The sequence below is a fragment of the Ranitomeya imitator genome, chromosome 2, assembly GCF_032444005.1.
Source record: "Ranitomeya imitator isolate aRanImi1 chromosome 2, aRanImi1.pri, whole genome shotgun sequence".
NCBI classification, from domain to species: domain Eukaryota; kingdom Metazoa; phylum Chordata; class Amphibia; order Anura; family Dendrobatidae; genus Ranitomeya; species Ranitomeya imitator.
Window position 1 is genome coordinate 592,761,051 of NC_091283.1, and position 72,089 is coordinate 592,833,139.

Consider the following 72,089-nt stretch of genomic DNA (forward strand, 5'->3'; position numbering starts at 1 on the left):
TTCTATGGCCCACTATTTGAGAGAGAGATGGCACACTCAGGAGTCAGGACTGGCAGACAATTAGAAAGGCCAATATTAATCTCCCACTGTTTTTTTTTTAATTTTTTCAGGGAGAATTTAGAAACCAAATAAAAAAAAATAAACAGGCTTTCTATGGCCCACTATTTGAGAGATGGCACACTCAGGAGTCAGGACTGGCACACAAGCAGAAAGGCCAATATTAATCTCCCACTGTTTTTTTTATTTTTTCAGGGAGAATTTAGAAACCAAATTAAAAAAAATAAATAGGCTTTCTATGGCCCACTATTTGAGAGAGAGATGGCACACTCAGAAGTCAGGACTGGCACACAAGCAGAAAGGCCAATATTAATCTCCCACTGTTTTTTTTTCTTTTTTCAGGGAGAATTTAGAAACCAAATAAAAAAATAAAAAAAAATAAATAGGCTTTCTATGGCCCACTATTTGAGAGAGAGATGGCACACTCAGGAGTCAGGACTGGCACACAAGCAGAAAGGCCAATATTAATCTCCCACTGTTTTTTTTTTATTTTTTCAGGGAGAATTTAGAAACCAAATATAAAAAAAAAATAGGCTTTCTATGGCCCACTATTTGAGAGAGAGAGATGGCACACTCAGGAGTCAGGACTGGCACACAAGCAGAAAGGCCAATATTAATCTCCCACTGTTTTTTTTTTTCAGGGAGAATTTATAAACCCAATGAAAAAAAAAAGGCTTTCTATGGCCCACTATATGAGAGAGATGGCACACACAGGGATGGCACTCTAGCAGAAATGCCAATCTTAATCTCCCACAACTTATTTTTTTAGGGAGAATTTAAAAAAAAAAAAAAAAAGGGACTGTCCTACAATTACTATCTCCCTGCAGTAATCTCAGCCAGGTATGGCAGGCAGCAATAAGGAGTGGACTGATGCACAAATTAAATAAAAAGTGTGGACAAACAAAAAAGATAGCTGTGCAGAAAAGAAGGAACAACAGGATTTGTGCTTTGAAAAAAGCAGTTGGTTTGCACAGTGGCGTACACACAGCAATGCAGCTATCAGGGAGCCTTCTAGGGCAGCCCAATGAGCTACAGTGCTGAGGAAAAAAAAATGTAGCTTCCACTGTCCCTGCAAACAAAAGGTGGTGTTGGACAGTGGAAATCGCTACAGCACAAGCGGTTTGGTGGTTAATGGACCCTGCCTAACGCTATCCCTGCTTCTGACGAAGCGGCAGCAACCTCTCCCTATGCTCAGATCAGCAGCAGTAACATGGCGGTCGGCGGGAACGCCCCTTTATAGCCCCTGTGACGCCGCAGAAAGCAAGCCAATCACTGCAATGCCCTTCGCTAAGATGGTGGGGACCAGGACCTATGTCATCACGCTGCCCACACTCTGCGTCCACCTTCATTGGCTGAGAAATGGCGCTTTTCGCGTCATTGAAACGCGACTTTGGCGCAAAAGTCACGTACCGCATGGCCGTCCCCACACGGGTCGGGTCGGGTTTCATGAAAACCGACTTTGCCAAAAGTCGGTGACTTTTGAAAATGAACGATCCGTTTCGCTCAACCCTACTCCTAACACTCCCTAGGCATCTCGTCACAGCCTAAGAGCTAACTACCCCTAAAGAAAGAAGCAGGAAAGCTATCTTGCCTCAGAGAAATTCCCCAAAGGATAGATTAGCCCCCACAAATAATGACTGTGAGTGGAGAGGGAAAATACATACACAGAATGAAACCAGGATGAGCACAGGAGGCCAGTCTAACTAAATAGATAGGACAGGATGGAATACTGTGCGGTCAGTATAAAACACTACAAAAATCCACGCAGAGTTTACAAAAAATCTCCACACCTGACTAAAGGTGTGGAGGGCAAATCTGCCTCCCAGAGCTTCCAGCAAGACAGAATCAATTCACACTGATAAGCTGGACAAACATAGAAAGCACAGAATGGATAAGTCCACAATCTATGGACAGAAAAGGGCAAGCAAAAACTTAGCTTAGCTGAACTGGTCAGGATAACAGGGAACTCCAAAGAGATGTGAATCCAACCAGGAACCATTTACAAGTGGCACTGGCTGAAGATAGAACCAGACTGAAATAGCCGAGCAGAAGAGACGATAAGTGGAGGCAGCTGATGACAGCTAACTCCAAGGAGCAGCCATACCACTAGAAACCACAAGAGGGAGCCCAAGAGCAGAACTCACAAAAGTGCCACTTACAACCACCGGAGGGAGCCCAAGAGCGGAATTCACAACAGGAGTGGCACTGAAGCAGAAATTCCAATCTTAATCTCCCACTATTTTTTTTTTCAGGGAGAATTGAAAAGAAATCTGGCCCAGTATTACACACTAGGTTTAATGTGGCACAAAATTTGAGACAGATGGCACACACAGGACTGGCACTGAAGCAGAAATGCCAATCTTAATCTCCCACTGTTTTTTTTTTTTCAGGGAGAATTTAAAAGAAATCTGGCCCAGTATTACACACTAGGTTTAATGTGGCACAAAATTAGAGACAGATGCCACACACAGCACTGGCACTGAGGCAAAATTGCCAATCTTAATCTCCCACTATTTTTTTTTTTATTTATGGGAGAATTGGCAAGAAATCAGGCCCACTGTTAGACTGTATGTTTTCTGTGCCAGAAAATGAGACACAGATGCCACACACAGGACTGCCACTGATGCAGATTTGCCAATTTTAATCTGCACCTTTTTTTTTTTTCTTCAGGGAGACTAGTGAATAAATCTGGGCCACTGTATTAGAGTATATTTTCTGTGGTAGAAAGTGGCTTGAAGAGATATAACGAAACAAAAAAAAAAAAAAGGGACTGTCCTACAATTACTATCTCCTTGCAGTAATCTCAGCAAAGTATGGCAGGCAGCAATAACAAGGAGTGGACTGCTGCACAAAAAAAGTCAAAAGTGTGGACAAACAAACAAGATAGCTGTGCAGAAAGGAAGGCGCAACAGGATTTGTGCTTTGAAAAAAGCAGTTGGTTTGCACAGCGTTGTACTAACAGCAATGCAGCTATCAGGGAGCCTTCTAGGGCAGCCCAATGAGCTACAGCGCTGAGGAAAAAAAATGTAGCCTCCACTGTCCCTGCAAACAAAAGGTGGTGTTGGACAGTGGAAATCGCTACAGCACAAGCAGTTTGGGGGGTTAATGTACCTTGCCTAACGCTATCCCTGCTTCTGACGAAGCGGCAGCAACCTCTCCCTATGCTCAGATCAGCAGCAGTAAGATGGCGGTCGTCGGGAACGCCCTTTTATAGCCCCTGTGACGCGGCAGAAAGCAAGCCAATCACTGCAATGCCCTTCTCTAAGATGGTGGGAACTGAGACCTATGTCATCACGCTGCCCACACTCTGCGTCCACCTTCATTGGCTGAGAAATGGCGCTTTTCGCGTCATTGAAACGCGACTTTGGCGCGAAAGTCGCGTACCGCATGGCCGACCCCACACAGGGATCGGGTCGGGTTTCATGAAACCCGACTTTGCCAAAAGTCGGCGACTTATGAAAATGACCGAACCGTTTCACTCAACCCTAGTCACCACTTCTGTATTTATCACCCACTCCTGGTTTTGGCTTACAAATACTGATGTAAAATACTGACCAAATACTGCTGCAGATGATGCACTAGTCAGCAGAGCTTAGCCAGTATGCATTGGAGGTGCTGGCTTGCCCTGCTGTCAGTGTATTATCGGAACGCGTCTTTAGTGCTGCAGGTAGTGTACTAACAGACCGTTGCATGGGGGGGTTAAAGGTTCACTTTCAACTTGATCCAATTAGGCCTCGGCCTACACTCTGCTCCTCCTGGTGTCCCTGGGCTCTAACACCGCCAGTTGTTGCCTGGAAGTGCTGGCTGCACAGTTAACACTTGATGCCGTGTTATTGGGTTTCAGTAATGTCAGCTGATTCCCAGCTGTGTATCTGGCAAAACCTCTAATCTGCTGCTCCTGCTGTCCCTGGGCTCTAACACCGCCAGTTGGTGCCTGGAAGTGATGTCCGCACAGTCAACAGTCGCTCCTCTGTTATTGGGGTTCAGTAATGTCAGCTGTTCCCCAGCTGTGTGTGCGGTAGTACCTCATATCTGCTCCTCCTGCTGTCCCTGGGCTCTAACACCACCAGTTGGTGCCTAGAAGTGCTGTCCGCACAGTCAACAGTCGTTCCGCTGTTATTGGGGTTCAGTAACGTCAGCTGTTCCCCAGCTTTGTGTGTGGCAATACCTCATATCTGCTTCTCCTGCTGTCCCTGGGCTCTAACACCGCCAGTTGGTGCCTGCAAGTGCTGGTTGCACAGTTAACACTTGCTGCCCCGTTATTGGGTTTCAGTAACGTCAGCTGTTCCCCAGCTGTGTGTGCGGCAACACCTCATATCTGCTTCTCCTGCTGTCCCTGGGCTCTAACACCTCCAGTTGGTGCCTGGAAGTGCTGTCCGCACAGTCAGGGATCGGGTCGGGTTTCATGAAACCCCACTTTGCCAAAAGTCGGCGACTTATGAAAATGACCGAACCGTTTCGCTCAACCCTAGTCACCACTTCTGTATTTATCACCCACTCCTGGTTTTGGCTTACAAATACTGATGTAAAATACTGACCAAATACTGCTAGTGTGACGGCAGCCTTAGTATTTTCAAGATGTTATCTTAAGTAAAAAACAATTTAAATAATTCTCTGTTTTTGGGTACCTCCTCGTATGGTGCATGGATCGATATGTCCCAGAAATCTCCCCTTTCCTTTCTTTATAATAAAAGATCTCTTGTATAAGTCGACAACAATCACATTATTATACATGGAGCCCCCAACTAATGAACAAAACTGGGTACAATGACTCACTGTGTGCGACAGAAGCTGGGATTTCTCCGTCGTGCTGCAATTCCGGTCAGATCAGTTCAGTCTTCTGAAAAAAAAAAAAATCTGATCCTTCAAGTGACTATGAAAATAAAATACTCCATCGCCCACGCAATGGTATTTCCATTTTTACAAACATAGAGTTACATACCTCCTCTAACTCAATACCAAGTGAGGCCCACATGGAAAAAGCATTGTATCTAGTTTTTAGGTTAAAGTCTCTCTGAGTAGTCCAACTACATTTTGTTAACCTCTTCTGAAATAATATCTGACATGAGTACAAAGAGTTTAGTAATCGGAGAGGCAAAAAAACAATCCTTAAAAAGAAACTAGATGGCTCACAGACTAATAGTTTTGCATTGCACTAGGTCAAGTCGCCTCCAGAAATAGCTGAACAATCTATATTATGCTGTTTTCTTAACGTGTATTAATTTCTATGGGAGCTATGGACAAAGCATAGCGCTGCCTATCCTGCTATTTCCATAACTCTAGCTATGCATACACAGCCTCCCAGGGTGAGACTAGGCCTTTACCAGAACTTCTATGCTGTGGCTCATAGAAAGGGAACTTAATGCTACAAAATGTAACATGAGACCTGATTCTCATCAAGTATATGGGAGGAATTCATCATCTGTACACCAGAAAACTAAGTTACAAAATGATTGCATTTGAGACAAAATTTTAATAGGTGTAATAATTGACGCCTCTCCATTATTATTCTGGCTTAATGTCACCTTACAATAGCAAGGTGACATTAACCCTTCATTACCCCATATCCCACCGCTACACGGGAATGGGAAGAGAGTGGCCAAGTGCCAGAATAGGCGCATCTTCCAGATGTGGCTGGGGGCAGATGTTTTTAGCCAGGGGGGCCAAAAACCATGGACCCTCTCCAGGCTATTAATATCTGCCCTCAGTCACTGGCTTTACCATTCTGGCGGAGAAAATTGCGCGGGAGCCCACGCCAATTTTTTCCGTGATTTAACCCTTTAAATTAATAGAGCGCCCAAATTTTGCACATACACACTACTAACATTAGTAGTGTGGAATATGCAAAAAAATGGGGATATGAGATGGTTTACTGTATGTAAACCATGTCTCATATCATGTCGGGTTTGAGAAGGAGATAGGAAAAGCCGGCAACTGAATTACCGGCTTTTAAGCTATCTAGCGCTGCATGATTTTATATATATATATATATATATATATATATATATATATATATATATTTTATGTGTCTCACTGATATATATATATATATATATATATATATATATATACAGTAATATGTTTTTACGATTATTTGAGCCCATGGATCCATTGTATGTCAGTTTTGCAAGCCTGTGAGAAAATCTCGCAGTACGGATGCCATACGGATTACATGCGGAGGATGCCATGCGCAACATACGCTGACACACCCTGCCTACGGAGGAGCTACGGACCACTATTTTGGGGACTTTTCTGTGTATTACGGCCGTAAATAACGGACCGTATTTTTATACGCTGAGTGTGAGGCCGGCCTAAGGCTGCCATCACACTAGCAGTATTTGGTCAGTATTTTACATCAGTATTTGTAAGCCAAAACCAGGAGTGGAACAATTAGAGGAAAAGTATAATAGAAACATATGCACCACGTCTGCATTTATCACCCACTCCTTGTTTTGGATAACAAATACTGATGTAAAATACTGACCAAATACTGATAGTGTGACGGCAGCCTAAATGATCTGGCTGTGGATTTCCTGACCTGAACTAGACAAATCAAAGTTCATACTCTGACAGCAAAACATGGATGTATGAATACAGCTATAAACACACAGATCTGCTTTAAAGGTGATGTCTAGAACGCACATATTGATAACCTATCTATAGGAAAGGATATCAACATGAGATTCATGGGGGTCCAAAAACTTGTGCCCCCACTGCTCAGCTGATATCTGTTCCAGCGGCGGCTGGATATAAGCAAGGTACAGAGAGTTTCTCCCATTCGCTCCCCAATGTTGTAACTGCAGAAACAACTATGAAATGGTCACTGGGGTTCCTATTCCTCATGAACACTGGCAATAACCCAGTATGGCTCCTTTAGACATGGTCCACATAGAGCGTGTTTGTTATCTGCCGAAACACCCCGAAACTCTGACACCAATGTGTAAGGGACCTTTCACACTACCTTCTTCCCTGAATTCAGAGGTCCTGTCAGGGTTTACGTCCAAAATTCTGCATAACGGGTTTCGGGCATGCGCACCTATGGGGCCATTGACTATAATGGTGCAGTCAGTCACCGTGCGCTCTGTCATTCATTTTTGGGCATGTATGCCTACTGGAGACGGACACTCAGATGTAGTAGACTGCGTCTGAGTGTCCGCTTCCAGTAAGGGTACACTCCCGAAAACGATACACGACGGAGCGCACTGTGACTGTCTGCACCATTTATAGTCAATGGTGCCATTCTTCAGGGTGGTTGGAACGTAAGCCCGCCAAGACGAGGGGAAGAACGCCATGTGGAAGGGGCCCAAGAGGTATTTTATTGTGGATTTCACTCCTGATCTCCTGAGAATACAGCAAACATATTCACGCCATGGTCTGCGCTCACAGGGGAAGTGAAGTTTTTTTTTTTTCTTCAAACAGATACATAAATCTGAGGTACCACAGAATATGACTTTTCTTACCTGTATTCCTACATTAATAATTAGTAAACGTATAAAAAAAGAACTCTTTATTTATATGAAGTTGTCACAATTATAATTAAAATATGTCCCTGTAAAATTAATTCATCATTATCAATATTTCTGGCACATTATTTTCCCTTTGGTGTACAAATAACACGTTGCCACGCTAAGAGCTCCTCCCGCTCTGCAATAAATTGGCGCTTCACTACCTCACCAGCCCCGAATCCCCGCAGTCTGCCGCTAGGAACACTTCTGCCCCGGAACGTTGCTTCAGGGAACATGCGGACATGTTCATGGACGGACAAAGAGTGCAAGATGGCGGCGCCCAGGCCGGCGAGTAATGTATTCACGTTCCGGGATGTCCGGGCCGTTCCTGACCCGGTACATGAGCCAGTGCTGGATGGACCTGCTGTCCTCGTGTTGGACAATGGCTCCTTCCAGCTCCGTGCAGGATGGGCGGGAGCGGGACCTCAGATGCAGCTCCGCTCAGTGGTCGCCCGGAGCCGCGGCGGGCCTCGCAGTTTGAGCCGTGTGGGTAACGATATACCCAGCCTGGAGCCGTTGAGGTGGCTGCTGCGGACGCCGTTTGACAGAAACCTGCCGGTGAATCTTGAGCTGCAGGAACTGCTGTGTGATCACGTGTTCCAGAGGCTGGGAGTGACGTCACAGGTGAAGTATATAAGGGGTCCGAGCTTCATCATGGTGGACATGTCTTTTAAGGCTGTGTGTATCCTGTAATACTGGAGATTGCAGCTGATCATTGCTGTCACCCCATGGATGCAGATGCCCTTGAAATTGTATTAAGTGAAGGGGCGGTGAGTCTGGTCACCATCCCCCCCAGCGCCTGTGTATGGACGTACACCCCATTCCGCTGAAGCCCTTAGATTTGGAGGCTTTGCGCGGCCACAGAAGTGAAATCTGTGCATCTGAGGCTTGGAGAGAGCCACGTATACAGCCGGCTCTGACTAGGATCCACGTCTTGGGTCACCTCTGTACTCGTGGGGTCTAAGAGGTGCAAAATGATTGGAAAAATACACACCTGTGCCCTCCATGTCTCGCATACTGCAGTGGAACGTTCCGGTGTATATGTTCCCGGGAGGCATCTGTCACCCATAGACAACCATGTTCAACATGGTGTCTGTTTTTTTTTTGTGGCGTGCACTTTACATATATAGCAGAAATGTGGTGCCTCATTGGTGGCGCTGTAAGGGCTTGTTTACACATAGCGGTTTTGTGCAGAAAAAAATGCAGCAATTTGCAGTAGCAGTAAAATGAGCTTTCTAAAATCTTTCACATGGTACGTGGGTGGTGGTGGTTTTTTCTTTTTTTTGCTTTTGAGGATGTCTTTGGAAGCACAAGCTTGTCCTTCATCAGAGAGACAGACCGTTTATGCTTTGGGGCGGCCTGCGGATAAGTCTTTCCTTGGTTTCTCTGGCTTAGGCCGGGATCACACATGCGAGAAATACGGCCGAGTCTCACATGTTAATACCCGGCATTGCCGCCGTCACTCAGGAGCGGAGCGTGCGGCTCCATGTATTCCTATGCGGCCACATGCTCCGCTCCTGAGTGACGGTGGCAATGCCGGGTATTAACATGCAAGACTCGGCCGTATTTCTCGCAGGTGTGATCCCGGCCTTAGAGCAGGAATATAAGACTCTGTGTACAGTCCCGCCCCAGATCACGAGGATATCATTAACTGAAAACTTCCAACACTGACTACACAACAACCCCTGGTATAATTTTAATCAGTATAACAGCGGCAACATGACACTGTTTGTAGTGTACTGTGTACAATCCTGCTGACAGATTCCTTTAATATCCCATTGTTTTCTGGATTTGGAAATGTATTCAAAATCAAAGTGAAAAATCAAATAATTACAGGCTGATCCAACTGCAGTGGAAATGCCTCAAGACAAGGAAATGATACTCAGTAGTGTAAATGTTCTCACCCTTCGAGGTACAATAACATGTGGTGGTGTCTACAACCCACAGAAGTTGCTCAGGAAGTGCAGCTCATCCAGGATGGCACATCAATGCGAGCAGTGGCAAGAAGGGGAGCTGTGTCTGTGATCAGTGTCCAGAGCATGGAGCAGATACCGGGAGACGTGGAGGGGGCTGTAGGAGAGTAACAACCCAGCAGAAGGACCGCTACCCACTCCTTTGTGCAAGGAGGAACACGAGGAGCTGTGCCAGAGCCCTCCAAAATGACCTCCAGCAGGCCATTAACGTCCATGTGTCTGCTCAAACTGTCAGAAACCGACACCATGGAAGGTGGTATGAGAGCCTGATGTCCACAAATGGTTGTTGTGCTTACAGACCAGCACTGTGCAGGGGGATTGGCATTTGCCAGAGCACCAAAGATGAGAGCCTGCAACATCCTCCAGCATCCGATTTGGCAGTCGGTCAGTAATGGTGTGGGGAGGCATTTGTTTGGAGGGCCGCACAGCCCTCCATGTGCTCGCCAGAGGTACCAGGATGAGATCCTCAGACCCATTGTGAGTCCATATGAAGGTGCACTGTGCCCTGGTCTCCTGCTGTATAACAATGCTAGACCTCATGTGGCTGGAGTGTGTCAGCATTTCCTGCATGGTGACGGCATTGAAGCTATGAACTGGCCCGTCCGTTCCCCAGACCTGAATCTGATTGAACACATCTGGGACATCATGTCTCGCACCAACGTCACGTTGCACCACAGACTGTCCAAGAGTTGGCGGATGCTGTAGTCCAGGTCTGGGAGGAGATCCCTCAGGAGACTATCCGCCGCCTCATCAGGAGCATGCCCAGGTGTTGTAGGGAGGTCATATAGGCACGTGGAGGCCACACACGCTACTGAGCATCATTACCTTGTCTTGAGGCATTTCTACTGAAGTTGGATCAGCCTGTAATTTGATTTTCCACATTGATTTTGAATATCAATCCAAATCCAGACCTCCATGGGATATTAATTTTGATTTACGTTGATCATTTTTATGTTTTGTTTTTTTGTTTTCAACGCACGCATTCCACTATGTAATAAATAAAGGTTTGCAACTAGAATATTTCATTTCGAGCTATTTTGGTGTTCCCTAAATGTGTATTTCCAATGAAAACCTCAAATATAATGTGAACAAAGCCTTCACCGGATTCACTCACTTTTCACTTCATTTTCATTTGTTCAGGTTAGAAATACAAGTTCCTGTTACGGCTTGTAAACTGTCAGCCTTTTGCTGCAGACATGATTTATTACTTCTGTAGTAGTGAACTTAATAGCAAGGCCACAAAAATAGGACTAAAAATCATCCAAACATTCAAGAATTAATACAGCAGAAAAGGGGCAATTGTTTTCTGCATGCTCAAGAAATATGTTGAGTCGCCGTGGCTGCATTTTTATCTTTATTTTTTTTCTGTTGCAGTGGGTTTGAGTGGTTGTTCTCACATGTTTTTACTTGTGTTTTGTGTTTTCTGTTTCTGTAATTGTGGGTCAATAAAATTCATATTTTATTATTTTGGTGTAGTGTGCATGCCTTACAGTATTGATTTTCTTCTTTTTTGGCATCACTATTTGTTTTTACTACTGGCTTTTGCACCTCCTTTGATTATCTTTGTATAATAGTGCTCCTGGTTCCATTATCGCTGTGGCTGTTCGACAGCCGGAACACATGTTTGTTAGGCAATCCCTGCATGTGTTATGGGTGTTCATCAGCCACGAGACATGCAGGCGCCTGGACACAAGCATATTTTTTGAGCATGCAGAAGACATTCTATTAGCACCTGAGCATGCTCAGATAACGCCTGATCGCTCATAGCTATTGTTTGCTAATGTTTTTCAGAGGTGGATCCTCACTTTATCTATTCTTACCAATGTTTTTGTCTCCCGATACAGGGCTGTGTTGATCACCCCATTGTGTTTACGGAATCTCCTTGCACCCCACTTCACGTCCGGCAGATGGTGTCAGAGCTCCTGTTCGAATGTTACCGGGTTCCTAAAGTGTCATTTGGTATTGATGGACTGTACAGCTTATATCACAACAAAAGGGCAGCACTGCCCACCAGTGCCATTGTTGTGTCCTCCGGCTACAACTGTACCCATATACTTCCTGTCCTGAATGGCAGGTGAGTCCACCATGTTGACAGCATTTTACAAGCCTTCAATAACCCTATAGAAAAATCTTGTTACTGCCTAAATAGTCTCAAGAAGTCCACCTCTGCCCATATGCCTTAGGGCAGTCTTACACGTCCAGATATTTCCGGTACCGGAAAAATCGGTACCGGAATTATCCGTGTGCCGGTGCGTTTCTGTGGCACATGTGCGGCACACGTGTGCCCACTGGGTACCACACGCACCGTGCCGGAGACAGCGCTAAAGTTTAGCGCTGTCCCCGGCATCGTGCTGAAGCCCCATTCATATCTTCCCTGCAGCAGCGTTTGCTGTAGAGAAGATATGAATATTAGTGTGTAAAATCAATATCCAGGTCATCACCCCCCTCCCACCCCCTGTGCGCCCCCCCAGCTGTTATTAAAATACTCACCTAGCTTCCAGATCCCTCGCAGCGTCCTGTCCTGGCCGCACCTTGTACTGTATGAGCGGTCACGTGGGGCCGCTCATTTACAGTAATGAATATGCGGCTCCACCCCTTTGGGAGGTGGAGCCGCATATTCATGATTGTAATCGGCGGCCCCACGTGACTGCTCATACAGTACAAGGTGCGGCCAGGACAGGACGCTGCGAGCGATCCGGAAGCTAGGTGAGTATTTTAATAACAGCTGGGGGGGGGGGGGGGGGTTGGGGGGGGGTGGAGCACAGGGGGTGGGAGGGGTGGGGACCTGGATATTGATTTTACACACTAATATTCATATCTTCTCTACAGCAAACGCTGCTGCAGGGAAGATATGAATGGGGCTTCAGCACCAGTGGGGGGGGGACCGCGCTTAATGTAGCGCTGTCTCCTGCACGGCACACGGACAACGTCCGTGTGCGGTACGTGTTTTACACGGACCCATTGCCTTTAATGGGTCCGTGTAATACGTAAGCTCCCACGAACACTGACATGTCTCCGTGTTTGGCACACGGAGACACGGTCTGCAAAAAATCATTGACATCTGAAAAGATGCATTGATTTTAATGTGTCTACGTGTGTCAGTGGCTCCGGTACGTGAGGAATCTGTCACCTCACGTACCGGAGCCACTGACGTGTGAAACCGGCCTTATCAGAAGGGATAATAGTGTCATGTCTAGGAGCCAAAGCAAAGATGCTCTGTAAGAATGGCTCCAGGTAATGTGACATTTCTGCTTCATGGAAGATTTCTAGTTTCCCGTGGCTTTCCAAGGCTGAATTAGCTGGCACCGATATGAAAAGTGTCTTCTCTGAAAAGATGATTGGGGTGAGTGACTTACCCGCAGTGCTTTTAATGCAGATTGGACGGCAAGAACTCCAGACGTATAAATATCGGGGGCTTCCAAGCTGTGTCTTATCTGCATCGGCTGCTGCAGCTGAAGTATCCTGGCCACCTCTCGGCTATTACACTTAGCCGCATGGAGGAGATTCTACATGAGCACTGCTATGTGCCTGACGACTATCTGGAAGGTAAGATGGGGAAAGTTTATATTTGAGGTATTGTAGTATAAATGGGGTGTGAATAGACCCCTGCTAGATACTTACGGTTGGCCATGTAATTTAGTCTTGTTGTAGCTGTGAATGTACTGAATCTGTTATAGAGCTGAAGAAGTGGCGCTGCCCTGATTACTATGAGGAGAACGTCCACAAGATGCAGCTGCCCTTTTCATCCAAGCTCCTTGGCAGCACCGTGCCTTCAGAAGAAAAGCAGGAGCGCAGGCAGCAGCAGTTAAGACGTCTGCAGGAGCTAAACGCACGACGTAGGGAGGAAAAGCTACAGCAAGACCAGGAACGGCTAGAAAGACTCCTGTATATACAGGTAAGTGCAGCATACGGCTACATAGTGAACTTTAGACGCTTGCAAAATCATGTGGAAAAATTCATAATGAGAGTTGAGATTATAGGACGATAGTGAAAATCTTTGGTCATAAATTGTATCTTTTTTTAAAATCTTTTTTCCCAAACTCCTTTCAGATATGCAGTACTTGGTTATAGGCCGGGATCACACTTGCGAGAAATTCGCACGAGTCTCGCATCTCATTCCCCGGCACTCGGGACTGGAGCATGCGGTTGCATGTATTTCTATGAGCAGAGTGCGCCAGTCCGAGTGTCTGGCAGCAATGCCAGCAATTGAGAAGCGAGACTCGTGCAAGTTTCTCGCCAGCCATAAAAAGATTATCTCCTCTGCCACTGGCTTTCGGGTCGTAGTGTCATCTCATGTGGCTATAGCAGACAGTCATTGCATGACTTGGATCATTTTGCATCCTGGGCTTGAAAAAGGGTTTTCCAGTAAAACGTGATCACCTATCTACAAGATAGATGATGACTTTCAGATAGGTGAGGGTGCGGCACTACTTATTTATTTAACCCCTTCATGACCCTGGGATTTTTCATTTTTCCGTGTTTGTTTTTCACTCCCCTCCTTCCCAGAGCCATAACTTTTTTATTTTTCCGTGAATTTGGCCATGTGAGGGCTTATTTTTTGCGGGACGAGTTGTACTTTTGAACGACATCATTGGGTTTACCATGTCGTGTAGTAGAAAACGGGGAAAAAAATTCCAAGTGCGGTGAAATTGCAAAAAAAGTGCAGTCCCACACTTGTTTTTTGTTTGGCTTTTTTGCTAGGTTCACTAAATGCTAAAACTGACCTGCCATTATGATTCTCCAGGTCAGTACGAGTTCATAGACACCTAACATGACTAGGTTATTTTTTATCTAAGTGGTGAAAAAAAATTCCAAACTTTGCTTAAAAAAAAAAAAAAAATTGCGCCATTTTCCGATACCCTTAGCGTCTCCATTTTTCGTGATCTGGGGTCGGTTTAGAGCTTATTTTTTGCGTGCCGAGATGATGTTTTTAATGATAGCATTTTGGTGCAGATACGTTCTTTTGATCGCCCGTTATTGCATTTTAATGCAATGTCGCGGCGACCTAAAAAACGTAATTCTGGCGTTTTGAATTTTTTTCTCGCTACGCCGTTTAGTGATCAGGTTAATGCTTTTTTTTTAATTGATAGATCGGGCGATTCTGAGCGCGGCGATACCAAATATGTGTAGATTTTATTTTTTATTTATTTTTTTAATTGATTTATTTTGATTGGGGCGAAAGGGGGGTGATTTCAACTTTTATATTTTTTTTTATTTTTTTCACTTTTTTTTTTTTTTTTTTTTAAACTTTTGCCATACTTCAATAGCCTCCATGGGAGGCTAGAAGCAGGCACAACGTGATCGGCTCTGCTACATAGCAGCGATCTGCTGATCGCTGCTATGTAGCAGAAATGCAGGTGTGCTGTGAACGCCGACCACAGGGTGGCGCTCACAGCCACCGGTCATCAGTAACCATAGAGGTCTCAAGGACCTCTATGGTTACAATGGACACGCATCGCCGACCCCCAATCATGTGACGGGGGTCGGCGATGACGTCATTTCCGGCCGCCCGGCCGGATGCGGTAGTTAAATGCCGCTGTCTGCGATTTGACAGCGGCATTTAACTAGTTAATAGGTGCGGGCAGATCGCGATTCTGCCCGCACCTATTGCGGGCACATGTCAGCTGTTCAAAACAGCTGACATGTCCCGGCTTTGATGCGGAGCCCTGCATCAAAGCAGGGGATCTGACCTTGGACGTACTATCCCGTCCGAGGTCAGATAGGGGTTAAATGGAAGGTGCCATCCCCCAATTTTTTTTTTATTTTTTTTTTTTTTTACAGCAATTGAAAAAATGTAAAGAATTAATGTTTTCATTTTCTTAAAAAATATTATCATTGGTTTAGAATTTAGTAAAATATGAGAAATAATTTGAAAAGGTTTGGCATTTCCACTTTTAAACACTAGGGGGAGCAACTGCTGAAATTTGACAAAAACCTAGTGTACAACTAGCTCACATTACTGCACTGCAGTAAATATGGGCGGAGTCTGCTGACGTGTGTGTGTGTGTGTGATATCATTCCTCTCCTCCCCTTCTGGGTGTTTGCTATGGGATAAGAGACGATGATATTCAGGAACCCAGTGAGCAGCCATTTTGTTGGTGACTGCAAAGTTATACTGACAAGTAGACAGTCACCGAGGATGGCAGGCAGCAAGGATTCTGGGAGATATATGGTGGAGGGAGCAGGGTGAAAGCCGCACAGAGTATTTCAGGAGAGCAGTGAGCTGGTGTATGGAGGCCCCATGTTCTGTGTGCGGAGCAGCCAGGGATTGTACATAGAGCGCTGTCTTTCATACACATGGATGGACCATCTGCTCCACAAAAATCCATGAAACATTTCTGCTGATTGATGGCCTGTTCTGATCCAGACATTGCATACAGATCCCATTTCCTTCCTCAAATCCTGTCTTCTCCATCCTGACCTGGCGATGTGTGAAAGTGAGGAGACAGGCGAAGTCCGGGGTGACGCTGGGAAGGAAATGTAGCCATATCTAGTATATAAAGCTGAAATTGAAAGTGTGTGTGTGTCCGGGATTGACATCTGCACCGTCGCAGCTACAGCCATAAAATTTTGCACAGTCGCACGTCTGGACCCCGAGAGCGTCATAGGCTATGTTGTGAGGTGAAATTTTAACCCTGCGCTTTCCAATTCACCAAACAATTTTACCCCTATCTACATAATGGGGAAAAAGTGAAAGGAAAAGTGTTGGAGGCAAATTGACAGCTGCCAGATGTGAACAAGGGGGACTTAAAGAATGAGAGCGATGGCGCCAAAGCGTATATACCGTACAGTTGCTAAGGTGGGGCCCCGACATACTCACCACACACCGGGATATGAACACACACAGAAAATGTGCCACACACTACCATGTGCTTGAACACACATACCACCCTCAGCACACATTTCACCACACATACACCAACCTCGCCACATAAAAGTCGCCGCTCAAAACTCGCCACGCGCACAACTCGCCACATGCAAAACTAGGCTCACGCAGAACTTACCACACGTGCAAAACTCACCTCATGGAAAACTCGCCTCACGCGAAACTTGCACAAGCGGGAAAAATTTCCACATGCACAAAAGTTGCATCACACAAAACTTGCACATACTCAAAACGCACCACACTTTAAACTCGCCACGCACAAAACTTGCTGCACACAACTTGCTACACTAACCTGTCACATGCAACTCGACACACACAAAGTTGCTACACGCATGTCGCCACACGCAACTCAACACACACAACTTGACACATGAAACTCGCCCTAAAGCACACACAAGTCTGGTATTATCCTTCAAAAATAAAAATCAGATTAATAAGCAGATAATCTACAAGAGCAACAACTGTACTATGTAGAAAATACGGCAGCTGTCAGTCACATGACCTGTCTATTATGTGTATGTGTGAGCTAATATATACTGCCAGGGGGAGGGCTTCCTGTTGGCTGGGGATTTATCAGGCTGCCAATTTAGCTTACAAATACTGAGGTAAAAATGCTGACCAAATAACGTGTGAACGAGGTCTAATACAGGAGGAGATGACACACAGGTATATACTATATACAGGGGAGATGACACACAGATATATACTATATACAGGAGAGATGACACACAGGTATATACTATATAGAGGAGATGACATACAGGTACATACTATATACAGGAGGAGATGACATACAGGTACATACTATATACAGGGGAGATGACACACAGGTATATACTATATACAGGAGGAGATGACATACAGGTACATACTATATACAGGAGGAGATGACATACAGGTACATACTATATACAGGAGGAGATGACACACGTATATACTATATACAGGAGGAGATGACACACAGGTATATATTATGTACAGGAGCAGATGACATACAGGTACATACTATATACAGGGGAGATGACAAACATGTATATACTGAGGTGAAAATTAGGGGTGTGAGGTGAAAATGTAAAGGTGTGAGTGCAAAATGAGAGGAGTGAGGGAAAATAGTGGAGTGATCAGAAAATGACAGATGTGAGGTCGAAATGACAAGTGTTAGGGGGGAATGAGAGGAGTGAGGGGGGAAATGAGAGGCGTGATGGTAAAATAAGAGAAGTGAGTTGCTATAACTAACCACAGATATTTACTATGCCCAGGCAATGCCGGGCTCTTCAGCTAGTAGTAGTGATAAAAATGAGACCCCTCTCTTCAGCTGCCTCACCAGCCCTCCCCTGACTGCACCTAACTGAAGGTCATGCTGCCCCCTCTATTACCCCAGACCCGTGTGCAGGTGCTCAGCCAGAAGCACCCTAGATTGGGTCCCCATTCTGAAGATAATACTGCCATAGTGTTCTCACATAATACCGCCATGTAGATCACACATAATACCACCATATAGATCACACATAATGCTGCCAGTGTTCTCACATAATACCGCCATATAGATCTCAAACAATACCACCATATAATTCTCTCAGTACTGATCAAGCATAATACCACCATACAGATCACATAATAATTTATATAATAATAATTTTTATTTATATAGCGCCAACATATTCCGCAGCGCTTTACAAATTATAGAGGGGACTTGCACAGACAATAGACATTACAGCATAACAGGAATACAGTTAAAAACAGATACCAGGAGGAGTGAGGGCCCTGCTCGCAAGCTTACAATCTGAGGAAAAGGGGAGACACGAGAGGTGGATGGTAACAATTGCTTTAGTTATTCGGACCAGCCATAGTGTAAGGCTCAGGTGTTCATGTAAAGCTGCATGAACCAGTTACCTGCCTAAGTATGTAACAGTACAGACACAGAGGGCTATTAACAGCATAAAGTGAATGAGAACATATATTTTTTTTTTTTTTTAAATAGGCCACACAGGGATCCTTACATTAATGCATTGAGGCGGTAGGCCAGTCTGAACAAATGAGTTTTTAGGGCACGCTTAAAACTGTGGGGATTGGGGATTAATCGCATTAACCTAGGTAGTGCATTCCAAAGAATCGGCGCAGCACGTGTAAAGTCTTGGAGACGGGAGTGGGAGGTTCTGATTATTGAGGATGCTAACCTGAGGTCATTAGCGGAGCGGAGGGCACGGGTAGGGTGGTAGACCGAGACCAGAGAGGAGATATAGGGTGGACATAATACCGTCATATAGATCTCACATAATGCCATAATACAGCATGACCCCTGCAGCTCCTGTTATCGCACACATTGAGTTGTGTCTGCAATGGGGAAAGACATGCAAGGGGAGAGGAGTGCATAGAAGAGGATTAGATACACGGGTCATCAGTCAGTATCACACAGGATAGGATTAGATACACTGCTCAACACACTGTATCACACGAGAGGATTAGATACATGGCTCAGACCGTATCACACAGGAGAGGATTAGATACACAGCTCAGCAGACCGTGTCACACAGGATAGGATTAGATACATGGCTCAGCACAGTATAGTAATAGATACACGGTCTGATGTCCTGATGAGGAGCTGCAGCTCCTCAATGTGCACACGTTCAGGATTTCTTGAAGAAATTTCCTGAGAAAAACCGGAAATTTTCTGCAAGAAATCTGCATGCGTTTTTTGGTGGGTTGTTTTTTGCGGAGAACGGGGAAAATCAGCAACGTGTGCACCCAGCCTGAGAGGCAGGGCGGGAGCAGCACAGAGATTCTCCCCCTCCCCCCTCTGTTTCCTCTCTGCAGCTCCTAATAAGAGGACATCAGACCGCAGCACTCCTTCACCCTCTCTAGCGATTCTAGAGATTAGAGCCAGGGCAGCAGGCAGCATAAAAGAGGACAGGGAACGGCCGGCTGCTGACAGTGTGAAGGGGGAGACAGATGGAGCTGCCCCTCCTATAACAGCGCAGCTCTCATGGAGCTCACAGATGCACTGTGGGCTCCAGAAAGATGGTGCCGACCTCCTCCCTCTGCTGTGATGTGGAGGGCTCAGGGGGCGTGGCCAGATCACAGCAGGGAGCAGCTCAATACAAAGGATACGGTCGGACGCCGACCGCTGAGTCCTATGCCCAGGGCTGCCGTATTTGCAGAGTGTAAGTGTCGTGCTGGGACTCTTACACTCCTGCAAAGCAAAATGGCGGTGCCCAGTGGCTGCAAAAATAATTAATAATAAAAAAGATATTAAAGTTAAAAAAATTAATTTTGTATTAAAAATAATTGTTTATATAAACAATCATTTTTAATATAAAAACAAATTGCGGCACCTTCCCTTTAAAAGGGGTCAAAAGTGCCCTGAACACCAGTTTAAATAGGCTAAAGTTTTTTTGCCTGGCAATGGTTCTAGCAGGTGAGACTCCTGATTTGCCCACTTTTTGCCTCCATAACGTTTTAGTTTTGATGAACAGGAACTTTTGGAGGATGGACAAGTGGAGCAGTTCCACAAAGCATTGATGGAGCTGAATATGGACTCTGCAGAGGAGCTACAGTCTTACATTCACAAGCTCAGTGTTGCCGTTGAGCTGGGCAGGCATCGGGTGCTGGGATATTCAATTGACAGCAAACCACAGGTATGTCATTGTCACCAAGGATCCATCCTGCTATGCAATTGTGTGCAGGCTTTGCACTGGCTGTCATTTTATTTTTTTTTTATTTATTTTTTTTACCTTTTAGACACCAGAAACAGTGGGGGGAGAAGTGGACGAAATGGAGGTTATTTCTGAACTGGAACCTCTTGACTCTGAGGAGCAAATAGAACCTGAGAAGACAACACCAAATGTCCAGGTACAGATTTTTTTTTCCCCTTTACATTGTGTTAACCCCTTCCCGACCCATGACGCCACGTAGGCGTCATGAAAGTCGGTGCCAATCCGACCCATGACGCCTATGTGGCGTCATGGAAAGATCGCGTCCCTGCAGATCGGGTGAAAGGGTTAACTCCCATTTCACCCGATCTGCAGTGACAGGGGGAGTGGTAGTTTAGCCTAATACTAATACTAATGTGCCCCCCTTTCCCCCCCCCCCGTGCTCCGTTCCACCCCTCCCGCGCTCCGATTCACCCCCCCGTGCTCCGATCTACCCTCCCCCCCCCCCCCCCACCCCATCATACTTACTGATCCTGCCGGGGTCCGTCCGTCTTCTCCCCGGGCGCCGCCATCTTCCAAAATGGCGGGCGCATGCGCAGTGCGCCCGCCGAATCTGCCGGCAGATTCGTTCCAAAGTGCATTTTGATCACTGAGATAGATTATATCTCAGTGATCAAAATAAAAAAAATAATAAATGACCCCCCCCCCCTTTGTCACCCCCATAGGTAGGGACAATAAAAAAATAAAGAATTTTTTTTTTTCCACTAATGTTAGAATAGGGGTAGGGTTAGGGTTAGGGTTAAGGTTTCGGTATGTGCACACGTATTCTGTTCCTCTGCGGATTTTTCCACTGCGGATTTGATAAATCCGCAGTGCTAAACCGCTGCGGATTTATGGCGGACTTATCGCGTTTTTTCTGCGCATTTCACTGCGGTTTTACAACTGCGATTTTCTTTTTGAGCAGTTGTAAAACCACTGCGGAATCCGCACAAAGAAGTAACATGCTGCGGAATGTAAACCGCTGCGTTTCCGTGCAGTTTTTCCGCAGCATGTGTACAGCGATTTTTGTTTCCCATATGTTTACATTGAACTGTAAACTCATGGGAAACTGCTGCGGATCCGCAGCGTTTTCCGCAGCGTGTGCACATACCTTTAGAATTAGGCCATGTGCACACGGTGCGGATTTGGCTGCGGATCCGCAGCGGATTGGCCGCTGCGGATTTGCAGCAGTGTTCCATCAGGTGTACAGTACCATGTAAACCTATGGAAAACCAAATCCGCTGTGCCCATGGTGCGGAAAATACCGCGCGGAAACGCTGCGTTGTATTTTCCGCAGCATGTCTATTCTTTGTGCGGATTCCGCAGCGTTTTACACCTGTTCCTCAATAGGAATCCGCAGGTGAAATCCGCACAAAAAACACTGGAAATCCGCGGAAAATCCGCAGGTAAAACGCAGTGCCTTTTACCCGCAGATTTTTCAAAAATGATGCTGGAAAAATCTCACACGAATCCGCAACGTGGGCACATAGCCTTAGGGTTAGGGTTGGAATTAGGGTTGTGGTTAGGGGTGTGTTTTGGTTAGGGTTGTGATTAGGGTTATGGCTACAGTTGGGATTAGGGTTAGGGGTGTGTTGGGGTTAGTGTTGGAGGTAGAATTGAGGGGTTACCACTGTTTAGGCACATCAGGGGTCTCCAAACTCAACATGGCGCCACCATTGATTCCAGCCAATCTCGTATTCAAAAAGTCAAATGGTGCTCCCTCAATTCCGAGCCCCGACGTGCACCCAAACAGTGGTTTACCCCCACATATGGGGTACCAGCATACTCAGGATAAACTGCGCAACAATTACTGGGGTCCAATTTCTCCTGTTACCCTTGTGAAAATAAAAAAATGCTTGCTAAAACCTCATTTTTGAGGAAAGAAAAATGATTTATTATTTTCACGGCTCTACGTTGTAAACGTCTGTGAAGCACTTGGGGGTTCAAAGTGCTCACCACATATCTAGAGAAGTTCCTTGGGGGGTCTAGTTTCTAAAATGGGGTCACTTGTGGGGGGTTTCTACTGTTTAGGCACACCAGGGGCTCTGCAAACGCAACGTGACGCCCGCAGACCATTCCATCAAAGTCTGCATTTCAAAAGTCACTACTTCCCTTCCGAGCCCTGACGTGTGCCCAAACAGTGGTTTACCTCCACACATGGGGATCAGCGTACTCAGGAGAAACTGGACAACAACTTTTGGGGTCAAATTTCTCCTGTAACCCTTGGGAAAATAAAAAATTCTGGGCTAAATTAATTATTTTTGAGGAAAGAAAATGTATTTATTATTTTCACAGCTCTGCATTATAAACTTCTGTGAAGCACTTGGGGGTTCAAAGTGCTCACCACACATCTAGATAAGTTCCTTTCGGGGTCTAGTTTCCAAAATGGGGTCACTTGTGGGGGGTTTCTACTGTTAAGCCACATCAGGGGCTCTGCAAACGCAACGTGACGCCCACAGAGCATTCCATCAAACTCTGCATTTCAAAACGTCACTACTTCACTTCCGAGCCCCGGCATGTGCCCAAACAGTGGTTTACCCCCACATATGAGGTATCAGCGTACTCAGGACAAATTGGACAACAACTTACGTGGTTCAGTTTCTCCTTTTACCATTGGGAAAATAAAAAAATTGTTGCTAAAAGATAATTTTTGTGACTAAAAAGTTAAATGTTCATTTTTTCCTTCCATGTTGCTTCTGCTGCTGTGAAGCACCTGAAGGGTTAATAAACTTCTGGAATGTGGTTTTGAGTACCTAGAGGGGTGCAGTTTTTACAATGGTGTCACTTTTGGGTATTTTCAGCCATATAGACCCCTCAAACTGACTTCAAATGTGAGGTGGTCCCTAAAAAAATGGTTTTGTAAATTTCGTTGTAAAAATGAGAAATCGCTGGTCAAATTTTAACCCTTATAACTTCCTAGCAAAAAAAAATGTTGTTTCCAAAATTGTGCTGATGTAAAGTAAACATGTGGGAAATGTTATTTATTAACTATTTTGTGTCACATAACTCTCTGTTTAACAGAATAAAAATTCAAAATGTGAAAATTGCGAAGTTTTCAACATTTTCGCCAAATTTCCGTTTTTATCACAAATAAACGCATAATTTATTGACCTGAATTTACCACTAACATGAAGCCCAATATGTCACGAAAAAACAATCTCAGAACCGCTAGGATCCATTGAAGCGTTCCTGAGTTATTACCTCATAAAGGGACACTGGTCAGAATTGCAAAAAACGGCAAGGTCTTTAAGGTCAAAATAGGCTGGGTCATGAAGGGGTTAATAGAATAACTAAGAGAAGTTGTTATCTGACAATATACCATTTGTATTCATACCAATATATCCTTTTGTATTCCTGCCAGCCCATGTTTAACATTGCAGAGTATCATCAGATGTATCTGGGAACAGAACGAATTCGTGTTCCTGAAGTTTTATTTCAGCCATCTCTAATTGGGGAAGACCAGGCCGGCCTGGCCGAGACAATACAATATATGCTTGACCGGTGAGTACAGATTGCAGTTATACATATAGCATTAGTTAATGATGAAAGCTACATATGTTAATTTATAATTATCATTGCGTGTTGTCTGTAAATGTAAAATTCATCATTCTTGTTACATATTAAAAAATACATAAATAAAATTTTGCCTTTTTTTTTTTTTTTTAATTTTATCAGTGCCGGGGAGTATAGCAAGGCGTTGTCCAAGTAGTGGACAACTTTCAGCCCCCCATACACCTGAAACTAATATCGGCCACACCCACCTATATTGACTGGTTCAGTCGTCAGTCTAATGTGTATGGCGGCTCTAGCCAACTAATTGTCGGAAGAAGGCATTGATCTAGCAGGTGCGATCTCAGATTGCCAATCATTTGGTTCTCTCTGAGAGCTGATGGTTTTCTCATAGAGGACATAGGAACGCTCAGCTGAACGAGCGCTCCTGTGTATGAATGGGAGAGATGGCTGTCAGCCAAACAATCGGCCAAAGCAACATTCGGTTGACAGCCATCTGATGTATATGGGAGGCTTACACTTAGGCCGGGGTCACACTTGCGTGTGCAATGCGGGAAACTCCCATTGCACACGCAAGTGTGACCCCGGCCTTACTGTTATCTGTCCTCCTGGACTGTCTGTCTAGTTTATTTACCAATTGGGAAAACTACTGTAAAGTCGGAGAGATGCTGGAGAATTAAACCCTGCATGTGCACTGTAAACTCTTGATATTGGTAGTACAGGATTATTCCGAATTTAGAAATGGTTACCGTATGTAAAATATTAATTATCCTTCTCATATTATGACATTTACCGTATATACAGCTACAGGTGCTTCTCACAAAATTAGAATATCATCAAAGTTACCGTTATTTATTTCAGTTCTTCAATACAAAAAGTGAAACTCCTATATTATATAGTCATTACAAACAGTGATGTATTTCAAGTGTTTATTTCTGTTAATGTTGATGATTATGGCTTACAGCCAATGAAGACCCCAAAGTCATTATAAAGGAACTTACTGAGATAACACCAGCTTGAAAAATGATTTTAAAATCCGAAATGTTGGCCTACTGAAATGTATATTCAGTAAATGCACTCAATATTTGGTCGGGGCTCCTTTTGCATCAATTACTGTATCAGTGCGGTGTGGCATTGATGCAATCAGCCTGTGGCAATGCTGAGGTGTTATGGAAGCCCAGGTTGCTTTAATCACAGCCTTCGGCTCGTCTGCATTGTTGGGTCTGGTGTCTCTCATCTTCCTCTTCACAATACCCTATAGATTCTGTATGGGGTTAAGGTCAGGCGAGATTGCTGGCCAATCAAGCACAGTGATACTGTTGTTTTTAAACCAGTATTGGTACTTTTGGCAATGTGGACAGGTGCCACGTCCTGCTGGAGAATGACATTTCCATCTCCAAAAAGCTTGTCAGCGGACGGAAGCATGAAGTGCTCTAAAATTTCCTGGTAGATGGCTGAGCTCACTTTGGTCTTGATAAAACACAGTGGACCTACACCAGCAGATGACATGGCTCCCCAAACCATCACTGACTGTGGAAACTTCACACTAGCCCTCAAGCAGCTTGGGTTGTGGCCTCTCCACTCTTCCTCCAGACTCTGGGACCATGATTTCCAAATGAAATGTAAAACTTACTTTCATCTGAAAACAACACCTTGGACCACTGAGCAACAGTCCAGTTCTTTTTCTCCTTGGTCCAGGTAAGACACTTCTGGCGTTGTTTATTGGTCATGAGTGGCTTGACACAAGGAATGTGACACTTGTAGCCCATGTCTTGGGTACGTCTGAGTGTGCTGGCTCTTGAAGCAATGACTCCAGCAGCAGTCCACTCCTTGTGACTCTCCCCCCAAATTTTTGAATGGCCTTTTCTTCACAATCCTTTTTAAGGCTGCGGTTATTCCGGTTGCTTGTGCACCTTTTTTTTCTACCACACTTTTTCCTTCCACTCAACTTACCATTAGTATGCTTGGATACAGCACTCTGTGAACAGCCAGCTTCTTTAGCAATGACCATTTGTGGCTTACCCTTTTTGTGGAGTATGTCAATGACTGTCTTCTGGACATCTGTCAAGTAAGCAGTCTTCCCCATGATTGTGGAGCCTACTGAAACAGACCTAAGGATATTTTTCAAAGCTTAGGAAGCTTTTGCAGGGGTTTATTGTTAGTTATTCTAATTTACTGAGATAATGACTTTTGTGTTTTCATTGTCTGTAAGCCATAATCATCAACATTAACAGAAGTAAACACTTGAAATAGAGCTATAGATATCAGTTTCACTTTTTGTATTGAAGAACTGAAATAAATTTAACGTTTTGATGATATTGTAATTTTGTGAGAAGCACGTGTGTGTGTGTGTGTATATGTGTATATATATATATATATATATATTATTCGTATATACTCGAGTATAAGCCGACCCCCCCCTAATTTTGCCACAAAAAACTGGGAAAACTTATTGACTCGAGTATAAGCCTAGGGTGGAAATGTAGCATTTACCGGTGAATTTCAAAAATAAAAATAGATCATTATTTCCCCATAGGTGTGCCATATAGTGCTCTGCACCGTTCATATTGCCCCATAGATGCTGCACAGATGCCCCATATAGTGCTGTGTGCCGTTCATACTGCCCCATAGATGCTGCACAGATGCCCCATATAGTGCTGTGTGCCGTTCATACTGCCCCCATAGATGCTGCACAGATGCCCCATATAGTGCTGTGTGCCGTTCATACTGCCCCCATATAGTGCTGTGTGCCGTTCATACTGCCCCCATAGATGCTGCACAGATGCCTCATATAGTGCTGTGTGCCGTTCATACTGCCCCCATATAGTGCTGTGTGCCGTTCATACTGCCCCCATATAGTGCTGTGTGCCGTTCATACTGCCCCCATATAGTGCTGTGTGCCGTTCATACTGCCCCCATATAGTGCTGTGTGCCGTTCATACTGCCCCCATAGATGCTGCACATAAATCTGTGCTGCTGCTGCAATAAAAAAAAAAAACACATACTCACCTCCCTTGATTGCAGCTCCCAGCGTCCAGTCCCGGCGCCTCCATCTTCCCGGCGTCTCTGCTCTGACTGATCAGGCAGAGGGCGCCGCGCACACTATATGCGTCATCGCGCCCTCTGCCTGAACAGTCAGAGCGCAGACGCCGGGAAGATGGAGGCGCCGGGAAGATGGAGGCGCTGGGAAGATGGAGCGACGCCCGGCGGCTGGAACGCGGACAGGTGAATATAACATACTTACCTAGTCCCAGCGATCCTCGCGCTGTCCCTGCCTTCCTCCCCGTCTTCTGTGCTGCAGCATCTTCCTGTCAGCGGTCACCGGCACCGCTGATTAGAGAAATGAATAGGCGGCTCCGCCCCTATGGGAGGTGGAGCCGCTTATTCATATCTCTAATGAGCGGTCCCACGTGACCGCTGAAGAGGGGAAGACGCTGCAGCACAGAAGACGGGGAGGAAGGCAGGGACAGCGCGAGGATCGCTGGGACTAGGTAAGTATACCTCAGCGCCCTCACCCCCTCACCTGCCGACCCCACCACTACCGTGACTCGAGTATAAGCCGAGGGGGGCACTTTCAGCCCAAAAATCTTGGCTGAAAATCTTGGCTTATACTCGAGTATATACGAAAATATATATATATATATATATATATATATATATATATATACATATATATACACATATATACACATATATACACATATATACACACACACACACACACACACACACACACACACACACACACACACACACACACACACACACACACTTATATAAAATTATAAATGACTTCTCAGCAATAAGGCATCTGATATGAGACACTCACTCTCCTCTATAACCTGTATGCCTGTATTAATAGTTTACATAGGTCAAATGTGGTGACAGATTCCCTTTAAAGAACAAAAATCACCTAAACGTCCTAAAAATATACAACAAAAAAAATCCACTCAATTATAAAAGATAATGCCGTAACACAAAAAAACAAATATTCTCATCTGAGGCAAAACATATGGAAAAAGTCATGTTGGAATTACTTTCTACTCTTTTGGCGTTATATAGTAGTTTCATTTTTATAAAATTTTATATGTACCCGGCGCTTTATAGGAATTTATGGCAGACCGAAAGCAAGAAGGAAAGAACAAATCCACAATCACTTTTTTTTTTTTTTTTCTTTTAATGTTTAGGTGGAAATGCTTTGTTCTGGTTTTAATATGGAGATATTCAGAACAGTAATGTTTTAATGGCAGGTTGTGGAACGGTGTATATACTGCATTTCTACTAAACATGCCCGTTTCTATCTTTCTCAGCTACCCACGAGAAGTGCAGCAAGAGCTGGTGCAGAATGTTTTCCTGACGGGTGGCAATGTTATGTATCCAGGAATAAAGGCACGGATGGAGAAGGAACTACTGCAGATGAGGCCTTTTGGTTCCACTTTCCATGTATGATAATTCCGCAAATTAATAGCCCTTGGCATTCTCTACTAACGAGTAGTGTTGAGCATTCCTATACAGCAATATCTGTTAACGGCCGTTATTCGCGGTATCAGAGTTCCGATACTGAGTTCCGATACTTTTATAATATCGAATACCGGAATCGGAAGTTCCCATAATGCAATGAGCCAGTTTGATTTTATTCAGCCAATGAGGAATCTTCGAAGTGTGGGCACATCCTGTTATGCATGTTAGGCATGTTAACTAATGGCATGGCTGTGATTGGCTGCTGAAATGATGTCATGATGCACTATAAAAGCCACTGCCACCATTTTGGGTTCACTCTGCTGTGAATTTACTTAGGGACAGGACGCTGCTGTTCTGACTCTGAGGGACAGTTTGAGCTAGCGATTTGCTTTATTGTGCTTTACCCAGGCTACTTTAGCAACCGCTGTGTGAGAATTGAGAAGCTTTCTTTTGCATTGCAGCACTGTTCATGGCTGTCTGTGAGGTCTGTGTGTGAGTGCAGCTCACGCTGTGGCGTGTTTTGCAGCCACCTCTGGTTGTAGTCCGCTCAGCGTGCGTCACTGCCTCATACATTGTCCTTTTTTTCATTAGTGCAGCCCATTTTTCCTGATTTCTCCTATTAGTGTGTTTCTATCCGTATCCAGCTAGATTGCTTGAAAACACTATATAGGAGTAGATAGAGGAGCCTTTCTACTGGCTTGTGCCCTGCAGCCTCAGCCAGATTAGTATTAGCCTATTTTTTTTTCTTTTTTTTTTTTTGGAGCCTCATCTATTGCATTGTAGGTTACCTTCCTGCATTGTAATAGCTACAAAAAGTTTGTGATACTATTGGCTTTACATCTTTGGGCACATCCAGTGTCTTTTTGTGAAAAAAAACAAACAAAAACTTAATAAAGTTCACCAAACACTCCACTTTACAGTTATGTAGGCCACATTAGCTCCTATTAAAGTCTAGTCCACACTTTATAAAATTAGTGTTTCTTATACCTGTTAGCAGCTGTTCAGGAATAAGCACACTAAGCCCTTAGTACTTTTCTGCCTATCTTTATCAGTCTACCAAGATGAAGAAGGCAGGGAGTAAGGCACGTGGTTGTGGAGTTTCTGCAGGGAGAGGACGTGGGGATTCTGTGCCTGCTGCGGGCACCAGTGACTCGGCATCCCCCAGTTTTACCAGGGAACAGTCATTTATGCGCAGCTTTGTAGGAGCTCGCCGTACCCCACTGCTGCGGGACGAACAAATTGAAGCCGTTGTCGGATGGATGGCAGCTAACGCATTGACTTCAATTAGTTCCAGATCCTCTCAGGTCCAGAGCACTGAAGAGCAGCCATCTGTCTCTTCACCACCTGCCAAATTGCCCAGGAAGTCAGAGAACCCTGGACAGGAGCCATCTCTACTTCTGTTCTCTGAATCTGTTGGCTTGGAAAGAGGGGGCCAGCCAAGCAGCATTCGAGAATTAAAAGAAGAGGTAGTATGCAGTGATGCGCAACAGCTTTGTCTCTCTGAATCTGAAGAGGCGGGTGGGCCAGTGCCTATGGTCAGCACACCTCAGTACGCATCTGCTGATGAGACTCCGGTGCCACTTTCTGGTGCGTACTGTGCTGTCGAGACTACCCAGGAGAAGCAGTCATTTGAAGAGGGTAGTGTAGATGATGAGGTCCTTGACCCATCATGGCGTGAGGTACAGGAAGGTGGTGGGAGCAGCTCTGAGGAAGAGATTCCCCAAACGGCCAAAAAAGGAGGGAGAGGGAGGGGGCAGACTCTGTTGCCTGTAGCCTCCACGTCGGCACCAATTAGGAGCATGCCTCTTCCAGAACGCAAAACGGGCGCTCCCAAGACTTGCAGTGCCTGGTCCTTTTTTGACACAGTTGCAGATGACATTTGCTATGTCAAATGCAAGCTGTGTCATCAGAAAGTCAAAAGAGGGAAAAGTGTCAGCATCCTCAATACCACAAATATGTGGTGGAGTTACAAAGACACACTGAAGACCTAGGCCAACCTACAGCGCCACCTACTACCTCTTCAGCTCGTGTTGTAGCCTCTTCCTCCAGCTCACACACAGCTGGTTCGGCTTCCTCACAGGATCGCCGTGGAAGAACCTCTGGCACCGTTGTCCAGAGACCCAGTGTAATTCCACCTACAGCACCACGTTCCCAGTCATCCTTACACTCCCAGGCCAGTCTACAGCCATCGGTAGCACAGGAATGGGAGAAAAGGCGCCCATACTCAGCAAACCACCCCCAAGCACAGGCTCTGAATGCTGGAATTGCAAAACTGTCTCTTGAAATGCTCTCATTCAGGCTGGTAGAGACTGACCCCTTCCATAACTTCATGACATTGGCAGTCCCACAATACAACGTGCCCAGCCGCTTTTATTTCAGCAGGCAAGCTGTCCCTGCCCTGCAAAAGCATGTGTAGGGAAACATTAAACATGCGCTAAAGCAGTCAGAAGCAAGGTCCACCTGACCACCGATGCGTGAACACGAAACGATGGACAGGGATGATATCGTTCCCCCACTGCCCATTGGGTAAATGTTGTGGAGCCGGGTATAGATCGTGAGAGTGGCGCTGTACGTGTTCTGCCAACTCCAAAGATTGCAGGAATCCAGTCTGTACACATTGACTCCTCCTCATACTCCTCCAGTTCCTCTGAATCAGTGCTGCAGGAGCCGTTAGTCTACCTCCACATGGACCCGTGAACGCTTACCTGTTACGACCGATGTGAGCACAGCCGTGGCCAAACGTCAATAGCCCGTAGTGAAATTAATTTCTTTGGGGAATCGAATCAACACAGCGCAGGAGCTCTGGAATGCCATCAAGCAGGAGAGCGATGTGTGGTTTGTGCCAGCGAATCTCCAGCCAGGCATGGTAGTGTGTGACAATGGCCGAAATATGGTGGCAGCTCTTGGCCTAGGCAACCTCACTCACATCCCATGTCTGGCACATGTGCTCAACTTGGTCGTGCAGAGTTTTTTGAGGGACTATCCGGATCTTGATGCACTGCTGCACAAGGTCCGCCTAGAGTGCGCTCACTTGCGGCGTTCCAGCATGGCAATATCGCGCATTGCAGCTCTGCAGCGCCGATTCTGCCTTCTGGAACATCGCATCATATGTGACCTACCCACCAGGTGGAATTCAATGTTACATATGTTGGAGAGGTTGTGTGAGCAGCAGGCAGCAGTAATGGAGTACCAGCTGCATCAGGCGCAAACAAGTCGCACTGCGCGCCGTTCACACTTCACCACCACTGAGTGGGCCTCCAAGAAGGACATCCGCCAGGTTTTGCTTGCCTTCGATGATTCCACGCGGATGGCGAGTGCAGATGAGGCACTAGTCAGCATGGCTATCCCCGTTATCTGCCTGCTTGAAAAAAACACTGCAAGCGCTAAGGGAGGAGGTTGTGGTGGAGGATGAGGAGTCACAAATGCCATCTGCTTCTGGACAATCTGCGCAACATGGTTCCTCACAAAGGCCTAGGCAGGGGACACTTTGTGAGGAGGAGGAAAACATCTGTCCAGAGGAGGGAGGTACACAATGTTCTAGTAGTCAGTATGTAGAGCGAGGGTGGGGTGATGCAAAGCAGGCAGAGATGACGCCTCAAGCAGGGGACAGCGTTTCTTGGCCAGTTGGCAGTCTGCAGCACATGGTTGATTTCATGCTGCAGTGCCTGAGAAACAACCGCCGCATCGCCCACATTCTCAACACGGCTGATTATTGGGTGTACAGGGTCCTAGATCCTCGCTACCGGGACAACTTTCAAAGCCTCATAACACCGTTGAACCGGGAGCATAAAATGCGGGAGTACCAAGACACACTGGTGCATTCCATCATGTTCTCCATTCTACCCGAGAGCAGTGCTGCTAGTGCCTTACAAAGCAGCTCAGTGCGTCGAGGCAGTGGAGGAAGCTCTGCACAAAGAGGGAGCAGAAGCAGCACAAGGCATGGCCCAAATGTGGCAAAGTTTTGTGTCCGGCCACAAATGTCTACACCATCACAGACGGAAACGTTTCCTCCTGCTGACTAGAGCAGTCAGATGGTGACAGACTACATGTCTTGCCCTCTCAGTGTTCTCCCACACGGCTCTTCCCCTTCAAGTTTTGGGTCTCTAAGCTGGATACATGGCCAGAGCGTAGCCAGTATGCATTGGAGGTGCTGGCTTGCCCTGCTGCTGGTGTATTATCGGAACGCGTCTTTAGTGCCGCAGGTGATGTACTAACAGACCATTGCATGCGACTTTCCTCCGATAACGTTGACCGACTTAGCTGATCCCCTGCTGTATGTCTGGCAATTTCGCCTGCTCTGTCCACATTCACACTACTACAGATTTTAAACTTGCTCCAATTACGCCTCTGCCTCCACTCTGTTTCTAGTATTTACCCTGGGCTCCAACACCACCAGAAGTGTCTTTGGCACGGGTACTCCCTCCTGCCCAGCCTGGTTCCAGTACCGCCAGCTGTTTCCGGGTAGTGTCAACATCACTTTGCCTCCAATACGTTGTCCTGTCGTGTTGCGGTCGGGTTAGCCGACTCTATGGTGCCTGCAGTTTAGGTGCTTCCTATGTGGGCTGGGGGATCTGGCAATGAAGGCTCTTTCTGTAGTGCCAATCGGACAAGCTCCCCCTGTAGGACTGTGGGTTTCGGTAACTCCGGCCGGCTCGTGGCCTTGCAACTTTTTTTGTCATGCGTACCTTCTGCTGCCTATCTGACTTCCAGTACCATTAGCTGGTTCTTTGGAAGTCAATCTTGAATATGGCCCCCTAGGTTCCAGTAACGTCAGCTGGTTCCAGGCAGAGCCTTTGGCTTAGGTGCCTCCTCGGTATCTGAGTTCCACCAACGTTTGCTGGTCCTTAGTAGTGCTTTCTGGCACGGGTACCTCCTGCTTAGTAACCGGGTTCCAGTACCATCAGCTGGTCCTCTGTAGTTCCATTGGCTCTTGTACCTTCTGCTACATTTCCAAGTTCAAGCTTTTTGAAATGGTTTTTGGTAATCACTCTGGATCTCCCTGACGACGACCCTAAAGATAATGACCCTGAAGACCACCCCGAAGAAGACCAAGAAGATGACCCTGAAGAAGATGACTAAAAGGACAAAGAACAAGAAGACAACCACCAAGATACAGAAGACCAAGAAGCTGCAGAGCAAAAAGCAGAAGAACATTAAGTATAAGACTAAAAATCAGAGCAAAAGATATTTAAATTATAAGCAGAAGAAGACTAAGCAGTGTATGGGGGTGATTCTGCTCCTCCTCATGGTGCCCCTGGAAAATACCTGCTGCTGCAGGCCAAACTGAACGCGGACAAATCCTGTTGTAAATCTTTTGTGACTGGCTGAATGGTAGGTGTAATCTTCAAACTTTTATAGATAACAACTACAGGAATGCCTGTCACAAATAAGAATAAGATGAACAAGAATATGAAAAAGATGAAGAAGAAGAATAATAGTTGAATATGAAGAATGTAAAAAAAAAAAATAGGAAGAAGTTGATGAAAAAGATGCTGGTGCTGAGGATGATGGAGCAAGTGTGGGAGAAGTAAAAAAGAAGCTGAAGAGCATGAAAGTAGTGAAACATACACATCTGACAAAATATAAAAAAGCTTAACATAGTCAATATCTTTGTAACTCCGAACGTCTTTAAAAAAATAAAAAAAAATAATTCCTGCTATTCCATTTGATTGGGCTAAACCTCTGTGCCTTTAATGTCTCCTCCACCTCCCCCGATACATCCTACATTATTCTTAGTTGTTTTCCTTCATGTAGAATTAACCTACAAGGAAAGAAAGGGTTTATTTTCATTCCGATATTTGTGTCCCATTGACTTGCATTGGTTTCGGAATCGGCGATATCAGATATTTTTGGGGTATCGGTCCAATCCGATATTTCCCGATATTGGAAGGTATCGCTCAACACTGCCAACGAGTCTTTGCTTACTGATGGTGTACATTGGATTGCATTATGTTCATCTACCATATGTAATTTGTTTTATTGTATTTAATTGCACAGGTGTCTTTGGCCGCTCACCCTGTTTTGGATGCATGGCAGGGAGCCTCTGAATGGGCTCTCCAGAATCTGGAAAAAGAGGAGGGTTGGATAAGTCGTAAAGAATATGAAGAGATGGGAGGGGAGTACCTGAAAGAACATGTGGCATCCAACCGCTACACAGCCATTCGATTACCTAAACCCGCTTCCCGTACCATAGCGCCAACCAACAACCCAGAGATGGAGGCAGCTTCACAGAGTCATTTGGGTGCTGCTCCTTCATAGGCCACTAATCGTTTATGCCTATTGAACATTGTACATAAGAGACCCTGGAACCAGATTAGCAGGCCCTGTCCAGATGTGCCCACAAGACAACTACTCTGCATATGTTTTTTACTCTGACTCTTCTGTGCATGTGCAGAAAGCTATCCCAATCTAATTTATCAGATTATGCATTGAACTCTCACTGCCGGCACCAGTTGGGGCACCGCTAAAGAAGTGGCCACCTGGGTAAAGCACGTGACTGCTGCCATGTTGAGCACTATAGATGTGGTGGTCCTCAGATCCATGACCAGTATGGGGCCTAGAACTGGAGTGTTGAGGTAAGAAACAAGTTGGGCTAGAATTAAAAGGTTTTCCAATATCGAATAAAACCTTTAAGTAACATGTAATCCAGATACATGTCAGTTATTCTTCTACTTTTCTATTTTTATTTATTTTTTATTAATAAAACTTGAAAACCTCAGTAATTCTCTACAGAGTGTAATTTCTCTCATCAGTGGCCGGTATAATATCGTTATTTCTATCACACATACAAAGCTTATCTGTGTACCTAAAGACACTAGAGTAAAGCATGTTTGAACTCTATACAGACGTTGGCCTTGGTTGACACTCGGGTCCAATTCCAATCTGTGCACATTTAGGAGGCTAATAAGTAAGATATGACTGCGGGATCGCACTGCATTGTTGGGCCTCATTCATATATTTAGTATCTTATTTGACATCACTATCATTAGACCAGAGGCAGGAGTGACACTGAAGATGTGCTGGTCTCTTATAATATGTTGTGTCCCACTTGTAGCTTGCCATACGAAAACTAAATATTTTGTGGTTTCTTAGATACATGGTACTCCTGGAGCTGATATAGGAACCCACCCTGTAGGTATGACAGACTATAGGCATCCATCACTCCAAAAGTGCTAAAGAAAGTTGTGTTCACTGATTTATATCAGGCAATCAAATCTTCCTTGGACACATATATAAAAGTGCTCCGAGTAGGGTGACAGCCGGCACTGTAGATATGGCACCTCTTCTACAGTGATGGCTGTCGCAATAGATGCAAAATATATATATATACACACACACACACACACACACACACACACACACACACACACACACACACACACACACACACACACTTTTTTTATTTTTTATTTTTTTAGCGGTTTGACTCCTGTCTATACTCAGTGTGTCTGAGGAGGAGGATCTATAAAATATAGACCGAAACAACAGGTTGCGCCTTAGATTGCGTGATGTAATAAAATAAGAAAGTTGTGTTTAGCACTATTGGAGTGCCGGATTCTTTTTGTTTGATGCAAAATAAGGCAGCGATATGCACGTCTGCATGAGGGTCTGTTAGTTTTCTGTTACCATGGAGTTGCAGAGCCTTGTATAGGGGCTGCACAAACATAGCATATGGTTATTTCTTAACAGTGCTGTTGCACAGATGCTTCATTTTTTCTTTTAGATGCAATGAAAATAAATCTCTTCTGGTTGAGGTGGACTCATTTTATCTATTTGGATCTCCAATCCCTGTTATCACTTTCCCAAAGTAATTTTCACTCTGCTAAATATTTCCTTTTTTTTGTTTTACACTCTTGTACTTTTAGTTCTTTATCGACGTGATCGATAGTGAAATGTTCGAGTTTGAAAATCTTGTCCAGTGTCTTCATTGTTGATTCGCCCATAGCTGTTCTCCTATTGATTTTATGTTGTCTCTGCATCTTGAGTGATCATCGATCCGAATAGGTTGAAATTTCTTACAACTTCTAGCTCATCCGTCCATCTCCAATGAGTCCCTGTCGTACCTGGCAGTAGTCAACATCTTAGTCTTCTTTGTGTTGAGTAGCTTCCCATCTTAACACTCCGTAATAAGTCCTTCATTCCATCTACTCGTGTTGTATCGCCTGCCTATTTTAACCCCTTTCTGACATGACGTACTATCCCGTCGAGGTGGGGTGGGCCCGTATGACCACCGACGGGATAGTACGTCATACGCGATCGGCCACGCTCACGGGGGGAGCGCGGCCGATCGCGACCGGGTGTCAGCTGACTATCGCAGCTGACATCCGGCACTATGTGCCAGGAGCGGTCACGGACCGCTCCCAGCACATTAACCCCCGGCACACTGCGATCAAACATGTACAGGGAAGCATTGCGCAGGGAGGGGGCTCCCTGCGGGCTTCCCTGAGACGATCGGTGCAAGGCGATGTGCTCACCTTGTACCGAGCGTCTCCTCCCTGCAGGCCCCGGATCCAAAATAGCCACGGGGCTACTTCCGGGTCCAGAGCAGGCGCCTGTAAGCCTGCAGCAGGGCACGCCAGATCGCTGATCTGACACTGTGCTCTGCAAAAATTGTTCCCATAAATACTACATTTCTTCATCTAAATAAAAAAAAAAAACAATAAAAGTACACATAATTAGTATTGCCGCATCCGTAATGAACCGACTTATAAAACTGTCCCACTAGTTAACCCCTTCACTGAACACCGTAAAAAAAGAGGCAAAAAACAACGCTTTATCATACCGCTGAACAAAGTGGAATAACACGCGATCAAAAAGATGGATATAAATAACCATGGTACCGCTGAAAACGTCATCTTGTCCCGCAAAAAACGAGCCGCCATACAGCATAATCAGCGAAAAAATAAAAAGGTTACAGTCCTCAGAATAAAGCGATGCAAAAATAATTATTTTTTTCTATAAAATAGTTATCGTATAAAAAGCACCAAAACATAAAAAAAAGAATAGTTGGTTTTTGATCATACTGCCTCACGTTAATCGGAATAAAAAGCGATCAAAAAATGTCACATGCCCGAAGATGTTACCAATAAAAACGTCAACTCGTCCCGCAAAAAACAAGACCTCACATGACTCTGTGGACCAAAATATGGAAAAATTATAGGTCTCAAAATGTGGTAACGCAAAAAATATTTTTTGCAATAAAAAGCGTCTTTTAGTGTGTGACGGCTGCCAATCATAAAAATCCGCTAGAAAACCCGCTAGAAAAGTCAAACCCCCCTTCATCACCCCCTTAGTTAGGAAAACTTAAAAAAATGTATTTATTTCCATTTTCCTATTAGGTTGGGGCTAGGGTTTCGATTACATTTACGGTTGGGATTAGGGGTGTGTCAGGGTTAGGGGTGTGGTTAGGGCTATGGTTGGGATTAGGGTTAGGGGTGTGTTTGGGATAGGGTTTCAGTTAGAATTGGGGGTTTACACTGTTTAGGCACATCAGGGCTCTCCAAACGCGACATGGCGTCCGATCTCAATTCCAGCCAATTCTGCATTGAAAAAGTAAAACAGTGCTCCTTCCCTTCCGAGCTCTCCCCTGTGCCCAAACAGGGGTTTACCCCAACATATGGGATATCTGCATACTCAGGACAAATTGGACAACAACTATTGGTGTCCAATTTCTCTTGTTACCCTTTGGAATTTAAAAATTTGGGGGGCTAAAAAAACATTTTTGTGGGAAAAAAATAAAAAAAATTTTCTCACGACTCTGCGTTATAAACTGTAGTGAAACACTTGGGGGTTCAAAGCTGTCAAAACACATCTAGATAAGTTCCTTGGGGGGGTCTATTTTCCAAAATGGTATCATTTGTGGGTGGTTTATACTGTTCAGGTGCATCAGGGGCTCTGAAAATGCAACGTGAAGCCTGCAGACCAATCCATCTAAGTCTGCATTTCAAATGACGCTCCTTCCCTTCCGAGCTTTGCCATGCGCACAAACGGTGGTTCCCCCCACATATGGGGTATCAGCATACTCAGGACAAATTGGATAACTTTTGGGGTCGAATTTCTCCTGTTACCCTTGGGAAAATACAAAACTGGGGGCTAAAAAATAATTTTGGGGGAAAAAAAAATAATTTTTATTTTCACGGCTCTGCATTATAAACTGTAGTGAAACACTTGGGGGGTTCAAAGCTGTCAAAACACAGCTAGATAAGTTCCTTAGGGGGGTCTACTTTCTAAAATGGTGTCACTTGTGGGGGGTTTCAATGTTTAGGCACATCAGGGGCTCTCCAAACGCAACATGGCGTCCCATCTCAATTCCAGTCAATTTTGCATTGAAAAGTCAAACGGCGCTCCTTCCCTTCCGAGCTCTGCCATGCTCCCAAACAGTGGTTTACCCCCACATGTGGGGTATCAGCATACTCAGTACAAATGGCACAACAACTTTTGGGGTCCAATTTCTTCTTACCCTTGGGAAAATAAAACAAATTGGAGATGAAGTAAATTTTTGGTGGAAAAAAAAAAATTTGTTTTGTTTGTTTTTTTTAACCCCTTAAGCCCCGAGGGTGGTTTGCACGTCCTTCTCTACTCCCCTCTCATCTCTTCTTCCCATAACCGCATCCAAGACTTCTCCCGTGCTTCCCCCATACTCTGGAACTCTCTACCCCAACACATCAGACTTGCGCCTACCATAGAAACCTTCAAAAAGAACCTGAAGACTCATCTCTTCCGACAAGCCTACAGCCTGCGGTGATCCTCAACCTACTGAACAGCCGCACAGCCAGCTTTTCCCTCTCCTAGTGTATCCTCACCCACCCCCTGCAGACTGTGAGCCCTCGCGGGCAGGGTCCTCCCTCCTTATGTACTCGTGTGCCTTGTTATCTGCTCATGTTTAATGTATTTGTCTATATTTGCCCCGTATTCACATGTAAAGCGCCATGGAATAAATGGTGCTATAAAAATGTATAATAATAATAATGACCGGGCCAATTTTTACAATTCTGACCACTGTCCCTTTATGAGGTTATAACTCTGGAACGCTTCAACGGATCTTGGCGATTCTGACATTGTTTTCTCGTGACATATTGTACTTCATTTTAGTGGTAACGTTTATTCGATATAACTTGCGTTTATTTGTGAAAAAAATGGAAATTTGGCGAAAATTTCGCAATTTTCCAACTTTAAATTTTTATGCCCTTAAATCACAGAGATATGTCACGCAAAATACTTAATATGTAACATTTCCCACATGTCTACTTTACATCAGCACAATTTTGGAACCAAAATTTTTTTTTTGTTAGGGAGTTATAAGGGTTAAAAGTTGACCAGCAATTTCTCATTTTTACAACACCATTTTTTTTTTTAGGGACCACATCTCATTTGAAGTCATTTTGAGGGGTCTATATGATAGAAAATACCCAAGTGTGACACCATTCTAAAAACTGCACCCCTCAAGGTGCTCAAAACCACATTCAAGAAGTTTATTAACCCTTCAGGGGTTTCACAGGAATTTTTGGAATGTTTTTAAATAAAAATGAATATTTAACTTTTTTCACACAATTTATTTCAGCTCCAATTTGTTTTATTTTACCAAGGGTAACAGGATAAAATGGATGCCAAACGTTGTTGTACAATCTGTACTGAGTGCGACGATACCCCATATGTGGGGGTAAACCACTTTTTGGGCGCATAGCAGAGCTCGGAAGGGAAGGAGCGCCATTTGACTTTTCAATGCAAAATTGACTGGAATTAAGATGGGACGCCATGTTGGTTTGGAGAGCCCCTGATGTGCCTAAACATTAAAACCCCCCCACAAGTGACACCATTTTGGAAACTAGACCCCCTAAGGAACTTATCTAGATGTGTTTTGAGAGCTTTGAACCTCCAAGTGTTTCACTACAGTTTATAACGCAGAGCCGTTAAAATAATTTTTTTTTTTTTTCGCAAAAATTATTTTTTAACCCCCAGTTTTGTATTTTCACAAGGGTAACAGAATAAATTGGACCCCAAAAGTTGTTGTCCAATTTGTCCTGAGTACGCTGATACCCAATATGTGGGGGGGAACCACTGTTTGGGCGCATGGCAGAGCTCGGAAGGGAAGGAGCGCCATTTGGAATGCAGACTTAGATGGATTGGTCTGCAGGCGTCACGTTGCATTTGCAGAGCCCCTGATGTACCCAAACAGTACAAACCCCCCACAAGTGACCTCATATTGGAAACTAGACCTCCCACTGAACTTATCTAGATGTGTTGTGAAAACTTTGAACCCCCAAGTGTTTCACTACAGTTTACAACGCAGAGCCGTGAAAATAAAAAATCCTTTTTTTTTTTTCCCCACAAAAATGATTTTTAGCCCCCCAAATTTTTATTTTCCCAAGGATAACAAGAGAACTTGGACCCAAAAAGTTGTTGTCCAATTTGTCTCGAGTACGATGATACCCCATATGTTGGGGTAAACCCCTGTTTGGGCGCACGGGAGAGCTCGGAAGTGAAGGAGCACTGTTTTACTTTTTCAATGCAGAATTGGCTGGAATTGAGATCGGACGCCATGTCGCGTTTGGAGAGCCCCTGATGTGCCTAAACAGAGGAAACCCCCCAATTATAAATGAAACCCTAATCCAAACGCACCCCTAACCCTAATCCCAACTGTAACCCTAACCACACCTCTAACCCAGACACACCCCTAACCCTAATCCCAACTGTAACCCTAACCACACACCTAACCCTGACACACCCCTAATTCTAATCCCAACCCTAATCCCAACCGTAAATGTAATCCAAACCCTAGCCCTAACCCGAATGGGAAAATGGAAATAAATACATTTTTTTAAATTTTATTATTTTTCCCTAAGGCTAGGTTCACATTGCGTTAGGGAAATCCGTTTAGCGCTAGCGGATTGCGCTAACGCAATGTGTTTTTAGGTGTCGTGTTTAGTGGTCGTGTTAACGTCCCCGCTCTGGAAGATCGGGGATCGGACCTCGGGCGCGCCGCGGACGCTGCAAGCAGCGTCCGAGGCACGCCACAAAAGAACAGCACCTTGCTAGCGCGAGCCAAAAATGGCACGCTCTAGCGATGCGCTACACCCGAAAATCACATTGCTGTCAATGGGTGTGCTAACGGACCCGTTGCACGGCGTTAATTGTGACATTTTCGCCGTGCAACGCTGTCCGTTAGCGTTAACCCATTAACGCAATGTGAACCTAGCCTAACTAAGGGGGTGATGAAGGGGGGTTTGATTTACTTTTATAGCGTTTTTTATATCGGATTTTTATGATTGGCAGCTGTCACACAATAAAAGACGCAAAAAGATAGCAAAAAAGTTTTTGCGTCTCCACATTTTGAGACCTATATTTTTTCCATATTTTGGTCCACAGAGTCATGTGAGGTCTTGTTTTTTGCGGGACGAGTTGACGTTTTTATCGGTTACATTTTCGGACACGTGACAGTTTTTGATCGCTTTTTATTCCGATTTTTTGTGAGGCAGAATGACCAAAAACCAGCTATTCATGAATTTCTTTTGGGGGAGGCGTTTATACCGTTCCGCGTTTGGTAAAATTGATAAAGCAGTTTTATTCTTCGGGTCAGTACGATTACAGCGACACCTCATTTATATCATTTTTTTTTTTTATGTTTTGGCGCTTTTATACGATAAAAGCTATTTTATAGAAAAAATAATTATTTTGGCATCACTTTATTCTGAGGACTATAACTTTTTTATTTTTTTGGTTATGATGCTATATGGCGGCTCATTTTTTGCGGGACAAGATGACGCTTTCAGCGGTATCATGGTTATTTATATCTGTCTTTTTGATCGCGTGTTATTCCACTTTTTGTTCAGCGTTATGATAATAAAGCGTTTTTGGCTCGTTTTTTTTTTTTCTTACGGTGTTCACTGAAGGGGTTAACTAGTGGGCCAGTTTTATAGGTCGGGGAAATATGTGTACTTTTATTGTTTTTTTGTTTTTTTTTTAGATAAAGAAATGTATTTATGGGAATAATATTTTTTTTTTTTCTTCTTTTATTTAGGAATTTTTTTTTTTTTTACACGTGTGGAAATTTTTTTTTCTACTTTTTCACTTTGTCCCAGGGGGGGACATCACAGATCACCGATCTGACAGTGTGCACAGCACTCTATCAGATCCGTGATCTGACATACAGCCGGGCAGGATTAGAGCTGCAGCTGCAGCCTGATCCTGACCCGGAAGTGCTCCCTGCAGGACCCGGATGCAGCCCGGCGGCCATTTTGGATCCGGGGACTGCAGGGAGAAGACGCTCGGTACACGGTGAGTACATCACCGTGTACCGATCGTCTCAGGGAAGCACGCAGGGAGTCCCCTCCCTGCGCGATGCTTCCCTGCACCGCCGGCACATCGCGATCATCTTTGATCGCGGTGTGCCGGGGGTTAATGTGCCGGGAGGGGTCCGTGACCGCTCCTGGCACATAGTGCCGGATGTCAGCTGCGATAGTCAGCTGACACCCGGCCGCGATCGGCCGCGCTCCCCCCGTGAGCGCGGCCGATCGCATATGACGTACTATCCCGTCCCTGGGAATTAAGTCCCAGGTCACCTGGACGGGATAGTACGTCTTATGGGATTAAGGGATTCCAAAAATTCCTGTAAAACACCTGAAGGGTTAATAAACTTCTTGAATGTGGTTTTGAGCACCTTGAGGGGTGCAGTTTTTAGAATGGTGTCACACTTGGTTATTTTCTATCCTCTAGACACCTAAAAATGACTTCAAATGAGATGTGGTCCCTAAATAATATTGGTGTTGTAAAACATTAACGTGCAAACCACCCTTGGGGGTAAAGGGGTTAAGATTTGTCGCTGGTTCACACAGCAATTTTGATTCCTTTTTTTTTTCTTTGCCAAGTCCAGCCTTTGTGAAAATAGCCTCTGCATATAAAGTCTGCATATGTTATTGTCACTTTATTTGTATGTTTCATATATTTTCAAAAGCAATAACCGAGGAGCAGCGCAACACAGAGCTTTAAGAAGGGTTGCTCCGGAAATGTTATTTCAAATGGGCCATTTACTAATGCAAACAAATAGAGGAGACATTTGCTTTGGGCTAAACATACTTTAAGATTTCTTAGAAGAACAGCACATTCCTCTCATTTCTGCTCTGAGTTGCTGCTGCTGTCGGAGGTCAGCACCCTGAATTTGTATGTTCTTGTAAAGACTGCTGTGTTCTCCATTACACATGTGCCTCCAGCACCTCCACTCCTTGTACTTAATGCAGTACATTTTACAATATCCTATATCTCAGATGGTCATAGAAAGTACCTTAGTGAAAGAGTGAGTTCAGGAAGTCAACCCACAATAATAACAGACATAATGGTTAGTCACTATGGGGGTTTGTTTCATAGCAGCTGGAGTGCTGAAGATTGCTGACCCCTGTCATATGTACTATAGGCCTGTGTTCTCATCAATCCTTGCATTGCTGAGAACTTTAATATATATATATATATATATATCTATATCTCTATCTCACTAACAATCATATGTTATTTGCTGACAACTAAAGGTACCTTCACACTAAACGATATCGCTAGCGATCCGTGACGTTGCAGCGTCCTGGCTAGCGATATCGTTCAGTTTGACACGCAGCAGCGATCAGAATCCTGCTGTGCTGTCGATGGTCGGGGCTAGAAGGCCAGAACTTTATTTGGTCGCTGGCTCTCCCGCTGACATCGCTGAATCGGCGTGTGTGACACCGATTCAGCGATGTCTTCGCTGGTAACCAGGGTAAACATCGGGTTACTAAGTGCAGGGCCGCGCTTAGTAACCCGATGTTTACCCTGGTTACCATCCTAAAAGTAAAAAAAACAAACGCTTCATACTTACCTTCCGCTGTCTGTCCCCGGCGCTGTGCTTTCCTGCACTCATTGTGAGCACAGCGGCCGGAAAGCAGAGCGGTGACGTCACCGCTCTGCTTTCCGGCCGCTGTGCTCACAGCCAGTACAGAGAAGCAGAGCGCCGGGGACAGACAGCGGTAGGTAAGTATGAAGCGTTTTTTTTTTTTTTTAACTTTTAGGATGGTAACCAGGGTAAACATCGGGTTACTAAGCGCGGCCCTGCGCTTAGTAACCCGATGTTTACCCTGGGTACCGGCATCGTTGGTCGCTGGAGAGCGGTCTGTGTGACAGCTCTCCAGCGACCAAACAGCGACGCTGCAGCGATCCGGATCATTGTCTGGATCGCTGCAGCGTCGTTTAGTGTGAAGGTACCTTTATGTGGCTGGCGGTCACCCAGTGCTTGCCACGTAGTCATGATCTAATCTGTAAGGAGCAATTTTCTTCATGACTGAATTCCATTGTTTCAGTACATGCTGATTGTCTCAATGCTCAGATCTATAGTTTTCTTTTCCCTATTGTTCCTGAAAATCATTCAGTCAACTATACTGCAAGAAAGGACACATCAGGTTTACTATTGAGGCGCATGGGGAAATTTGGCTGACAATCATTTGGTAAATGAAATAATTTTCCCTGCTTTTTCAACAGCAGATACCATACTTTTTTTTTTTTTTTTAAGGGACTGTCAGAACAGCATGATTGAAGCACCGAGTGCCTCTACTTGGTTTGAATGATCATTTATATACTCCTGCTTGTTGTCCCTCTACAGTGCTGCTCCCCATTATCGCCCCCCTAATTTTTCCCTTCCCCATGACCGCACCGCACATGAGATGGTATCCGCCCCCAGGAACAGGAATCTTGTAGCAGAGATAAAAGAAGGGGACAGCACCTCTCTCCTCAGTTTTGGTTTCCTGTTCCTGCAGGCGGATGCCTGTAGCAAGATCCATACCTTCAGGGGGGCTCTCTCTGATGAAACCGGTCTGGAGGCCGAGGTCCATAATGGAGGGAGGAACAGCTGGGCGCAGTGGTGCGCACCTGTAATCCCAGCCGAGGGGGGCTGTCAGGTGCCGCGCTCATCTCCCCGGCGGCTGCTCCTGTCGGGAGGCTGGGAGGAGGCGTGCCCATCACGACACTGGAGCCGACTGAATGGGTGACGACTTCCGGTTGTGCCAGAAGTGACGTCACATGCCGGAGTGAGAGGGTCTGCTGGACGCTTCCAGGAGGGGTCGTTCCAGGAGCGCGCACACCGCTCTTACTCTTATAAAAAAGGCAGCGCGCAGTACAGACAGCGGCAAACAGCCTCAGGAGACATGGCAGACCCCGCTGCAGAAGTACGCGCACCAGAGAATGAAGGGAACCCGCAGCCTACCGTGGTATCCAGGGGGTTTGGCGGGTGAGTGCCTTTGTAATGCAAAAAAACACTGGTAGTGATGACCCTATATCATGTTTAGTATTTTTAGGTTAAAAAAGCCACATCAAAACAGAAGAATAGGGCATGTGCTTTATGCAGGGAAACCCTCCCTAAAACATATGATAAATGGATCTGTCGCCCATCTACTATATAATTGTCTAAGGGTCACTTCCGTCTGTCTGTCTGTCCTTCTCTCACGGTTATTCATTCGCTGATTGGTCTCGCCAGCTGCCTGTCATGGCTGCCGCGACCAATCAGCGACTGGCACAGTCCGGAAGAAAATGGCCGCTCCTTACTCCCCGCAGTCAGTGCCTGTCGCCCGCATACTCCCCTCCGGTCACCGCTAACACAGGGTTCATGCCAGTGGTAACGGACCGCGTTATGCCGCGGGTAACGCACTCCGTTACCGCCGATATTAACCGTGTGTCCCCAACTTTTTACTATTGACGCTGCCTATGCGGCATCAATAGTAAAAAATGTAATGTTAAAAATAATAATTAAAAAAAAAAACCTGCTATACTCACCCTCCGTAGTCGCTCACGCCTGCCGCCATCTTCCGTTGCAGGTTCCGGTGGCAAAGATGGTATGGGAGAAGGACCTGCCATGACGTCACGGTCATATAATCGCGACGTCATCACAGGCCCTGCCCGAGGAGGACCTGCCATGACGTCACAGTCATGTGACCGCGACGTCATCACAGGTCCTGCGCTCATACCAACCCTGGGACCGGAAGCTGCTGTGGACTACAAGGGGCCCTCGGAAAGGTGAGTATATGTTTATTTTTTAACCTGTGACAAACCTGGCTGGGCAATATAGTACGTAGCTGTGCAATATACTACGTGGCTCTGTGCTGTATACTACTTCGCTGTGCAATATACTATGTGGCTCTGTGCTGTATACTACGTCACTGGGCAATATACTACGTAACTGGGCAATATACTATGTGGCTCTGCTGTATACTACGTCGCTGTGCAATATACTATGTGGCTCTGTGCTGTATACTACTTCACTGGGCAATATACTACGTGGCTCTGTGCTGTATACTACGTCACTGGGCAATATACTACGTGGCTGCGCAATATACTACGTCACTGGGCAATATACTACGTGGCTGCGCAATATACTACGTCGCTAGGCAATATACTACGTGACTGGGCAATATATTACGTGGCTGGGCAATATACTACGTGGTTGGGCAATATACTACGTTGCTGGCCAATATACTACGTGGCTCTGTGCTCTATACTACGTCGCTGGGCAATATACTACGTGACTGTGCAATATACTACGTGGCTGGGCAATATACTTCGTGGCTGGGTAATATACTACGTGGACATGCATATTCTAGAATACCCGATGTGTTAGAATCGGGCCACCATCTAGTGTATTGATAAGACCGTAGCCGAGGAGTCACCGTCCCTGCTCCAAAGTATAAAAACCATCACTCGAGATGAGCTCAAAATAACCGTAAGGGAGCAGTTAAAGGAGCAAGCGGTATTCAGCTCTGAAAAGCTCACTCCTCCCCATACTTCTAAAAAAATAAATAAAAAAAATTGTGATAGAGATTCAGAGGAAGAACAGGGAGAATTAACTCCCTCTGAGGTGTCAGACCTTGACTCCTCGGATGAGGAGTATGGCCACCCTTATTTTTTGTCTGAAAATATTGGGGAATTACTTAGATTGGTTAGGTCCACTATGGGGGTCAAAAAGCCCAGAGAACAATGCACACTACAAGATTCCATATTTAGTAACTTAGAGGGGGAAAAAATGCAAGGTTTTAGCTTTTCATGACAACCTGCTAAATTTCATTAAAAGGTAATGGAAGAAGCCTAACAAAAAGATGTCCGGTCCTCACTTAAACGTAAATACCCATTTGATGGGGAGGTCTGTGAAAAATGGGAAAAAGCTCCTAGACTGGATGCTGCTATCGCCGGTATGTCTAGAGGAATAGCCCTACCATTCGAAGACATGGGTGCTTCAAAAGACCCCCTTAACAAAAAGGCCGATGCCTTCTTAAAATCCGCTTGGGAGGCGTCAGCATGGTCATTTAAGCCTGGGGTTGCTGCCACTTGCACGGCTCGTGCTATGGTCAAGTGGCTTGAAGAATTAAGTGAACAAATAAACAAATGCCCGAGAGAGGCTATTGGAGGCAATACCCTTCTTACAGAAGGCGGCAGGATTCCTAGTAGACGCATCAGTTGACTCCGTTCGATGTGCCGCCCGTGCGTGCGCCCTATCAAATTGAGGGCGCAGGGCACTATGGCTAAAAATCTGGGCTGCAGATTTTCAGTCAAAAGTAAAACTCCGTTCAGTCCCTTGTGAAGGTCGGTACCTCTTTGGGAAAGCTTTAGCTGAACTTTTAGAGAAAGTGCTGGATAAGAAGAAACTGTTTCCACCACCACCCCTCTCTAGACAACATTGAGGTGATGCTCGCTTGTCCTTTTGAGGATCAGGGAATAGAGGTGGCTGAGGATGCTCAGACGATAAGTCCATGCGAGGAAAACCCTGGAGGAAAGATGGGGGATTCCTCTTCAATAAGCCTCCCCCTAAATCACGCGCCAAACCTCAATGATGCCAGAAATCCGGTGGGGGGAAGACTCCGACATTTTCTCAATCATTGGTCAGCATTACCCGCCTCACAGTGGATAATCAGTTTATTATTCGAGGGCCTGCGACTGTTTTCTCAGCCCTCCGCCGCAGAGGATAAGATAAGTGGCCAAGAAAAACCAAGCCACGCTAGAAAAAGAAGTTCAAACCCTCTTACAGAAAGAAGTACTGATAAAGGTACCATATCCTCAAATAGGAGAGTGGTCAGCAGTACAGCTACTCAATCCAGGCTGCTACATGGTGGTAATAGACCTAACCGACGCTTATTACCATGTGCCAATCTGCGGAGAACACCAACGGTACCTAAGGCTGGTAATGGAGATTGCGCAAGTTCCCACTCTCCTACAATATCAGTGTCTTCCCTTCGGGGTCTCAGTAGCCCCTCGTATATTTACAAAAATAATCTCCGAAATGGCATCCTACAGAATGAAGGAAGATATACTGCTGGTGTTCTGGAAATTTGGTTTGGATAAATCTATCCCTGTGTGTGCTGTGGCCGTTCCTAATTAGACTGAGTATTTTGAGCGCTCAAGAATGAGACTGCACACCATTGTGACAATAACATTCCACCAATACTTCTGTTTATTGTACATACATGGTTTTATAATTGCATATAAAAAGGGGTGGTTAGTTAATTACCATATTGTCTAGCTCCTCTGTCATTGGTTATCTAAATATATATGGAATATTGTGATTAATGCACATATGAATGCTGATTAAGCAACTGAAATGTAGCTGTCTGCATCTCTCCGCATCTAGGATAAAGTTGAGACATCTGATCACCATTTAGTACATCTGGTGCTGTTCCGCTTTATGGCTGGAAATCCCCAAACAGTCTGTCTGGCTTATATCAGTTTATGTCAGCCATTTTAAGCAATTGATTATAGTGTATATATTAGCTGTGGATATATGAGTATACATGAGTATATATAATTATATAGGAGTATATACGCAAGTGAGATCTATATGATATATATTTCCATCACAATCCCCCCTTAGATATCACTTGCCCTAATCCTAACCTCCTGTCCCAAAGCGCTGCAACTCTTTTATGCTGCCAGTGAGCTGACGCATGCCTAGCGCATACACCCCCCCTCAGTACAGACTTTTTGTAAATGGGCAGTCAGGAGATCTGTCCCTAACGGGTGTTCCTTCTTATCAGTCTCTTAGTCAACAGCATGTGTAGTCAGCGGTGTGTATTCTTTATCAGGTAGGTCATCTATCCCTCAGGCAGGGCATCCACAACATCATTCTGGCTTGGGTGTCATCCTCTGGTAGGGGAGCTTTCTTGCAATGCGATGCGTGGATCCATGTGGGTCTTCCCTCCAGTTTCACAGAGGTTGGTGTCATCAGCAGCACTTGGAAAGGACCATCAAATCTGGGATTGAGTGGTGCGTACTGGACACTGAATCTGGATCTGGCAATGAAGAAAAAAACTCGAGAATGGATATTAGCAAGTTTCTTGGTGAGTTCAATTGCATAAGCAGACAAAGGATCATATTGGATAGTCAGCTGCTGAGGGAAGAATACCCCTAACCTGGGACTAGACCCAAACAAAATTTCATATGGTGACAGCTTTTCTGGGCCTCTGGGAGTGTGCCTTACACTAAGTAGTGTGATTGGGAGTGTCTCATGTCATGGTTTGTTGTTCTCTTGGGCAGCATTCAACATCCTGTTCTTAAGTGTCCCATTCAGTCTTTCCACTTTCCCGCTACTCTGGGGATTGTAGGGAGTGTGTAGGGCCTAAATCTGACCCTACTGCTGACCAAATCTCCCGTGTGAGATTCGCTGTGAATGCGGGTCCCTGGTCTCTCTATCACTTCTGAGACCCCATATCTGCATATCTCATCTCCGAGAGTAGCTTCTTTGCAGTAGTCTTTGCTGACTGGTTCCTCACTGGGAAAACTTCTGGCCATCCTGAGAACACGTCCACGACCACAAGGGCATATTTGAATCCCCCACTTGGTGGCGTCTGGATGTGGTCTATCTGGATCCTCTGGAAGAGGTAGAGTGGTCTGGCATGATGATGTGTGGGAACTTTCTCCAATCTTCCAGGGTTGCATTTGCCGCAGGTCAGACAGCTGCTAGTGAATTTGTGAATTTGGCTGTTAGGGTGGAGATCCCTGGAGCGAACAAGTAGGCACCCATCAGATCATTCATCTGTGTCTTTGATCTATGTGTGGGCCCATGTGCCCACTGGACCACCATAGAGTACATGCTTCGGGGTAAGCAGGATTTGTAGTCCATTGCGTATACCCTTCTTCATGTGTTGCTCCCTTCCATATCCAGCATTCCTTCTTGTCCTTTGGGGCTTGCTCTTGCAGCTTTTTGAGCAGATCCCAGGACGTCATCTGGTCAGGTTTCTTGTCTTCAGTCGTCATGTAATAGCCGTCCGGCTCTACGACCTCTCCCACTTCTCCATATTGTCTTCCTTTGGCTGCTTCTTTGACTGCCATATCCGCCATGTTATTGCCCCGTGCCTCTACTGTGTTCAGTTTTCCATGTGCTTTGACTTTTAATGCTGCCACCATTTTTGGAAGTTGGAGTGCGTCTAGCAGGTCCTTGATCGCTTGCTGTGATGAAGTCCCTTGCAGCCCAGATGGGTCCAAAGTCATGTGCTATGCCATGCAAGTACCTTGAATCGGTGTATATGTTCACAGTTTTGCCTTCTGCAATCTGGCAGGCCTTCGTCAGCGCTATCATCATTGCAAATCTGGAGCCATCCACGTAGAGGATCAACTCTGGGTTGGTCAGTGGCTCTTCTGCTACATTGGGTAGTCCTGCTGTTTCCTGTTGCATGATGCTGAAGCAATCATGCTCATCTGTCCGGAGCAACTCCAGATCCATGTGGAAGGTATCATGCAGATTTTGATCAGAATTTTGATCTGAGAGTCCATATCTGTATCCCCCCTTAGGAGTGGGAGTAGAGTGGATGGGTTGAGGACTGTGCATCTGGAGATGGTGACATTGTCGGGCAGGAGTAGAGAGCACTGGAGGCAAAGATGCCTGGCGGTGGAGAGATGTTTTGGCTGGGTTTGGTTGAGGATTGCGGAGATGTCATGCGGAGCCAGGATTTCCAATGGATATCCAAGAATGATGTCAGCAGTCTTGTCCAGGAGGGCTTGTGCTGCAAATGCTGCTCTTATGCAGGAGGGGGCTCCCCTTGCAACTGGATCCAGGCGAGCTGAAAAGTAGCCCAAATGTCTCTGCTTTCCCCCCTGAAGCTGCGTCAAGACTCCAGTAGCAAGGCCTTCTTTTTCCATCAGGTAGAGACGGAATAGCTTCTCGTAGTCAGGTAGGCCTAACACTGGTGCTGAGACAACAGATCCTTTTACCATATATACTCGAGTATAAGCCGACCCGAGTATAAGCCGACCCCCCTAATTTTGCCACAAAAAACTGGGAAAACTTATTGACTCAAGTATAAGCCTAGGGTGGAAAATGGAGCAGCTACCGGTTAATGTCAAAAATAAAAAGATACCAATAAAAGTAAAATTAATTGAGACATCAGTAAGTTAAGTGTTTTTGAATATCCATATTGAATCAGGAGCCCCATATAATGCTCCATACAGTTCATTATTGCCCCATAAGATGCTCCATATAAAGCTGTGCCCCATATACAATGCTCTGCACCGTTCATTATTGCCCCATAGCTGTGCCATATAGTGCTCTGCACCGTTCATTATTGCCCCATAGCTGAGCCATATAGTGCTCTGCACCGTTCATTATTGCCCCATAGCTGTGCCATATAGTGCTCTGCACCGTTCAGTATTGCCCCATAGCTGCCATATAGCGCTCTGCACCGTTCATTATTGCCCCATAGCTGCCATATAGTGCTCTGCGCCGTTCAGTATTGCCCCATAGCTGTGCCATATAGTGCTCTGCACCGTTCAGTATTGCCCCATAGCTGCCATATAGTGCTCTGCACCGTTCAGTATTGCCCCATAGCTGTGCCATATAGTGCTCTGCACCGTTCAGTATTGCCCCGTAGCTGTGCCATATAGTGCTCTGCACCGTTCATTATTGCCCCATAGCTGTGCCATATAGTGCTCTGCACCGTTCATTATTGCCCCATAGCTGTGCCACATAGTGCTCTGCACCGTTCAGTATTGCCCCATAGCTGCCATATAGTGCTCTGCTCCGTTCAGTATTGCCCCATTGATGTGCCATAGAAAGCTGCCATTGCTGCTGCTGCAATAAAAAAAAAGCCACACTCACCTCTCTTACTTGCAGCTCCCGGCGTCTCGTCTCAGCGTCTCTCCGCACTGACTGATCAGGCAGAGGGCGCCGCGCACACTATATGCGTCATCGCGCCCTCTGACCTGCACAGTCAGAGCGAAGAGATGCCGGGAAGATGGAGCGGCGCCCGGCGTGTGGAACGGGGATAGGTAAATATGTAATACTTACCTGCTCCCGGCATCCCGCTCCTTCTCCCGGACAGCTGGTCTTTGGTGCCGCAGCCTCTTCCTCTATCAGCGGTCACCGTTACCGCTGATTAGAGAAATGAATATGCGGCTCTACCCCTATGGGATTGGAGTCCATATTCATTTCTCAAATGAGCGGTCCCACGTGACCGCTGAAGAGGGAAAGAGCTGCGGCACCCGAAGACCGTGGGACGGCAGGGGGAGCGCCGGGACTAGGTAAGTATGCCTCAGCGCCCTCTCCCCTCACCCGCCGACCCTGCCACCCACCGTGACTCGAGTATAAGCCGAGAGGGGCACTTTCAGCCCAAAAATTTGGGCTGAAAATCTCGGCTTATACTCGAGTATATACGGTAACTTGAATGAGCTGAAGGCTGCATCTGTCAGGAGGAACAGGGTTATGTTGATGCAATCATACAGAGGCTGCATTACGACTGAGGCATCAGGGATCCAGGCTCTGCAATACGAAACTAGACCAAGGAAGGCCTGTAGCGCCTTTGGAGTTGTTGGAGGAACCATCTTCTCCACTGTGGTCTTCCGGTCATCTGACAGGTGTTTTGTCTGGTGAGCAATACAGTGTCCCTGGGACGTAACTCGCTTCAGACACCTCTGGACTTTGTTCTTTGAGACCTTGCAGTGTTGCTCTGCAAGGTAGAGTAGAAGAGACAAGGAATGGGCTTCACACGTGTCAGTCAACTGCACAAAGGAGTAGATTGTCCACGTATTGTAGCGGGGTTACTTCTGCATGTTCTGTGACCCAGTTGGCGAGGACTGTGGACATTGCTTTGGTGAATTGTGAGGGGCTGTTCTGGGCCCCCTGGGGCATCACCGCCCATGTGTACTGCGCCCCCTGATGTGTGAAGGCAAACAGGAACTGGTCGTCTGGATGAAGGGGAACATTGAAGAAAGCATTAGCCAGGTCGATCACTGTGAACATTGTTGCTGTGGAAGGCACACTTGAGAGCAGAGTGTGCGGATTTGGCACACTTAGGGTTTCAAATACTGTAGCATCATTCACAGCTCTTGGGTCATGCACCATTCTGAACTTGGCTGTCTCTCCTTTTACAGTCTTTTTCTTGACCGTGAAAAGCGGGGTATTGCAAGGAGACGTGCAGGGGATAACGACCTCTATTTCCAGGAACACCTTCAATTGGTCTGAGACAGCTTGACTCTGGGTGATGGACATGGGATACTGGGCCTTACGAGGATATGGCGTGTCTGGCTTGAGTGATACCCGCACTGGGGCAACTTGAGGTTTTCCCACGTCCTGGGGTCCCTTAGACCAGGGTTGTCAAACTACATTCCTCGAGGGCTGCAAACAGGTCATGTTTTCAGGATTTCTTTGTGTTGCAACGGTGATTTAATCACCTGCAGAGAATGATTCCAGCACCTTGTGCAATGCTAAGGAAATCTTGAAAACACGCATGGTTTGAGGCCCTCGAGGAATGCAGTTTGACACCCCTGCCTTAGACCATAGACTTTCTAGTACTACGCCCAGTACCGCCTTGGGTAGGCCTCCGTCGGTTGTTTGAGGTTCTTGTAGGGCCGCCAGCATGATTCTTGGGTGAGGGATGAAGAAAGTGTCACGGTCCCATCTTCCTGGAACACTCTGGTCGCCTTCAGCTTCTGCAGTAGGTCCGCTTCCAGCAGATTAAGTGGCAGGTCCCTGACACCACAAACTGGAATAGGATAGAGTGACCTGGCTGAGTGCACACGCTCAGAGGCTTTGTAAGCTGAGAATGTCTGACTTGACCATCAATGCCCATGCGAGACACAGAGGATTCTGGTAGGCAGGTGGGATCGGGGAGTTCCACAGGTCTTATCACACTTCTGGCTGCACCGATGTGCAGAAGAAAAGATCTGACAGTACCATCCACTTTCAGGGTAATTTGAGGTATTGGTCCTGCAGATGGGGTTTTACATGTCAGGAGTGTAGTGTCTTGAGGACCTGGCTTGCTTGCCCCTGTCCCATGGACGGGGTACTTCACTGCTTTTTGTACTTCTTCCTTGATCTGTTTCTCTGGACCAACTCTTGGGTTGCATGGGTGCTCTGCAATGGTTCCGGAAATGGCCAAACTTGCCACAGTTGTAACACTTGACACTTATTCTATCTTTGTAGGGTGGTAGCGCTTCCAGGTCAGTGGTCACCATGAGAGGGGCCGTCTTCTGCACTCCTGGTTGTGACTCAATCCCTTTGGTTACTGTGGACAACGGCATGATGGGCACTGTAGCGGCAGCGGGGTCCGGCTTGTTGATTGAAGCTGCAGGGCCTGGTGGTAAGATGAGGCCTGCAGCTGCATCCAACCTGAGGTCTTGAGGCATTACAGGGGCTGTGGCTGCATCTGCCACCACTTCGTCCCCCTGGTCCGACATAGCTTCTCCCCTTTGCTAACCTTATTGCGGTCGGTGTCTCCTCTCCGGAGTCTGCAACGGTTCTTCCGGTGTGTCGCTCGGCACTTTGCGGCATCTTCACTTCTGGCTCCCCTTCCGGCATTCTCAGCAGTGCGGCACCCATTTACTTCTTCACGCTCTTTCCAGCTGGCTCTGCCCACGAAGGTACGCCTCTTCTTCCCTCGCGCTCTTCGTGGCACTATAATGGCGGCAGTTTTGGCAGCAATTGGCAATAAAGTCTCTTAGGCGCACATGAGCCGTTTTGCTGGGTCAGTCCACTGTATTTCCATCACGACCTGTACTCGAGCCTAGCCACCATCAGTGGTTTCCTGATTGGCTGTCTTAGTCCATGCACAAAAGCCTGTGCCAACATTTGCCTGTGTATCTGGTCATGAATGGTGAAGCCCAAGTCTTGGAATACTTGCATTACTCTGCCATGAAACTTCTTTACAGACTCTGTCCTGTCTTGGCTCATGTCATGTAAGCTGAGGGCTTGTCCTACCAATCTGCCTTTGACCCACTCTCTGAGCTGTTCAATTAGCTGTGGCCCTGATTCCCAAGCGTGTACATCTAATTCTACTGGAAGTTTGAATTGTTCCTTCATGATTTGCCAGAGTGCATCACCTGCTTTTATATCCATTTATGGCCCAGAGATCATTCCAGGTGGCTGCATATGTTCGCTGGTTCTGCTACATTCTTCGGTAAAATGGCATGGCATGCATCTCTGGGTCTGGAAGATTGTTGAGAACGCCGGTCACCTGACTTGGGGTGCAGTGCACATAGAGGCACCACCATTACACTCTCTGCCCCTGCATTTTTGGAGCCTGTGGGTTTCTTTTCCTGGTACTGGGCAGCATGTATGATGTTCCCTTTTCATCAGAGGAATAGTTGTGATAGCATATACTGGGGTCATGCACTGGCTTATATTTGGACTTAGAAGTTGTATTTTTGTGTGAGGATGTCTACCCCCTTGCTGAAGCATAGGCTTATAGTTCTATGTTGGCAGCTCTGACCAATGCTGAAATTGTACATTATCAGCAGGTGGTGATGTCAGTCCTCCCCCCTCTGCACCCAGGGCTGAGCTGTCTGCTACCTGAGATGTCTGGGGGCTGCCTGCTGTAGGGTAGGGAGATTTTCACCTTCAAGTTCTGACACTATCTGGGGGGCTGTTTTCTCTCCAGGAAGTAAAAGACCCTCCTGTTGCTTGGCCACTTTATTTCCCATGGCAAAAACAAAAATAAAAAAAGGAAAAAAAAAACCTTCAAAAAGATTTGTATAAAAAGAAAAAAAGAAAAAAAACTGCAAAAAAATTGGTATGAAAAGATTGGTATAAAAAACAAAAAAAAAGAAAAACTTTCAAAAACATTGGTACAAGAAGTTGATATAAAAAGGAAAAGAAAACCGGCTAAAGCTAGGTACAAAAACAAAAAACATAAAATTTTGATACAGACGGAAAAACTTCAAAGAGTAAAAAATTAAAATGGCTTTTTTAACACGTTGTCTGTGCTCAAACGCAGCCAGACAGTCGTCTTTCTTATGCTGCTGTATCCAAAGTCACTAGCATCACGTATCTAAAAACAAGTAGCTCACAGCAAAAATGATCAATACCACTTAGTTTCACTTCTTCAAAAATTGCTACACTGTAGCTAGCACTTATCTCAGAATGTAGAAACAGAAAACAGCAAAAAACAGATGTGACAGTGTGATTTACAATGGATATATCTTTGCTAACAGCAAAAGGAGAAGTGCGGAAAAGAAAAAAAAATTCCTTCATAACTGTACGCACTTAAAGCAACAGTACACAACATGAACAAAAACAGATACAGACGTCCGGGAGAAACCGATACTCTCTTTATTATTCTGTGACACGTGCAGGCTGCTCTGGGAACAGACAACTGTCAATAGCACTGAGCACGCATATGCTCGGGCCGCCTGAGTGAGGAGCACAAGCGGGTATTCTACCACTCTCCGGTCCGGTCATCCTGACTGGCTCGCCCGCCGGCTACAGGAATCTGTGGTAGTCCTCTACGCTATCACCATCCGAGCCTGGATCCTGGGACTACCTGTCCCTGCTATACACGGGAATCTGTGATAGCTTATCGAGCGATTTTACCTCCTGCCGTCTGTTACCCAGCCACCACAAACAAAAACAGTCACCGTTCCAACTGTCTCCCGGATCTACACAAACATGGAACACATACACGGCACACAGCAGACACCTTGACTTATAGGGTATGTGCACACGTAGAATGGTCCACTGCGGATTTTTCCGCAGCAGATTTAATAAATCCGCATTGAAAAACCGCTGCGGTTTTTACTGCGGATTTATCGCGTTTTCTATTGCGGATTCCGCTACGGATTTACATCTGCAGTTTTCTATTGGAGCAGATGTAAAAATGCTGCGGATTCCGCACAAAGAATTGACATGCTGCGGAAAATAAAATGCTGCGTTTCCGCACATTTTTTCCGCAGCATGGGCACAGCGTTTTTTGTTTCCCATAGGTTTACGTTGTACTGTAAACTCATGGAAAACTGCTGCGGATCCGCAGCAAAATCCGCATCGTGTGCACATACCCATACCCCAGGGTTTGGATATGGGCTTGGACTTTTTACACTACCTGGGAATGCGGTGGTGACCACACCTGACCGGCAAGAGGTATAGACCCGGACTGGGCACAGGTGACTTTCAGGTAAGATGATAACATTTTCTTACCTTACTTATGGAGCTGTGCAGTCTCCTTCCCGTGAGCCAAAGCCGTGGCCAACACCTCCGTCTCTCGGGTCATCAGGGTCCCCATGTGTTTCAACCATTGCCTCGCGTACAGGCGCCAGTTGCAGGCACCTAGTTGGACAACTTTCTTGTGGCAGATGACAAACAAATATGCGCAAAGGCAGTCACAAGAGTGCTAGAAGTACTGACCAGTCTAAGCTGGGTAATAAACTTCAAAAAGTCAAGACTAAATCCCACTCAGATACAGGAATTCCTGGGGATCCGACTGGATTTAATCAAGCAAGAAAGCGTCCTCCCAGAGAGAAAGATCTGGACCATTCAACAAAAGATATGGCAGGTACAGTCGGGTCAACCCATCTCCGTAAGATCGGCAATGTCACTCTTGGGCGTCCTAACAGCGACAATCCCAGCAGTCCAGTGGGTACAAGCCCATACAAGAGTGTTACAGTGGCAGATCCTGTCCGAACAGGCAGTGAATCCATACAGCTTAAATAGAAAGATTCTCCTATCACCATGGGTGCAAGAATCATTAAAGTGGTGGCTGGGCATCGAAAACTTAAGCAACGATGTACCTTGGTCAATTCAAAACCCGGTAGTATTAACTACAGATGCAAGTCCGTTAGGTTGGGGAGCACAACTGTCAGGCCAAATTCTGCAGGGTCCATGGGAACGCTCAATGAGAGTGGCATCTCTCCAACCTAAAAGTTACCAGCTGTAAGGCAAGCACTTCTTCATGTAGAGAAAGTCCAAGGGAAACACGTCACAATACTGTACGACAACAGCACCCCCATTGCTTATATAAAACGACAAGGAGGTACAAGAGCAACATCCCTGACAGAAGCCAAAGAGCTGTTCAGATGGGCAGAAAGCAACCTTTTGTCCCTATCAGGAACAGACAATCTTGTGGCGGATTTTTTAAGTCGCCACGTATTACGCCAGGGAGAGTGGTCCCTGAATCAAGAGGTATTTGGCAAAGTCTGTGCCATCTGGGGCACGCCAGAAGTAGATCTATTTGCCACAAGAAAAAAATCGTAAGGTAAACAGATTCTACTCCCTAAATCCAAAGGAACACCCGGAAGGAGTAGATGCACTGCTGCACCATTGGCAGTTTCTATGGGGGTACGCATTTCCCCCAATTCCATTGATCCCAGTAGTTCTAAAGAAGATTCAGGAGGACAAAGCACAGATAATCCTTGTCACGCCCTTTTGGCCAAAGAGAGCATGGTTCACATGGCTCAGACGCATGTCTATCTCGGACCCATGGATCCTCCCGGATATCCCAAATCTCCTGCACCAGGGCCCATTGCAACATCCTCAAGTGCACAGACTCCATCTCACCGCCTGGAACTTGAGAGGGTACTGTTACTAGCAAAAGCTTTTTCTATCCCTTTAGTAAACACTTTGCTCGCCAACAGAAAGAAAATAACATCAGACAAGTACCAAAAAATATGGGAAAAATTCCTGGAATTTTCGGGATGACAATTGTACAATACGAGTCAGAAAGTAACGGAAAGAATTCTAGAATTCCTTCAAAGAGGGCTGGAAAGAGGGTTATCTACTAAAGTGCAAGTCTCTGCCTAAGGCTAGGGTCACATTGCGTTAGTGCAATCCGTTTAGCGCTAGCGCTAGCGGATTGCGCTAACGCAATGTTTTTTATTGGGCTGCGGTCGGGTTCGCGGTAACGTCCCCGCTCTCGCAGATCCCCGATCTGCGAGAGCGGGGAACGGACCGCGGGCGCGCCTCGGACGCTGCAAGCAGCGTCCGCGGCGCGCCAGGAATCACCGGCGCGTCGCTAGCGCGTGCCGAACATGGCACGCGCTAGTGAAGCGCGTTCCCATTGCCTTCAATGGGCGCGTTAACGGCCGCGTTGCACGGCGTTAATTTCGCCGTGCAACGCTGTCCGTTTAACGCGGTCCCATAACGCAATGGGAACCCAGCCTTAGGTGCATTATTTGACCAAAAACTTGCAGATCACCCTTGGGTCTACCGGTTCATCCGAGCCTCTTTTGCAGCCAGACCCTCAAAATCACTACCCAAGGTAGCTCCCTGGGATCTAGATTAAGTTTTAAATGCCTTAACTGCTCCTTTCGAGCCTCTTGCTTCTATTTCAGAGAAGGCCTTGACATTAAAAACAGTGCTCCTAGTTGCCCTGACGTCAGTTCGGCGTATCTGCAAGCTATCTCTGTAAATCCCCCATATACTACCTTTCTGGAGGACCGAGTAATCATAAAAACTGATCCGGCCTTCCTTCCAAAGGTCAATTCAAAATTTCACAGGGACCAGGAAATAATTTTGCCCTCATTCTGTGTAAATCCAAAATCCCAGGGAGAACAAACCTTCCATCGTCTAGATGTCAGACGTTGCCTACTCCAATATATAGAGATCTCAAAATTATGGCGACAGTCATCAGCCCTATTTGTCTCCTTCCAGGGGACAAACGGGGGAATAAGCCTCAAAATCGACTATCACACGGTGGCTTCGTATAGCTATTTCACTGTCTTACTCCTCAGGTCAGACTCCCCCACTGGGTGTAACGGCTCACTCTACAAGGGCCATAGCCACGTCCTGGGCTGAAAGGGCGAATGCGTCTGTAGAACAGATTTGCAGAGCAGCAGTATGGTCTTCACCCTCCACTTTCTTCTGCCACTATAGGCTAGATCTAGGGCTCTCAAATCTAGCCTTCAGTAGAAAGGTGTTGTCTGCTGTTGTCCCACCCTAGGAGTCTCTTCTTTTTCTTCCTCTCATGTGCAGTGCTGTCATGGGGAAGGGAAACCATGATAATTACTTACCGGTAATTAGATTTTCAGAGCCATGACAGCACCGCATTAATTCCCGCCCCAATCTTGGTGATGGTTGTGTGATACACAAAAAGAAACCCAAAACTTATTAATACACCTAAAAGAAGGTGAATAAGAGTGACTTTGTTAAAATAATATACATGTGAACTAATTAGGCGGTTACCTTGCATACTCTGAAACAAACTGAGAAGAGAGGTGCCGCCCCCTTCTTTTATCTCTGCTACAGGTTTCCTGTTCCTGGGGGCGGATACCATCTATCATGTGCGGTGCTGTCATGGCTCTGGAAAATCAAATTACCGGTAAGTAATTATCATTTTTCTTAATAGACTGTAAAATATCTTCAGAAATAAAAGGAAATGTACTAAAGTTATATTCTCAGGATTTTTTAATTAGTGGTCCAAAGTGATGCAACAATAAAATATCATTTTTCAACTTGCATGTTGCAATTTCAAAGAATAAATAGCATGTGCAGCAATAAAGGTACCCCTAATTAATACTTGGTTGCACACCCTTTGACATTGATGACAGCCTCCAAACATTTCTTGTACCCATCTATAAGATTCTCGCACTTCTCAGCTGGTATTTTCTCCCACTCTTCATTTCCAGTTTGTTCAAGCTCTTGAATGTTTGCAGGGTTTTTTTCCCAATGGCAGATTTCAGCTCACTCCAATGATTTTCAATGGGATTGAGGTCAGGACTCATTGCTGCCATTTTAAAACAGTCCATTTTTTTTCTTTTTCAAACTTTCCTCTGTACATTTGGATGTGTGATCTTTGACTCAAACCAAGTTTTCTTACACTGGGTGGGCTAATTTCTTACTAACATTGTGCACTGTTGAAACTGGGATACGAAGATCTTTGAAGATGGTCTTATACTCTTTAGAAGTCTTATGTTTGCTAATAGCAGTTCTGATGTCCTCAGACCACTCCTTTGTCTTCACCATTGTAACAAAGGAAAAAATAGAGGGAAAATAGTGGAGAAAAAAAAGTCAGCTCACCATCTGTTGCAGCACCTTGCCGGATGAAGTAGCATTGCCCGGAGCTGTCTCAGTATTGGACGTCGGCGAAATAGAAAAAGGTAGGGGAAGAAACCTCTAGCGATGAAATAAAAAAGGAAAGTTATCTTTTTTGTAAAAGAAAAATGAAAAAGCTTTTATTCGGTACAGTGCATTAAAAAAGACATAGATCCTGGTCACCACAACCTGGGATGAACAACTAACATGTTTCAGGCTTAAACTTCATGCTTGCCAATAACAATGAGCAGAACTGTATCTCCACCCTCTCCTCTTCTTTGACAGCTCTGGCTTCATGGAACCAGGGAAGGGTGGAGATAGAGGGAAAACAAGCAGGTGGGAAGGTGTATATAAATGTTTGGCCGCACCATGGTGCACCGAGCGCCTGTACTTGGTTTGAACAGTCATTATGTGCTGACAGTCCCTTTAGATGTTCAAGGTACTCTTAGATAATTTGATCTCAGTTTAGGTCTGACAAGTCACTAGACCTCTTATATACTTAGAAATGAGGAAAATTATATTCCTACACATGCAGTGCTGTCAGAATGTCAATGAAGTAGAGCTGATCACAAGTAATATAAAAATAGATTTGGCACTCCAAAGTAGATGCAAAGAATAAAAGAATACTTTATTGATCCAGGTTCATCCACTGTATGAAAAAAATGTTTCGCCCGATAACATGGCCTTCATCAGAACTAAAGTATGAATAACAACAAAATAACTTGTCAGTATATTGCCAATACCCAGTCCATGGATAAGCTCTGTATTAAGCTTAATTCATATAGGGGTATACAAAAAAAGTATGTATTTATATACCTGTATGTCAGGTACCTTTTTTTTTTTATGAGAAAACTAGTTTGAAGCAGAAAAAGAGGAACAATAAAACAATAGTATGTTAGACTAAAAAAAGCGATGGAAAAAAAACAAAGCCTGTGTTATAATGGAGAACAGAAAATCAAACGGAGGCTATGCCCACTGGCAATAAAATTCACATTATTAACATCTTTAACGCACCTCACAGTTCAGATTACGCAACATAACCACACTTGTATCTTCAAGTGGAAACGTGGGCAGTATGTCCTTCTCCTTACAGCATCATGCTGACAAAATAAGGCACAAGTAAATGGGTAAAACCTGTGTGACGAGAGAGGAGACACCAAAACGTGTTTTTACCTGTTTACTTATGCCTTGTTTTGCCAGCATTTTGTATCCTTTTCCATCCATCCTGGCTGTTTATATACTTCATAGCAATAAATCAAAAGCCATGTATTGCAATGTGTGAACTATTGATGTCTGTATGGCTACTTGGCTCCATGTTTTCCCCTCCGTACTTACCCTTATTTTCTGCTATTAGCTATTGTATCAATTCAACATTGTATTTCTGCCTCAATACTTGCCATCATTGATGCTACTATATAATGCCATATTGCTAGATGCAATCCTAATAATCACTATGACCACTTAATTATTCCATTGTTTGCACATTGCTGGATTTAGTCATGTGAGTGACATAGGAACTGATATTTACTTTGGGTCTCCTGAGTGACATAGTTATCTTTGTTCACTCCTGTTTATAACATATATGTTTTTATGGATTTTTTTTTCTGTAATTTAATAAAGGTTTTGATCTCATCTACACTTTTTCTTTGTAGGTTTTTGTTACTATTTGGAAGTACCTTTGTTTATTTGGCCATTATATAAGAAATTAGTGTTAGAATAAATAGCTGCAATTTTATTAATGAGAAAAAAATTAGTGTCGCTGAAACCAAATATACCACCAGAGGGCGCACATGACAGCAGAACACTACATTTTTATCAGCAGGTTTCCAGTTATCTCTGCTTTAGGCCCCCTTCACATGTCCTGGTGATTCCTGTACAGCAGGGGTGGGCAACCTTCTTCCTGGCAAGGGCCATTTCGATATTTATGACATCATTCAGGGGCCATACAAAATTATCAACTTAAGCAATGTGCTGTATACCTAAGGCTCGGTGTCACCTATATATACAGCACATAGGGTACACTGAGCCTGAAGAATACAGCTCATTTGGGACACAGCCTGCAGAATACAGCCCATTTGGGACACAGCCTGAAGAATACAGCTCATTTGGGACACAGCCTGCAGAATACAGCCCATTTGGGACACAGCCTGAAGAATACAGCTCATTTGGGACACAGCCTGAAGAATACAACTCATTTGGGACACAGCCCAAAGTATACAGCACTTATGGGACACAGCCTGAAGTATACAGCACGTATGGGACACAGCCTGAGGTATACAGCACGTATGAGAGACAGACTGAGGTATAGAGCAGATAGGGTACTCAGCCTGAGATTATCTACTCTATACCTCAGGCTGTGTCCCATATGTGCTGTATACTACTCCCTATATCCGATCACTCACTCGCTCTTGTCACCTGCATCTTTAAAACATCTCCAGAATCCGACCTTTGAAACTGTTCAGAATCCGACCTTTGACTCTTACTGTCATTCTTATTCATTCCCATCTGGACTACTGCAACTCCCTTCTGATCAGTCTCCCTCTTACCAAACTTTCTCCTCTCCAATCCATCTTGAATGCTGCAGCCAGGGTCATATTTCTGTCCAGCCGCTTCACTGATGCCTCCATCTTGTGCCAGTCATTACACTGGCTACCCATTCACTATAGGGTTCAGTATAAACTCATCTCTCTCACCCACAAAGCTCTCCACAGTTCTGCACCGCCTTATATCTCCTCTCTCATCTCCGTCTATCGCCCTACATGTGCCCTCCGTTCTACAAATGACCTAAGACTAACATCCCCCGTAATCCGAACCTCGCACCTCCGTCTCCAAGACTTCTCTCATGCTGCACCAGCTCTCTGGAATGCACTTCCCCAGACAATCAGACTGACACCTAGCCCCGACTTATTCAAGCGCGCTTTGAAAACCCATCTCTTCAAACAAGCCTACCACATCAACTACTCAGTAAACTAACTTTGCCCTGTTCCCTCCTTCCAAATGTTATCTGCGTGTGAATCTGCACCCTATTATTCATCTGTCTCCACACCCTCCATGCACACGATAACTGCACTTGATACTTGACTATTGCACTTAAACACACGGGCTGATGACCGGATCATGCAGCTTTATGTGAAAATCCCTATTTATTAAAATTGCCAGACCTGAAATAACAAGCACTTATCACCTATTGCGTACCCCCATTTCCTTGTAGATTGTAAGCTTGCGAGCAGGGGCCTCACTCCTAATGTCACTGTTTAAATTGTCTTAACTTGTATTGAATTTATTGTCTGTACATGTCCCCGCTTAATTGTAAAGTGCTGTGGAATATGTTGGTGCTATATAAATAAAAAAAATTATTATTATATGTGCTGTGTACCTCAGGCTCTGTCTCGTATGTGCTCTGTACCTCAGGCTCTATCCCATATGTGCTGTGTACCTCAGGCTGTCTGCAGTGCTGCCATCAGATCGACAACACTGCAGCCAATCTGTGAACTCGACAGCTCTGAGCTGTTAACTACATCTATTCGGGCAGAGCTACTGAGATAACTTAATTGGTTATAGGGCTATCTACATGGCGCTGCTGGCAATAAAACAAAGGTTTTCTGAAAATGGAAAACCGTTACTTTTTAACAAAAGAGAGGGTTGCCTTGCACAAACAAGGAAAATGATACAAAAACAAAGCAAAAGTTTGCACAGTAAGGCGTATAACTAAACACCGAAGGTCTCCATGCCTGAAGTTTAATATGTACACTTCTGCTGACCCAAAAGCACAAAAAAGTCTGCTCCAATATGTTCAAAACCATATAAGTAACTGAAGTTACTGGGATTCTGTTTTGTGGAGAAATGAAACAAGGAGCTTTTCGAAACTAAGTATCAACAGTATCTCTGGAAATATTCAGAGATATTCAAGAGATTCTGGGATTTTGGAGCAATCCATGTGCACAAGGCTGACGGGCAATATTGAATGTTTGTGATCTACAGGCCCTCAGACAGCATGGAATTAAAAACAGGCATGATTCATTTGTGCAAATTACTGCATGGGCTCAGGAATACTTCCAGAAATCATTGTCTGTGAACATCAACCGCCTTAAAAACATGGCTGCAGTGTCCTGCTGAATCAAGAGTAGAGGAACCATCTTGCTTGTTATTAGCACACAGTTCAAAGTCTGCATCTCTGATGGTATGGGGTTGCATTATTGCCTATGCCATTGTCGGCTTATTTTTCTTGAAAGGCTCTGTCAATGATGAGCATTACTTAAGAGTTTTTAGAACAACATATCTCCTATCCAGACAATGTCTATACCAAGGAAGCAAGGAAGGCCTTGCATATTTCAGCAAAATAATGGTAAACCATTGAAAATATTTTGTGCATTATGAAACAAAAAATCCATCAAAGAAGACCCACTGTTGTGTATCTACAGGATGGGCCATTTATATGGATACACCTAAATAAAATGGGAATGGTTAGTGATATCAACTTCCTGTTTGTGGCACATTAGTATATGGGAGGGGGAAACGTTTTCAAGATGGGTGGTGACCATGGTGGCCATTTTGAAGTCGGCCATTTTGGATCCAACTTTATTTCCATGGGAAGAGGGTCATGTGACACATCACACTTATTGAGAATTTCACAAGAAAAACAATGGTGTGCTTGGTTGTAATTTAACTTTATTCTTTCATGAGTTATTTACAAGTTTATGACCACTTATAAAATGTGTTCAAAGTGCTTCCCATTGTGTTGGATTGTCAATGCAACCCTCTTCACCCACTCTTGACACACTGATAGCAACACCGCAGAAGAAATCCTAGCGCAGGCTTCCAGTATCCGTTGTTTCAGATGCTGCACATTTTGTATCTTCACAGCATAGACAATTGCCTTCAGATTACCCCAGCATCTGAAACAACAGATGCTGGAAGTCTGTGCTAGCATTTCTTCTGCGGTGTTGCTATCTGTGTGTCAAGAGTGGGAGAAGAGGGTTGCATTGACAATCCATCACAATGGCCAGCAATTTGAACACATTTTATAGTGGTCATAAACTTGTAAGTAACTCACGAAAAAATAAAGTTACGTTAAAACCAAGCACACCATTGTTTGTCTTGTGAAATTCTCAATAAGTTTGATGTGTCACATGACCCTCTTCCCATCGGGAAAAAATAAAGTTGGATCCAAAATGGCCAACTTCAAAATAGCATACTTCAAAATGGCCGCCTTGGTCACCACCAATCTTGAAAAGTTTTCCCCCTCCCATATACTGATGTGCCACAAACAGGAAGTTGATATCACCAACCATTCTCATTTTATTTAGATGTATCCATATAAATAGCCCACCATGTAAAATCTTACATTAGATGATAATAGGACAACATTCCTCTCCCAAAACTCCAGCATTTGGTCTCCTAATATCCCAGATCTGTACAGACTATTGTAATCTGAATTATTAACACCAAACAAATGTCCCAAGAGATTCAAGCAGGACAAAAACTCAAATTAGTATAACCATATCAAAGAAATGGTGCACAGAGACCACATAGGAGTATAATCCTTAAATTAGCGTTTTATTAAATACAGAAAAATCACAAAAAATAAAAAAGAACTACTCGATACCACTAGTCAAAGGAAACACTGTGACCAGCACAACAGCCAATGCCTTTTTAGAATACAATAAACATTGATAAATACCTCTCAAAACACACAGTGTAATCATAAGTACTAACACTAAAAGTCTGTTCATGCAGATTTATGTAAGCTGAATAGCGCTATTTCACTATATATAAGGTGCATAGTGCATCATGTCCGTAATGGACCATTAAAGTGCATAATCCAGCTATAAGAAAGCGGTATAATATACTTACAAAATATAGGCAGGCAAAGTGCTGGTGACAAATGGTCCCCGACGCCCCAATGCACGTTTCGCTAAGACTTCCTCAGGAGGCGTGCGTTAGGGAGGGGTGTTGTGAATTGTGTAGGTGGTAATGCAGTTGTCCCTGGGCTGCAGTCTTGGACAGGTGTATCTACTGATTGCAATTCTGACTGGGGTATTTAGGTTTGCAGGACTCATTGGTCCTTTCCAGTTGTCAATGTTTCTTGGGAAGTGTTGGATCTTTGTCTGGCTTCTCCTGCTTAGCTGCCAATTCAGCAAAGATAAGTGTCTGTTTCTTTTTCTGTGGCACACAAGCTGTGTGCTTATATTCTGTGCTATTCATTTGTTTTCTCTTCTCCAGCTTAGACTGTGTCAGTGTTTTCTCAGTCTTGTTGGATTCTCTGGAGTTGCAGATATACGCTCCACATCTTTAGTTAGATGGTGGAGTTTTTGTATTTTCTGCTGTGGATATTTTTGGTAGGGTTTTAATACTGACCGCTTAGTATCCTGTCCTATCCTTTCCTATTTTAGCTAGAGTGGCCTCATTTGCTAAATCTTGTTTCCTGCCTGCGTGTGTCTTTTCCTCTACTACTCACTGTCAATATTTGTGGGGGGCTGCCTATCCTTTGGGGTTCTGCTCTGAGGCAAGGTAGAATTCCTATTTCCATCTATAGGGGTATTTAGTCCTCCGGCTGTGTCGAGGTGTCTAGGATTTGTTAGGCACACCCCACGGCTACTTCTAGTTGCGGTGTTAAGATCAGGATTTGCGGTCAGTATAGTTACCACCTACTCCAGTGAAAGTTTTCATGCTGCTCCAAGGTCACCTGATCATAACCGAGGGGGTTCTGGCTATTTAAATACAGTCCAGCCAATGAGAACAGACTTACACGCCATGAATGATTTGACCACATCCGCTAATGCAGGAGAATACGACGCAGTCGCAGAAGCACCCACACTGGTCCTACATTGTTGGCGCATGCCCTGCCTTCATGGCAACCAAATGGACCTTCACATAAGCGGCCGTGGAGCGCAAGACCGTCATGGAGACGGTGATCGCGAGCCGCACGCCGGGCGCCGCCCCCACAAGGATCCGGAGCCAGGGAGGCCGCAGATGCTCGGATTATACTCGTATGTGGTCTCTGTGCACCATTTCTTTGATATGGTTATTGTAATATGAAGTAGAAATGCTACACAATAGTAGACATGGTCATGTCCCAACTTTTTAGAGATGAGTCGCTGCCATCCATTTCTAAATGAGTTATTTTCTTCTATTGAAATGGAAATGCCTACACTTCACTTTTTGATCTGTGTTCTTTTGTGAATAAAATACGCTAGAAGAGACTTCCAAATCATTGCCTTCTTGTTTTGTCTACAGTTCCAGGGGTGGGGAATCTTTTTTCTGCCAAGGGCGATTTGGACATTTATAACATCATTTGGGAACGGTACAAATCGTGTGTTAACTCCGCCCATGGAATACGTCCTGATGCTGGCACTGGTGTCGGGATGTAATCTCTCATTGCACGCGCCTCATCACTCAGGAGCGAACACTGCGTGCCCGCGCTCACCGAGCAAGAAGAAATTATGGACAGGCGGCCATCAAAATACAGCTGCCGGCCCACGTACTGTGGTCCTCATGAATCTGCCTGAGGGCAGGATAAAAGGTCATCAAGGCCGCGGGCCTGAGGTTCCAAACCCCTAGTTTACACAGTGTTCTAACTTAGGATTGCAGTTGTATTGAGCTATTTATATTGTCCTGGAGGGGAAACAGAAAATAAAATTCTGAGTAGATATTGCCAGTCTGCCTAGCAGTATTTGTGGTATAGCAGCTTAGGTCAGTCTCATTGGGAAAGTGTAACTAGGTCTCTCTAGGCTGATATAGACAAATGTGCTGAACTTTTTTACCAAAGTAGGCATGAAGTGTCAGTTATGTGGGGAATGGAAACAAAATTACCTCTTTAAATAGACGCAATTGTGTGGGCTATTCAAATAATGTGACTTGATGGATGATTGCCTGTCATTGCCTGAAGTTTTAACCCCTTAGTGACTGAGCCAATTTTGACCTCAATGACCAGGCCAAATTTTTTAAACCTGACCAGTGTCATTTCATGTGGTAATAACTCTGGAATGCTTCAACGTATCCCTCTGATTCTGAGAAATTCTTTTTATATAATTTTCGTATATTTATATATACCCTGCTCAAAAAAATAAAGGGAACACTTAAACAACAGAATATAATTCCAAGTAAATCAAACTTCTGTGAAATCAAAGTGTCCACTAAGGAATCAACACTGACAATCAATTTCACATGAGGTTGTGCAAATGGAATAGACAAAAGATGGAAATTATTGGCAATTATCAAGACACACTCAATAAAGGAGTGGTTCTGCAGGTGGGGACCACAGACCACATCTCAGTACCAATGCTTTCTGGCTGATGTTTTGGTCACTTTTGATTGTTGGTTGTGCTTTCACACTCATGTAGCATGAGACAGACTCTACAACCCACACAAGTGGCTCAGGTAGTGCAGCTCATCCAAGATGGCACATCAATGCGAGCTGTGGCAAGAAGATTGCTGTGTCTGTCAGCGTAGTGTCTAGAGGCTGGAGGTGCTACCAGGAGACAGGCCAGTACAGCAGGGGACGTGGAGGGGGCCGTAGGAGGCCAACAACCCAGCAGCAGAACCACTACCTCAGCCTTTGTGCAAGGAGGAACAGTAGGAGCACTGCCAGAGCCTTGCAAAATGACCTCCAGCCAAAACCAACTCCATGAGGATGATCTGAGTGCCTGATGTCCATGGATGGGGGTTGTGATCACAGTCCAACACCCTGCAGGATGCTTGGCATTTGCCACAGAACACCAAGATTGGCAAATTCATCACTTTTGCCCTGTGCTCTTCACAGATGAAAGCAGGTTCACACTGAGCACATGTGACAGACGTGACAGAGTCTGGAGATGCCGTGGAGAGTGATCTGCCTGCAACTTCCTTTAGCATGACCGGATTGGCAGTGGATCAGTAATGGAGTGGGGTGGCATTTCTTTGGAGGGCCGCACAGCCCTCCATGTGCTTGCCAGAGGAAGCTTGACTGTCATTACGTACCGAGATGCTCAGACCCCTTGTAAGACAATATGCTGGTGTGGTGGCCCCTTGGTTCCTCCTAATGCAGGACAATGCCAGACCTCATGTGACTGGAGTGTGTCAGCAGTTCCTGCAAGATGAAGGCATTGAAGGTATGTACTGGCCCGCCCGTTCCCCAGACCTGAATCCGATTGAACACATCTGGGACATCATGTCTCACACCATCCACCAACGTCACATTGCACCACAGACTGTTCAGGAGTTGGTGGATGCTTCAGTCCAGGTATGAGAGGAGATCCCTCAGGAGACCATCCGCCGCCTCATCAGGAGCATGCCCAGGCGTTGTAGGGAGGTCATACAGGCACGTGGAGGGCACACACCTTTATTGTTTTGAGCAGTATATATACCGTATATAAAAAATTTGACCAAACAATTGAACATTTTGCAATTTTCAAATTTTAAATTTTTATGCCCTTAGATCAGATACGGTAGTTATACTACACAAAATAATTAATAAATACCATTTCCCATATATCTACTTTACGTCTGCATCATTTTTGAAACATCATTTTTTTGTTAGTATTTTAGAGGGGTTAAAACTTTAGCAGCAATTTCTCATTTTTTCAACAAATTTACAAAACTTGTTTCTTTAGGGACCGATTCAGATTTAAATGGACTTTTGAGGGGCCTATATATTGGAAAGTACCCAAAAGTTATACCATTTTAAAAACCACACTCCTCAAATATTTCAAAACTGTTGTTGGGAAATTTTTTAATCCTTCAGGTACTACACAGAAATTAATGCAAAGTGGAATGAAAAAAATATTTAATTTTACCTCTAAAATCTTACTTTAGCCCGAAGTTTCACTTTTGCAAGAGAGAACACCAAAAAATGGACCCTATAGTTTGTTACCCACTTTCTTACCAGCATGGAGATACCCCACACATAGTCAAAAAGTTCTATTTGGACAAAAGGTAGGGCTCGGAGCGAATGGAGCAATATTTGAATTTTGGAAAACAAATTTGGCTGAAAGAGATGGTGGGCTCTATGTCCCATTTGCAAGGCACAGCTAACCACATTTTAGAAACTACACCCCTAAAAGATTTTATCCAGGGTTATAGTGAGCATTTTGAACCTACAGATACGACACAGAATTTGATCATAATAAAATGTGATCTACTTTTGAAAATATTCTCTTCATTCCTTGTTCCATAAAAATTACTCTACTGGAGCCCACTAAGCAGTAAATATAAATTATTTGAAAAAAATACCTAATAATTGTAAGATGTGTGGTAGGTCTCAAAACGGAGAGATACAAAGGCCTAGTTGTGATGGGCACATGGGACAAAAGTACCTGGAATCACTCCTAAAATGCTTACTACAAACCCTGCATCTGTTTTGGGGATATATTTAGATGGGAGCGACGGGGCAAATAAAATTGCATTCTGCAAGTCTCCGGACATCCTCGGGCTCAAAGGCTTCCTCCTGTGCCATCGAATCAAATATCAGACATTCAACAATTTTCTACTGGAACTGGAGAAAAGTGAGTGCTCCTTGAGACCTCTTGTAGATGACGAAGCTGTTGTAGGTAGCAATCTGGATGAGGTAAATTGCCTACCTTTCCATACCAGGCCCTGGTATGGGGATATTGTGGGGGCTGAAGTGGAGGAGAGGGGACAGGGTACTGGGGGGTGAATGTGAGAGGATTGGAGGTATTATGGGGAGGGGGTCAGGGCACTTAGGGTGAATGTGAGAAGATGGGGGTATTGTGGGGAGGGAGGACATGGCACTGTCGGGTGAATGTGAGAGGATGGGGGTATTGTGGGGCTTAAGTGGGGGATAGGGAACAGGGC

The 72,089-nt window shown here is 45.1% G+C and overlaps 1 protein-coding gene across 1 annotated transcript; it reads left to right on the forward strand.

Moving 5' to 3' along the window:
* The first annotated feature begins 7,753 nt into the window (after window positions 1-7,753).
* On the forward strand, window positions 7,754-34,798 carry ACTR5 (actin related protein 5). Its single transcript, XM_069752336.1, has 9 exons — window positions 7,754-8,186; window positions 11,380-11,609; window positions 12,912-13,081; window positions 13,213-13,430; window positions 19,895-20,056; window positions 20,160-20,270; window positions 23,472-23,611; window positions 27,931-28,063; window positions 34,079-34,798. Exons 1-9 carry the CDS (start codon window positions 7,797-7,799, stop codon window positions 34,337-34,339), a joined length of 1,815 nt encoding a protein of 604 aa, XP_069608437.1. The 5' UTR covers window positions 7,754-7,796; the 3' UTR covers window positions 34,340-34,798.
* Window positions 34,799-72,089: the final 37,291 nt, after the last annotated feature.

Excerpts from the sequence above, each read along its gene's own strand:
- ACTR5 (XM_069752336.1), top strand. The coding sequence starts at position 7,797 with ATGCGGACATGTTCATGGACGGACAAAGAGTGCAAGATGGCGGCGCCC. Across the intron at positions 8,187-11,379 it reads GGCTGGGAGTGACGTCACAG|GGCTGTGTTGATCACCCCAT; the intron begins GTGAAGTATATA and ends CTCCCGATACAG. Across the intron at positions 20,057-20,159 it reads CAATTGACAGCAAACCACAG|ACACCAGAAACAGTGGGGGG; the intron begins GTATGTCATTGT and ends TTTACCTTTTAG.